General features: G+C 39.7%; 1 protein-coding gene and 1 long non-coding RNA gene across 5 annotated transcripts; one reads left to right on the top strand and one right to left on the bottom strand.

Moving 5' to 3' along the window:
- The first annotated feature begins 14,430 nt into the window (after nt 1–14,430).
- On the top strand, nt 14,431–32,532 carry LOC131247850 (long-chain-alcohol oxidase FAO4A-like). Of its 2 annotated transcripts, XM_058247763.1 has the most exons (3): nt 14,433–14,976; nt 26,136–26,405; nt 30,399–32,532. In XM_058247763.1, the coding sequence occupies exons 1-3, from the start codon at nt 14,662–14,664 to the stop codon at nt 32,211–32,213; spliced, it is 2,400 nt and encodes a 799-aa protein (XP_058103746.1). In that variant the 5' UTR covers nt 14,433–14,661; the 3' UTR covers nt 32,214–32,532. The 2 variants fall into 2 exon arrangements, with proteins under 2 accessions (XP_058103747.1, XP_058103746.1); XM_058247764.1 differs by lacking the exon at nt 26,136–26,405 and having other exon boundaries at nt 14,431–14,976.
- LOC131247851 (uncharacterized) lies at nt 21,896–40,116 on the bottom strand. 3 transcript variants are annotated; one of them, XR_009172060.1, is made up of 4 exons: nt 39,676–39,922; nt 27,652–27,810; nt 23,446–23,627; nt 21,896–22,563 (listed from the first exon to the last, which is right to left on the bottom strand). It is a non-coding gene; the product is annotated as an uncharacterized LOC131247851 (long non-coding RNA). The 3 variants fall into 3 exon arrangements; XR_009172059.1 differs by lacking the exons at nt 21,896–22,563; nt 23,446–23,627 and having other exon boundaries at nt 27,437–27,810; nt 39,676–40,116; XR_009172061.1 differs by lacking the exons at nt 21,896–22,563; nt 23,446–23,627; nt 39,676–39,922 and adding an exon at nt 36,474–39,565 and having other exon boundaries at nt 27,437–27,810.
- Nucleotides 40,117–72,089: the final 31,973 nt, after the last annotated feature.

The raw sequence follows: 72,089 nt of genomic DNA, 5'->3' as shown, positions 1-72,089 counted from the left end.
TTCTTTGGGCTACACCAATTTCGGATCAAAAACTTGATTTTTTGGGCCAAGATTCCACGAGGCAGCTAATGGACGGAGTGGATTTCTCCGTCGACATTGATCATGTGCCCCACCACTCGTCAGCATAAGAGAATTGCGCAGACTGCATGCATTCGTAAGAAACGGTGCGATTTCATTTCAAAAAGATGGGCTAGGAGCATGGGATGATGATCGTGAACCATCCAGTGAATGCAGCACACGTCCATTACCAGAAAACATAGGATTTTTGATGTTGGAAGGAAGATTTGCATGGCAATAACGATCGAATGAAGAGCCATACGGGATTAACAGCAGGGAAAATGAAAGCCAAAACATATTAATTAGGCCAATCCAAACCGTCCAAACCCTTCACATGGGGCAACCTATCATCACCAAGGACTCTGAATGGGATAGATCATCCAATCAGATCCTTCTCTTATGCAAAATCTCAGTGGCGTTTGTGCGTTTCTCGCTGTCCAAAACAGAGTTTGCGCAAGAACCTGCGTAGCTTCGAGTCGGTTCTCCAAACCGACCTAGCCACCGCCCAAGCATCGAACCCACTCTCTTCCAGCCTCCCATACACCGTCTTTCACATCTATAAAAGAGAGGGAAGAAAGGGAGAGAAGCATCCATTCTTTAGGACTAGTTTAGAATTTTTTTATTTCTTTTTTATTTTAATTTTGGGGAGTTCCAGCCTCACCATAGCTGGTTAAACCTCTTTGCTAGGGCTAAGAGGTGAAGCTTGTTGCATGATGGGTGGTACTTTACAGCTTTGATTCATGTTATGAATTGATATTGATTCTAGTTTGATTAATAGGAATACCTTTAATTTTTAATGGTTTATTGTGACTGAAATTATAATAGATCTGCGATGGCTTTAAGTATTTCCTTTGCATTATAGGGTTTGTGAATTTGGGAACCCTATTATTCACCATCGTCTCCTGGGCATAATTAAATGACGGAATCCTTCCTAACATTCATACATCCCTTAGATTATATGAGAATTGGTTTAATTTTGTTATTTGCTTTGTCTCATGGGCATAGTTTTGTGATGGAATCAACTCTAATTCTCATACCTTTCATCTCTTTGAAAACTAAATCAAAGGAAGTTCAGATTGAGTTTAGTGATATATCTTCCAACTGGATGAAGATGAGACTCGAAGTCCAGTTGAGTTCATAAATCAAGCGTAGATCTCCCTGATCTCCTCTGAATCCCTAGTTTCCTTTCTCTGAATTTCTTAAGTTTTAGAGTAATACTTCACTATTATTTCCTCATATTCACTTGATTTAGATTTTATCTTATTCTAGTTCTAGTTCTATTTAGTTTCAAATTACGTACAGGTTTCAGTCCCTTGGGATTCAGCCTCGGTCTCACCGAGTTTATTACCACATCACAACCCTATACTTAGGGAGTGAACAATAAGCCAATCTTGCTCCGTCCGATTGGAGGCAGAAAGCTTTATCCTTGCAGCTAACCGAGACTCGTCTGTTACTTGAGTCGGTTAAGGCCTAGCCGAGCGAGGAAGAAATGGTATAAGCTTAAATACCGTTCTGAAAATCTTGTGAAAGGATTCTCGATCCTGATGATCTCAGGATCGGGAAGCATCCGTAAGCAGATTATAACTAAATCATTTCTCCTAGAAATCAGGGAGAGAATCCCTGTACGGCGGGATCCTCCCTCTCTTATAAACGAGAGACACTTCAAGGGTGAAAGGTACGCAAAAACTCTCTCCCAAATCCTCTCAATACAATAAGACCCAGATTTCTAGCCTGACTTTGGCATCGGAGGGTCCCCTGCTCTAGTCAGGGTCTCCTTTGTCTTCTTCCCGTGCAGGTACTCAAAGGTCTAAAGAGGGTGGACCAGATTTTTGCATCAACAACAGCAATCAAGCATCAAACAAGATTATTCAATTGGGAAGCGGATTGACTAGTGTACCACATGCCATATAGCTGCTAGAAATCGGATTGCGTGCTGAGTTACACAGTACGCTCTTATCGTACTGAGTAAACTCAGTTGGGCCCACCTTGAATGTATGTGGTCTATCCACACCATTCATCTATTTTTCCATCTATTTTAAGCAGTTGGGCCCGAAATAGCATATCCAAAGATCAAGTGGATCATAGCACAGGAAATAGTGAGAATAATGATATCCACTGCTAGGCCCTACAATGATGTTTATTTGTCATCCAACCTGTTCATGAGATCATACAAACATGGATGAACGTAAAACACAAATGTAAGCTTAGATCTAAAACTTCTGTGGCCCCAAGAAAATTTTGACGGTAGACGTTCAATTCAACTGTTTCCTGTAGTGTAGTCCATTTGAACATTGTATATACTTCATTTTTGGGCTCAATCCCTAAAATTATATGGGAAAATGGATTGACGGAGTGGATAAAATACATAAATTATGGTGGACCTCATAGAGTCTACTCAATAAGGTAAGCATAGTGAGTTACTACGCAATCCGCGTCCTAGCTGCTGTTGGGAGCACTGACGCTCCTCGAGCTCGAGTTGTACGAACGGTTCAAAGGAGATCAAAGTTACACGGTCCTAATGGTGATGTATTTATTATATCTACACGGTTCATCTATTTTTAGACATCATTTTAGAGCATTATCCAAAAAACGACATATCTAAAGATCATCTCGACCACACCACAAATAGCAGCGGAGATAATGATTGTTACTGTTAAAAAATTCGCAGGGCCCACCATAAGGTTTGTTTTCCATCCAATATGTTCATAAGGTCACAAAGACCTGAATGAAGAGGAAAAACAAATTTCATATTGATCCAAAACTTCTGTGACCTCAAAAAAGGGTTTCAGTGGTATACATTCAATCCTTTACTGCTTTTTGCAGTGTGGTCCACTTGATAGTTAAATCTTTCTTAGTTTTCGTTTAAAGCCTTATGACAAGCTCACCAAATGTATGGACGGTTTGGATATAACACATACCTCATGACCAGACCCACATAACTTGCTAATGTCAATACAGCAGATATATTTCTCTTGTGAGGTACACCAGCCAATCCGTTCCATTCAATTGCCATTGGTACTCAAAAACATAGGAAACGGATTGGCTACTGCCCCTGCCACCGGCCCCGTGACTGGTGGTCGGTCGTCTGTGGGCCTCATATGATGTATGTGTTTCATCCATTCCGTTAATCCATTTTTATAGATAATTTTAGGCCTTGATCCCAAAAATGACATAAATAGAAATCTCAGGTTGACCACACCACAGGAAAACCATAGTGATTGGATATCCACCATTATAATCCTCCTAAGGCCCATTGTACTGTTTATTTGACATCCAATCTGTTGATTAGGTCATGCAGGCCCAGATGAAGGTAAAAAACAAAGATCAGATTGATCCGAAACTTTTATAGCCCCCAATAGGTTTTTAATGGTCGACGCTCATTCAACATTGTTTCCTGTAATGTGGTCCACTTGAGATTGGGATATACCTCATTTTTTGTCTCATCTAATAAAATGATTTGAAAAAATAGATGGACGGCATGGATGAAATAAATACACCATTGCGGGACCCACATAGCACCGACCATCAGCCATTGGCTAGGGGCAGGGGGGAGTAGCCAATCCGTTCCCGAAAAATACACTTCTTGCCAACTCATGTAAATGCCACCACGTAGAGCTATTTGTGGGGGCCACATGTTCAGCATCCAAACCATGGATTAGGTGTGCCCCCATAGTGAAGATATGATAGCCAAAAGTCAGGTCTGATCGAAAGGCAAGTGGGTCACACTAAAACGAAAAAGGTAGAAACGTTCCCTGAACCTCTTATTTCAAGTGTTATGGCCCACTTAAGTTTTTGAACGGCTTGATTTTTCAGATATCCCTTAGCTCGGGGCGTTTGGCACCGTGGATTGGAGGGGATTTGAGGGGGTTTCAAATCCCCCGTTGTTTGGTATCATAAAGTAACTGGGGTTTCAAATCCAAGGTTTCCAATCCCCTCCTTGAGGGGGTTTGTAATCCACGGTAAGAGCTTGCTTTACACCGAAAATCATTTCAGTAGTCGCTGGTGTAACGCGTGTCGCTAAATACTATCATTCTATTGGACACATGGCCCACTAAAGATGATCAGAACTGTCCAAACATTGTCAATGTAAATCAATGATTAAAAATCAGTAGTTAGTCACTCAAACATGATCTTGTGCTTCTGGCCCATCCGAGGCTTGGAATTTCATCATTTTCGAGCAAAGCATAAATTTCAGCGGGCTTATCACCACCGTTGTGTCAAAAATTACATATCTCACTGATTAGAGATATTAAAGTTGAATTAGCAATTAAATTCAAACCCTTATAAATATACCATGAATTTGTACTTTGGGATTAAAGTTGATTCACACTGGATGGGGCCAAACACACTAAAAAGGATTGCAAATCAGGGGGTTTCTAATCCCGGGGGTTCTCAATCCAGGGGTTCCAAATCCACACTCCCAAACAGGCCTTATAAGTCGGTGCATACACATCATCTATCATCTCTCATGGTGCCATGTATTGGGAAGCTGATTGCATCCTGCCTTGCCTGGACTGACTCAGTCCAGAGAGAGGTTATAGCTACTGGGATATGAGCCCAGAATTAGGCAGATTCAAGGCCCAAGTGAATCATATAGTGAAAATTGAAGGCACACCGTTAAAAACTTCTTTGAGACCGGCTATAAAGTTTTGATCAAGCTACTATTTATGCTTTTCCTTCACTCAATTGTATATTTATGCTTTTTCTTCATGAGTCAAATGTCACCTTATGAATAGATTAGGTGGCAAATAAACATCATAATAAACCCACAAAAATTTCAACCGTGGGTGTCATTATCACAACTACTTCCAATGGTATGATCCACTTGAGCCGTACATTCTTGAGTTCATATCCTAAAATGATATTTCAAAATGGATAAGCGGCCTGGATAAAACCCATATACCATGGTGAGTGAGCCCCACAGAACCCCTTCTTGACAGTCCGTTCAGGCGACCGCTTCCCAGGCATTGTGACCTGCATGAATTTCAATTTAGGTCTCATGGTTTCATATTTGCTTTTTTTTTTTTTTTTTTTGGCTCAGCGACAAACAGGACATCCCAAAGGAAGCAGTCGTGATAATGACACCCACCATGATGGGTTTTTTTTTTTTCATCCAACCTGTTCATAAGGTCACAGAAATATCATCTTGATTAAAACTTCTACAGCTCTTGAGAAATTTTAATGGCCTGCATTCAATCCCCACCTTGTGGTCCAATTGAACCTTGGATCTACTTCCTTTTCCAATTCTGGCCTAAAATAATCCATCAAAATGAATAGACGGTGTTGATAAAACAAATTCATCATATTGAAGCCCACAGAGCCCCTGCGAGGATGGACAAGGATTGGGTACCACCTCCGCTGGGACCTAGCTAAAGACGGACAGTTGTGGCAGGGGCTATGTGGGGTCACCTTGATGAATGTGTTTTGTACTCTCCACCCATCCATCTTGATATATAGATCATTTTAAGGCATCAGCCCCAGACAAAAGCAGATCTAATGCTCAAGTAGACCACACACTCAAGGAAACATTGGGGATAGAACACCTACTGTTAGAAACCTCACATGGCCAGAGAAGTTATCCAGCCGATAGTTATGTCTTGCCTTCATCGTCTTTGTGATAGACATTAATTTATGAATAAGTTGGATGGCAAATAAACATCACGGTTAGCTTTAGGAAGGTTTTAACATTGTCAGCACTCTTTCTATGACATGTTTCAATAAGGCCTTCAATGTGCCTCTATTTTAGAGCCAAGCCATAAATGATATATCAAAATAGATAAATGGTACCTTTCGAAGCACTCTCCCCGAAACCCCCAAGTCAACTTATAAAAAGCATTTCTTTCGTTTCCATTAATTAGGGCTTTAATTTCTATCTATAAATTGAGCCATTATTAAGGAGCTAATTCATTCAGAACTCGCGCAATTGACTGCTTCTATAGATAAGGGTATCAGCATGTAACAAAGATCTGTTATCAGATCTTTATTCAAATTCAAATATTTCCTTGTATATAGCAGAATAGTTGAGTCTTCCTTAAGACTAGGACTTCCTCTTGTATTTAGGAGTGATCTTGTTATTCCTCTGTGTATATGTACTCTATTTCGTTTAATGAAAATTAGTAGAAAATCATAATTGATTCTCATCTCTACATGGTATCAGAGCCCATATCGATTCCTCCCCATTAATTTTTTTTTTTTTTTTCTCTCCTTCTCTTCTTTCCTCTCTTGTTTCCCTCTTACTCTCTTGCTGTCAAACACCAAAATGACAACACCAAACTCCACCAACATTACCTCTGCCACTAGTCCTCCAAACACTGAAATTCCTCTTATCACCATCAACATATCGGCTCAAGCACCACTCAAACTCACCTCCACAAATTACCTCTCCTGGAAGCTGCAATTTGAAACTTTATTTATTGGATATGACCTCATTGGGTATATCGATGGATCCAAACCATGTCCTCCCATCACCATTACAGCAAATAACACTGCCACAACCAATCTTTCTCACAAACTTTGGATTCGTCAAGATCAACTGCTGCTAAATGCCTTAATTGGCTCTCTTTCCCCTACTATCATTCCCTTTATTGCCCAAGCCAAGACTGCTAAAGAAGCATGGACTATCCTTGCTAACACCTATGCCAAACCCTCACGTGGTCGCATCAAACAAGTCAAAACCAAACTTTAGAATCCAACAAAAGGCAGCCAGAATGTCACAGAGTATCTTCACTCTGTCAAAGCTTGTGCTGATGAACTAGCCATCCTAAGGGCACCACTGGATCCTGAAGACCTCACATACAAGATCCTAGATGGCCTAGGCGACGACTACAAGGAACTGGTCCGTGCGGTACAAGCTCGTGACACCTCCATCTCATTTGATGAGCTCCACGAGAAGCTACTCTCCTTTGAAGCATCTGCACCAGTAATCACAAATTCAGAAACTTCACTTCCAATTACTGCCAATCCAACAAATAAAACAAACCATCAATGGCGCCCAAACAAAACTAATAATTGGTGTACCTCCTCTCCCTCACATGCACCTGCTGGCAACCAGAATTGGCGTCCACCAGCACCCAATAATGGCCGTCCACCAATGAACTCAGATCAACGCTTCCAAAATCGCAGCAACCGTCCTCCATCTAGATCTTATCAAGGCTTCTGTCAGATCTGTGGAATCCAAGAACATACAGCCAAGAGATGTCCCTCCTTTCAAGTGCTTCCCATTCAATCTTCTACCACTTCACCCTCATCATCCAACAACTCAACTGCTCCTTGGCAGCCACGAGTTAACTTTGCTGCCAACAACACATCCCCAAACCCGACCTGGTTACTCGACAGTGGCGCCTCTTATCATGTCACGGCTGATCTAGACAATCTGTCCCTTCACTCACCTTACAACGGAATTGATGATGTTATGATCGGGGATGGTACAGGTCTTTCCATCACACACACAAGCTCCACTACTCTCTCATCTCCACAATCAACTTTCACTTTATCTGATGTTCTTTGTGTCCCCACCATGAAAAAAAAACTTGATTTCCATTTCTCAGTTTTGCATCACTAACAATACATCAGTTGAATTCTTACCATCTTCCTTTTTTGTGAAGGATCTTCGCTCGGGGGCAATTCTATTCCAGGGCAGTACTAAGGATGGAGTGTATGAATGGACGGCTCCCAAAAACTCAATTCTAGCATTCTCTACAGCCAAAACAACATCTATCAACTAGCATCATTGTTTAGGACATCCAGCTCTTCCAATCTTACAGCATATTCTCTCTAATTCTTGTTTAGAATCATCTTCCTCTATACCAAAAGATTTCTCATGTAATGCATGCCTTTGCAATAAAAGTCATAAATTACCTTTTTCTACTTCATAACTTGTGTCTACACATCCTCTTCAAATTATCTTTTCTGATGTTTGGACCTCTCCCATTATGTCTCCCAATGGCTTTAAATATTATGTGATATTTGTCGACCACTTTACAAAATATATCTGGTTTTATCCCCTCAAACGAAAATCCGATATTCACGAAGTGTTTAAACGCTATAAAACCATTGTTGAAAATTACTTCCACCACAAAATCATCACTTTATATTCTGACAATGAGGGAGAATATTTGGGCCTCAAAGATTACCTTTCTACCGCTAGTATAACCCATCTAACTAGTCCATCTCATACACCCAAACACAATGGCTACTCTGAAAGAAGACACCATCACATTGTCGAAACTGGCCTCACCTTACTCTTCCATGCCTCCTCACCTCTCACCTTTTGGACTCATGCATTCAGTACTGCTGTATACTTAATTAATAGAATGCCCACCCCTACTTTCAACCTCTCCACTCCCTTTGAATTAATTTTCAAAACAAAACCAAACTATTCTAAACTCAAAATTTTCGGATGCTTATGTTATCCATGGCTTCGTCCTTATTCATCCCACAAACTAGCCCCCAAGTCCACACCTGTTGAGGGTCAAATATTGCATATCAGACCCAGTTATTACCTGAATTTATGAACATGGTACCATTTAATAACCCATTTTAATCATGTTTGTGTTGCAAGGTGGAATTGCGAGCCTGGACTGGGAAAGGGTACTAAAAGCATGGATTTAACGGTCTGAAGTCACCAAGGCAAGCGACGAACCCTAGGAGACCAAGATCGACAGATTTGCACGCCAGAGATCCAAGAAAATTGAGAAATTGAAGTTCAAGTGGCCTGAAAAGTGTCCAGAATGCAAGCTCATAGGGTTCCCACCATCTGATCAGTTCGAAACTCCATACGTGGCCTGAGGACCATAAATTAACCGTACACGTCGAATTTCATCTGTTCAGTACCTCTAGAAGTGTCCCAATGGACAGATCAGCCTATCAAATAGTGATATGGGGCCCACCTGATCTTTGGATACGCTTCAGTCCTGGATTCAATTTCTTAAATTAAAGGAGGAAGTGGATGGACGGAGTGGATTTCTCGAATACATCACTTGGGACCCACATCATACAGTGCATGTGCATAGCACACACACTAGCCGCGCCGCGCCGGACTGTCAGCCCAGTCAAAACCGGGCTGACCCGACTCTTGCCAGGACTCAACAGCGTCCGACCGCTGTTTGCGCCGGTGATCACTGTGGGCCTCACTCATCATCCAGTTCGATGATCCGACCCATCCACATGTCTTAAGAGAGGGCCACGATCAGCGCCTAGGTGTCCTGTTGCTACGATGCAAGCGTCTTCGCGATCCCAACCGTTCAACGCAAGATGAACAGTGTAACGCAATGTCTTGTGGGCCACAACGAAATCAACCCAGTCTCACCCTTACCAGACGGTTTTTCATCGGAAATCTAATGGTCGGCGTGGATTTATCCATCACCGTCAATCTGGGACCCCCCTGCCATCATAGCGTGGAAACCGGAGCTCTGTTCGCGAACAGCTTCTGTGGACGAGCCAGGTGGGCCACCATCAAGGTCTCAAGTGTGTGATCCGGACCGTCTACCTTGTTTGGGGCATAGTTCAATACAAAACCGCAAATTTTGGAGAATGCATGCAAGATACAGCGTGCACAGGCTAAATTGCAAGGGAAACCGACTCCTTGTGAAACTGGGGAACCTTGGTCGTTCTGTGATCAGCGGGCCACTCTCTGATGCGATCAGGACCATGAAAGCTCATCCCAGGGGACAACTGACCAATGCCAAGAAGTCTGACCGGATCAAATCATGCAACAAGCCCTGCTTTGCTGAGTTTTATTCTTACCAAGAAGCTGTCGCGTTCTTGTTTCGCACGCGGTTGCGAAAGAAGCTGCGAAAGCTCCACTGATTCTTCTTTGCGTAAAGCAGGCTTCTGCACCGACCTCCTGGCTCTATATGAGGAAAAAGAAAAAGAGAGAGAAGGGCATTCACGGCTGGGACGTCAGGAGCAAGGCAAGAGAGAAGAAAAGGATTGGAGGCCGTGGGAGATGAATGGAGGCTTTGCTGCTAGGACGTGAGCACAGGCTTCGGCTGGACGTCGGGGAGTACAGGGCAGCCATGGGAATGGAGGTTGGCTGCTGGACGTAAGGCTATTTTTTTTCTTTCCTTCTTGTTCTTTTCTTTCTCTTTTTATTTCTATTTTCATTTGATTTGTTCAGGCCATTCATGTGTGGCTAAACCTCTTAGCTAGGGCTAAGAGGTGAAGCATGTAGCAAGATGGGAGATTCTACTTTGTGCCTTTAAAATTCATAAACTGAATTTGATTTAGTTGATTATTAAAGGAATATTTTTCTTAGTCTTTAATGGTCTGTTGTGACTGAAATTACAATGGGTTTGCAATGGCTTTGAATATTTCTTTCCCTTTTTTTTTTGTTTATGAAGTCAAGAAGCCCTGTTGTTCATCATTGTTCCATGGGCATGGTAGGATAACAGTACCCTTCCTGATCTTCATACATTGTTGATTGGTTGGTAATTAGTTTAATCCTGTTGTTTGCTTTGTCTCCTGGGCATGGTTAGATGATGGAATCCATTCTAATTCATATACCTTTCATCTTGTGAAGACTAGATCAAGTAGGTTCAATTTGATTTCCGTGATTCTTGATGCAGGCAAAAGATCTCCCTGATCCCTACAAGTGGATCTTCTGAATCCCTAGTTTCCTTCCTCTGAACTCCTTAAGTTTTACATTAATCTCTCACCATTATTCATCAATTTACAGTTAATTTTGATTGCACCTTAGGCTAGTTCTATTTCTACCTAGTTTCAGGAAACGTACAAGTTTCAGTCCCTGTGGATTCGACCTCGGTCTTACCGAGTTTATTACTACATCACAACCCTATACTTGGGGAGTGAACAACACCCTGTGTCTTTCTTGGTTACTCTTTGTCTCAAAGTGCCTATCTCTGTTTTGAACCAACCTCCTCTAAAACATATGTCTCTCGTCATGTCCAATTTGTTGAATCAATATTTCCTTACACCACACTCAACATTCAGCAACCACGTCATACCACCACTACAGTTTCTGATTGGATTCCACCAGTTATCACAATTCCCATTCCTCCTCCAGAACAACCACCTTCTTACACTCCAGAAGTACAAGCTCCGGACTTGGCCCCTGCTGCAGATCACATCTCAAACACGTCTCCAACACTCCATCAACCAGAAACTGCACTGCAACCAGAACCTGCCTCACAGCAAGTCTCTACACCAGCTCCTCGCCATTCCATGACTACCCGAGCCAAAAACCATATCACCAAACCTATCCAAAAACTCAATCTCCACACACACCTAGCCTCTTCACCCAGTTCTGAACCCACATCTGTTACTCAGGCCCTCAAAGACTCAAACTGGCGCAAAGCTATATCCGAAGAGTATGATGCCCTTGTTCGCAATGGGACTTGGGAACTTGTTTCTCCAATCGGCATCACCAATCTTGTAGGCTGTAAGTGGATATTTCGCATTAAAAGAAACTCTGACGGTTCTATTAACAGGTTTAAAGCTCGCCTTGTAGCCAAAGGCTTTCATCAAAGACCAGGTGTAGACTATCTTGAAACATTCAGTCCAGTAATCAAGCCAACTACTGTGAGACTTGTGCTCAATATTGCCATAAGCAATGGCTGGTCCCTTCGCCAATTGGATGTAAACAATGCCTTCCTCCAAGATAATCTATCAGAAACAGTTTATATGGTACAACCTCCTGGCTTCATTGACGCTGATAAACCCGCCCATGTATGCAAGCTTCACAAAGCCATTTATGGTCTCAAACAGGCTCCTCGGGCATGGTATCAGGAATTACGCCAATTTCTGGTAGATTCTGGGTTCAAGAACTCTCACTCTGACACTTCTCTGTTTATTCTCAAAGCTGGAACCAACTTACTCTATCTGCTGGTATACATTGACGACATTATAATCACTAGGAATAGTGACGATCTTGTATCCCAAGTTGTTGAGTGTCTAGCTCAGCGTTTTTCTCTCAAAGATCTGGGCCCCCTATCATATTTTCTTAGTGTAGAAGTTGTTCCTCATCGTCATGGACTACTACTCTCACAAAGGCGATATATAAAGGATCTACTCACTAGAACTAATATGCAAGTTGCCAAACCAGTTCATACACCTTTACCAACCAGATCCTCCTCCATCAAGTTATCATCTGGATCACCTCTCTCTGACCCCACGGAATATAGAACTGTAGTGGGCAGCCTTCAATACTTGTCTCTCACTCGTCTAGAAATTCCATTTGCTGTTAACAAAATGTCTCAGTTTATGCATCAACCGACAGATGAACATTGGACTCTGGTTAACAGAATTTTGCGTTACCTTAGTGGCACCTTAAATGATGGCCTTCTTCTTCATCGCAACTCACCGCTATCCCTTCATGCTTTCTCCGACTCGATTCATGCCTTCTCCGATGCTGACTGGGCAGGTAATAAGGATGACTACTCTTCAACTGGTGCTTACCTTGTTTACCTAGGCAGCAATCTCATTTCTTGGAGCTCTAAGAAGCAAAAAACTGTGGCTCGTTCTTCTACTGATGCTGAATATCGCTCAATTGCTGCTACTGCTATTGAACTATGTTGGGTTCGCTCTTTGCTCTCTGAACTTTGCATCAATCTGGTCAGCCCCCCAGTTGTCTACTGCGACAATGTAGGTGCAACACAGTTAAGTTCAAATCCAGGCTTCCATTCTCGAATGAAGCATGTGACAGTTGATTATCACTTCCTCCGTGATCAAGTTCAATCTGGTGCTCTTCACGTGGCTCATGTTTCATCTGCAGACTAGCTTGCTGATCTTCTAACAAAACCTCTGCCTCATTCTCAATTCCAGAAATTACGAGACAAGATTGGCCTCTTTACACATGACCTATCTTGAGGGGCCATATCAGCATGTAGCAAAGATCTGTTATCAGATCTTTATTCAAATTCAAATATTTCCTTGTATATAGCAGAATAGTTGAGTCTTCCTTAAGACTAGGACTTCCTCTTGTATTTAGGAGTGATCTTGTTATTCCTCTGTGTATATGTACTCTATTTCGTTTAATGAAAATTAGTGGAAAATCATAATTGATTCTCATCTCTACAAAGGGGAGCATCCTTGGCTCAGCATTATCCCCTCTTGCCTTTACCTGGCACTGTTGGTTGGTACTCTCACCAAACAAACATATGCCAAGAACACACCCATTCTTCAGCTGTAGAAAGACTTTTGAATTGCCAGGTACTATGACGATGGAGCTCAATATACAAGAGTCTTATTCTGTAAAATCACTCCAATTTCAGTATCATAGAAAGTCTAATAGTATACTTGCCTAATTAGGTGGAGCTGGTTACTGGACTTGTCTAGGGAGTGAAGGAATGCATATGATGCTCCCTACTCTACTACTTTCCCTACTCTTTTTTAATTCCCTCCCTCACCTTACCTGCACTATTCATTAATTGAAAGAACCTTTTTGAAATGAAGGAGGACATAGCATAGGATCATTGGCTTTTGACGCAGGGATGAACGTGATGAGGATAACTACTCCGAATCCACAGAGCTTCTCTAGACTTCTCACAGAGACTTCTCGAATCCACGAGGAAAGAAAGCAGGAAATAGAAATAAACTCTAATAAATTCGAAATTGATTAATTGATCGATAAAAAAGAGTTCACAACCCTTTAAATAGGGGTACCAAGCAATGGGAAAGAAATCAGAATCAAACTACAACGAAAACTCCTAGAATCCACGACTTACTATAAATAGTAAACTTATTATTTATAGACGGTCGTGATGTCTACTAGTGCGCAAGGTTTTCAGCCAAAAATAGTAAGTGTCCTATTTGGCTTCACCAAACCGTTCTCCTAATTATTCTAAGCTCTTTTCACGTTGGACGCAACTCCTAAAGCCCGACGGATGAAGAGTTATAATCAAACTAAAATTTACTATTTATAGTAAAAACGAAATTAAAACAAGGAAACGACCGTCAATCCAGGGCTATTTCACAAATCCAGGTTGCGTAACCTGGCGTAGCTGGGTTGGTTGGCTAAAGTAGCTCGTTCTACCCCAAAATCATATATTTTATGCCTAATAACTCATTCTGGATTGTGAGATACGCCCGATCTAAGGTCCGACGGTCCGGATCACTTCTGTCATCGAACGGGCCTTTTCTGATCCATCTTGGCCATGAAACTGTCCGCGACCCGCTCTACATCAGCTTTGATCATGCCACTAGGTGGCAAGCCCTACAAAGCCCCTACCAGGATAAACAATCGCCAGGGTCCCAAACTCCCATTGGTTAGCCACTGAGATTAAACGATTCTGTACAGAAAATGTGGAACATCAGTCAGCTGGCCCACTTTTTCTTTCTTTATCATTTGTTTTCTTTCTCAAATCAAGCAATTAGGCTAATGAGAGGAGAATTGGGTGGCCTTGATCTGGTCTTGGCTTGACCACTTGTTGCCCTCGAAATCAATTGCAATCTTTGTATGACTTTGAGAGCTGTGCAATTTAAAAATTTTAAACTTTAACTCCAACCAAAATGCAGTTAGAGAATTGTGGTTGATATGTGTTCTTGAATTTAATGCGTACAGGTGAGTTAGATGTAGTGTTCTTGCTCAAAAATTATATAATATCAAGGGGTTTGTTCCAAAGGTAGACAATCATTTTTTTTCTTGCCATGGACTATATTCACGCTCCAACTTCCAGCTTCTCGTCATCCACCAGGAAAGTAGGTGATGATTCTTCTATCGATCTCAACCTAGAACAAATGGCCGCAATATCTAAGATTGTTAGTGACGGGATGGGCAGCCATTGGCTGCTGAGGGGAGGAAGGCCACCATATGTAAACCACCTCTCGCGACGGAAAATGGCCACTCTTACAGCCATTTGTGACACACTTCTGCAGTCCATCGACGTGTCCAGCAGCACTGAAGATGAATCTTTACAGATGTTCTTCCATGCCTCATCGTCCGCCAATGGAACTCCACAACATGTAAGAACAAATTTTTAAAGAGATGACGCATTTTATATATATATATATATATATATATATATATATATATATATATATATATATATATATATAAAACAAGCTAGGCTAAATGGAATAAAAGAAAACATAAACATTAAAAGCTTCTCAAATTCCTTAACCTATGAAAGTTTTAGACCTTGTTTGATAGATGCTTTAAAATGAATTTATCTCATTTTAGTTAAGAGTAACTCTCTAATAGAGATCCATCTTGATATCTAATGCATAATGACTATTAACATGAACTTATTATGATTTAGAGATTGATCAAGTCCTTTAATATATAATTACTGTTGACTAACATGTGATGAAATCATTTTTAGACTTCTACAAGTTAGGACTTTAATGATCTATGAGCATTTTTTGTTTTCTTAGTATAATAAAAACTTCATGAGTACCATCTAAATACTTTAAAATATTTATATAACAACTTACTCCCTAATTAGTTGCCACTTAAAAATGAGTTCATCTCATTTAATTAACAATAATTATACATTAGAGATTAATTTTAGCAAGGATAATTACTCTTTAAGAAATAAGATAAGCTGAACTTTTTTTTAAAAAAAGTTTTTTAGTAGTTTTTTTAAGTGGCAACCAAACAGGGCTCTAATAGTTAATATAGTATTGTAAACATATATTAAACTGTAAATAATTCAACATAGAATACCATATAAAATACCAAATTTTAGAAGTGATATATAAAAGAATCAGTTGTAATAAAATATGAGGGGACACCGTCAGGAAGGCTGGTCAGTCGAAGCTTGAAGGGTCTCTATCTTGGGGGAGAAGATTAGGTGCGGCCCAGGACTCACCCAAGATGGTGCGGCCCTTACTATGGAGCCCAACTTGATTTATATATTCTACATCTACGCCGTCCATCCATTTTTCAAGATCAGTTTAGGGCATGTTCCCAAAAGTGAAGAATATCAGGTGGTTCATGCTACAGGAAACAGTGTTGATTGAGCACATCACCATTAAAAACTTTCTAAGGCTAAAAGTAATGTTTTCGTAGTTTTTATAGCCATCAAATCTGCTGATAAGATCACATAAGCCTGGATGAAGGGAAAAACCAAACAGTATTTTGATCCAATAATTTTTTGGTCCACAAGAAGTTTCTAATGGTCAGTCACGACTATTTCCTATCGTATGGTCCATCTGAGATTTGTATGTATTTGGTTTTTATGATCATACCCTAAGATGATACGGAAAAACGGATGAACGGCATGGATATAGGATACATACATCAAGGTGGGCCCCATGGTGCCGCTCCCCTATCTTGGGCAGTAGCGCTCAAAGAAACGGTGGAATGAGTTGGTGGAGTGCATTACAAAACATGGAAACAAGGTGCAGTTGGTCATCATGTCTACAAATTGGTTGATTGATTCATGGGATGGGCCACATCTATACCATGAATTTCAGACTAATAGTCCTTTTTTGTTTACCGCTCATTTTTAATTTTATACAAATCTTGCCGACCTGATGATCATATGGACATGATTATTGAGTTGTAGCATCTTCCAGATAAGGATTGTTGATGATCGACTCTGATCTGCCACACACTTTTGTCATTTTCACGTGTGATCAATCACATTTTTAAAATGCAGTGTATGGAGTGCTCCTAGCGTTTCCTCCTACCGGTACGCGGATTTACTGCCAGAGTCTTTCGGAAGAAGTTACTGTCCTGGGATGCTAGATGGGGCCCACCATGATGTTGGTTAGAAATCAACACCGTACATCTGTTTTGAGAGCTCATTTTAGGTTATGCGACTAAAATTCAAATGGATTCAAAACTCAAGTAGTCCGCACGAGAGGAAACAGTGGGGATTCAGTGATCACCGTTTGAAACATTCATATGGCCAAAAAGTTTCATATGAGGCTAAGTTTTTAGTGTTTTCACTTCATCCCAGTGGTAATGACCTTATAAACGGTCTGGATGGCATATAAACATCAAGTTATATCCTAATTAAAAAGATTTCAACGGTAGGAAACTTTCCCCGGTTTTTCCTCTAGTATGGACGCCTTGAGTTGTTTGGTCTCATGTCCTTAAATGATATGAAAAAAACGGATGGAGAGTGGATTTCTCAAAAACATCACGGGGGGCCCACCTAACATCCCAACGCAGATACTTTATGACTAAGCGTTCCCAGGAAATCCGTGTCCCCTTCTACGGCCTGCACACCGAATGATTGAAAATTGATGATAACACATGTAGGTGCTTGAATATGCAAAGTGATATATTTGACACATGTGACACATTAATGCATGCAGGGTAGAGGTGGGCATCGAGTCAAGTCGGACCCAGTTACGTCCAACTCGACTCGATCTGGTTTTGCAAACCCCCTTACCTGAGCTCGATCCGACTCGGGACTGAGTCCAACAGGCTTGACTCGATCCGAACCGATTCTTGGCTGGGTTGACCTGAACCGAGTCCGACTCGGTCAAAGGAACCGAGTCAAATCGAGTTGGATATGATTCGGATTGGGTCTTTTCTTGTTTTATTTTTAAAAAAAAATTAATTAAAATTAAAGATCGAAAAATATGAAAAAATTTAAAATATTTGTTTTTTTTTTAATAAAAAAAAAAGAAGAAATTAAGGATAATAATAAATAAATAAATACCTGAAAATTCGAGCTCAAGAATAGACTGGGTGGCCAGACCAGTGCTACTGTGGGGACAAGTGGAGGAGAGAGAGAGAGGAGGAGGAGGAGGGGACATCGAAATCAAGTTGGGTGCGGTGGCCGACTATTAGGGTTAGGGTAGAGAAGGGAATAGGTATTTTTTTATTTTGTATATATAGTACCCAATTTCGGTCCAAGTCGGGTTTCGTATTGGATTTCGGATCGTATCGGATCGGATTACTACGTAACCCAAACTCAACTTGATCGGGATTCAAATCATGGTAGGTCTACTCGATCCGAACCTGACCCTGGAATTCAGTTCAGGTCAAGTTGGATCAGCCGAATCAAGTAGGGTCCTGCCCAGCTCTAATGCAAGGTACCTTGTATATGTGAATTTAAAAGAAAATGAACGAAAATATATATAGCACGTTAGCATATGGGGCACAAGAAAATATAAATTGTGACATTTGTGGAATGCTTTACACTTTTGCACAAGAAAGCATAACCAAAGATGAACATTAACTCACCTAGCACATTAGCATATGTGGCACATGTGAAGATGCATGGCGGCGCATTTAGGTTGAACCTTTCACAAACCCAATTTTCTTTTATCTTAGAAAAATGCCTTTTGATATTTTCCGAACAAAGATAAAAAGTGAAAAAATAGTATTTTCTATGAACATTTGAAAAAAATAAAAATCTATATACTTGACAAACAATAGAAGCGAGTTTTTTCTTTCCATAAATCCAACTTAACCCTAAAAAATTAGGACAAGATCACTTCAAGGAGGTCCATGTATTTCTCACTTTTGAATAGAAATTAAGTCATGCATCCAAAAGAAAAGGAATAAATCGAAGGTTTTGAAGGCAAAAGGCCACAAATCAACATCGCGGTTCCTAAACCACCTATGGAAATGGACCACTTAGATATAAACATCACGGATCCTAAACCACCTATATGGAAAGGTTTTAGCCACAAGTGTAGGCTAAAACCCATACACTGATATCCAGACCATTCAAATTGTTGCTCACATTTTGTACCAAGCATATCTCCTTAATCACAATAATCAAGAAATCCTAACCATCTGATTGATGATTATCAAATGTAATTTTTTTAGTTATACTTCATCCCCATTTGAGTTAATGATTTTGGGTGTAATACAGACAATATTTCACCACAATGAGGTCAGATCCTCACAACGCTCCTAGAAAAATCTTTTTCTGCAACTCTCCTTGTGGGCCCACTTTGGCTTGTCATGGTACCCGACCCATTAGGGTTGGCCCCACTAAGAAAGTGGAACGCTGTAAACATAAGGTGGATTGAACCAGGAAGTGGGCCACTGACAAAATTTAGAAGTTTTTTTGGATGAATGTCAATTTCTTTCAATGGATGATTGTATAGACTTGATTTTAAAGCATTCTATCATCATAGTAGGACTTTAATCGTGGTTCAGATGCTAGACACACAATATACATTGAATCCAACACTGTCAGTTGAAAAACATTTATAGAGAGATGAATAAATGTCTCACTTGTTAACAACTTTCACATGATGTTAACAACCTTTACACAAAGGTGGGTCCTTACTCATGCCTCCCTTGCAGACTCATAAGAGTTTCAACACCCATGTTCTAGGTTCGAGTACCTGGTGAAATCCTGCTACGGTGTGAGAGCATGTGTTAAAAAAGAAAAAAGAAAAAAACCTTTACACAGAAGTGGATAAGAGTAAAATAAAAATAAAAAAGCTGACGGGAGTCAGAACTCAAATTCCCAAGTTCTGGGGCAACAGACTAATATTTTTATACTTATATTATTTTTATATTTCTGCCATTTTATACCTAAACTAATTACTGAGTCTTGGAGTTGAGTCTTCAGGCCCGACTGGATATCAAGTCGAGTTGAATCTTCTAGTTTTCCAATTATGATGATCACATCCACTGGTACCAATCTTTAAGTTCAAGCCTTTCTTGTGTTTGTGAAATCCAACCCTTCCAATGCGTTGGACTTACCAAAAGCATTATCTACTCATAAATCAGCCCATTCAACTAATTATGTTGGCCACATCATAGAAAACAATAGATAACCACTGATGTACTAAAGAAATATTAGTGGGCCCTACCTAATGGGTGGATTAGGCTGTTTATGCATAAGCTGATCATCATGGTTGATCCAACCATTTGGACAGGTTGGATGTTGCAAAAACGTGATAGGATGAAAACAAATCCATTTGTTAGATGACACATTAACAACCTTCCCTAGTTGAATATAAGAGCGTTTGGCATTTCTATAAATAAAAGTTTATTTGTTTATTTCTAAAGATAAAAGTAATTTTTTTTCAAAAGTAGATTATATGATAATAGTCTAATTTTAGATCCATTAATTTAGATATGAGAAGTTTTATTTCTTACCTTTTACGGGAAGGAGAGTAGGCCTTTTTTTTCTTAATAGTTTTTGACAAGTTTGTCCTTAAATTTATTAAGAAAATCTTATATTATCCTATTACCTTATCTTTTCTTTACAATCTCTCCCATCTCATCCATAGTTGGCCCACATGATGAATGACCCATCATGAAAGTGTGCCACACATACTATAGATAGTCCACATCAAAGGTAGGAGCCAATGGATGGTGGACATTGAAGGTGGGCCGGCATGATGGATGGCTGATATTGAAGGTGGCTGAACATAATGAATGACCCATATTGAAGGTGAACTAGACACGCTGGGAACCACATGATTGATGGTTGACATTAAAGGTGGGCCCATATAATGAACTGTTGACATTGAAAGTGGGCCCACATGAGGAACGACTCATGTTGAAGGTGAGACCCCACACGATAAATGGCCCACATCAAGGTGGGCCTAAATAATGGATGGTCCACATCAAAGGTGGGCCCCACATGATGGATGGCCCACATCAAGTCCTTATTCCCTAGCTCTTACTAAACTAATTCTTATTAGATTAAAAGGAAAAACAACAACTTTTTCCATGTCTACCGCGAAGCTACGCACTCAAACACCCAAAGTTCGTGCGAACATTGATAAGGGTGATTGTGAAGGCACTCATAAATTGTAAATGTGGCAATAAACTCAAATCAAGCTATCCAAAATCATGAGACCCTCTTTAGACTAGTCATAAATCAAAATTTAGTGTGATTTAATTTTCCAACTAGATGATGGTTTAGGTTCAACCAACGGTTCAATTGTAGACTCTCATAAATTGTACACATGGCATATAATCAAAATCAACTCAATTCAAACTGTCCAAATAATGGGCCCTGTTTTAGACCGGTCATAAATCAAAATTTAGTGTGATTTTATTTTCCAACTAAAAGATGGTTTACGCTTAATGAACGGTTGAAGTGTAATACATCCAATGGCATCTGAATTCAGCCAACTGTAGCCCATTAATTGGAAGATAAGATTGCTCAGTCCCATATAATTTTGATGTACTGATCTAAACACGGCAGGTCCCACACCCTTTGTTTTGAGTCAGTGCACGACACATGTACAATCCATGGATCTATGTTTATCAACTATCATGCTCTTTTAGAGTATCAATTAACTTTCTAGAGTCTTGATGCTAGGTGGTGGATACCCTAACAGTAGTTTCTCAACAAACTCATATTACAGCATTCGAATTGGTGGACCCTATATGGATATGTCATAAATCAAAATTACTCTTGATGTTTCATTAATAGACAGTTGCAGTTTCAGCAACTCGAATGTTTTGAATTAATCAAATAAATGTCCATTAATCAAAGAATTGTATTGCTTAACCAATCTAATTTTCAGATTAATACCTATCCAATGTAGGTCCATCAATTTCGTGTGTTTTCTATTAGATGGAGTATGCCATGTGTATGATTAATGAGCTTTCAAACATAACTTCAATCTTCTTTTTTTGGTCCTGTTTCTTCACATTGATTCTTCTCTCTTCTTCTCCATCATGAGTTCCAGTCAGACTAGTTTGTACAATGCCAATCCCCACAAAAATGGATGGACATGGGTTTTAAATCATTGATTATAAACTGCTGATTTGGCTGTTGAGAGGTTGATATATTGCACTACAACAGCCTCTCTTTTTTCCCCCTTACAACTGATGCCATGCCAATTAGTAAACTCTCTGATAAATAAAATTTAAAAATGATTTAATCAATACTGTACTAAATATATTTATAGTACAATTAGGCCTTGTTTGGTTGCCACTTTAAAACAGAGAGAGAGAGAGAGAGAGAGAGAGAGAGAGAGAGAGAGAGAGATGGGAATCATTTGATGAAAATTGGCAAGGGCACGAAGGGTGAAATATCAACACATGTATGTTTTCAGTGCCCAGTTAGTGGTCCCACAGCCCTCTTTTAAGTTGTAGTGACACATTTATAGTACAATCACTGTTCAGTTAGTCCACTCATTCGAATACAAAGTGCATGTTCTAGCATGCAAAAACCTCACCTACACATTAATCCCCTGTAAAAATGGAGATGGTCAAGATTAAAAAGAAGAAGGAAAAAGAACCAATCACGAATTTGTGCACCTAATTGTTGGGTTCATCAAGGATTTCATATATTTGTAAAGAGTCAATTTTGTAAAACAGTCCTAACAATTACATATAGGGCTTGGAAAAGTAATGGCTATTAAGGGGAATAATCAACTGGTGGATGGATCTCAGTGTGATTTTCAGATGGTAGCGAATAGGGATATTTGGAGATGGATGGATGGGTCTTTCCAAGTGTTCCAGTGTGTGATGTAAATGTGAGCAATTTAAACAGTGGACGTCCTTTCTTCCTTTGGGAGAGGAGACTGCTGCCTTTCCTCCCAAATTAGGTATGGTGCGGTATGCATGGATGCATAGGAACGTCCTTCCTTTGGGATAGGTGACTGCTGCCTTTCTTCCCGAGTCAGGTGTGGTGTGGTGTAGTATGTATGATGCGTGCACTGCAATGCAGTTGGTAACAGACCATCTTTTTATTTTTATTTCAAAGAAAAGTTTCTAGCAGTATGAGGAGGGCAGTACACGAATAAATGTGGGACTTTTCTTTCACAAGCAAATCTAAGCTCTTCAATTCAACCATTTTAGACATAGCAAGAAGCAAGGTTTTGAAATTGGTTTATTATTTTTACTTTGTAATATTTTGGCTAGAAACAGAATGTAAAGCGCAGCGCAGATTTTTAGGCTGAAGTGACACAGTAGTTTTCAGGTCAGCATTTTTCGCCTTTTCAAGCATATGAGAGTGGAAGCCGGATCCTCTACAAAATTACCCCTCGATCCAACTATAACATGTGCCAAGTTTTTGAGTGGATGCCGATTTTTTTGTGGTGTGGTCCACCTAATAACTGTATAGACCTGATTTTTGAGGCATTACAACATCATTGTGGAACTCACTTGAGGCATGGGTTAGGGTGCTTTGAACAGTGTGATTTTCGAGCTCAAATGTACTCCATACATAGGTTATGATACCTCAAACCTAAAAGACGGAGGTCAATAATCTTGTATTTGTAGTCATCAAGCATGGAAGTTTCTCGATGCGTAGGTCCATTCAGGTGGGCCCGAGTCATTGATTTCATGGCCCAAGTATTTTTGGTCAGTGGTCAAGAAGTCGGAAGATAGCGATCAATATCTGTCTTGAAGCTTTAGGGGCAGCCACCTCTATTGCAGGCCCACCAAATGAAAGAACCATGACCTCCACTTGTACAGACTTGCCCATCACCCTATCAATACCTTGGCACTAGTTGGGACCAGGCCACAACAACCAACCACTTGAATAATAAATTCCGTACGTGTGCCAAAAATCTCCAAGTCGGAAGTGCGTTTGCTACCTGAGGGGTGCATCTGGGCCTAACAAAACTGCACTGGAAGATCGGAGCCATTGACTGTTTGGTCCTCTCTTAGGGATCGTTTGGATGCTTGTAAAGTCCTCAAGTTGTAAAGGGATTACAGGTAATCTGATTGCAGGGCTGTTTGGATGGACGTATTTGCCTGTAAAGGCTTTACCTGTAATCTGAAACCTGGTAAAAAAAAAAAAAAACAAAACAAAATGGTTAATATACACTCATGATATGTGGAGCCCACCATAATTTGTATGGTACATCGAATCTATCCATCATGTACTTCCCTTGATGCTCTCTTGTGACCCTATATATATATATATATATATATATATATATATATATATATATATATATATATATATATATATATATATATAGGTTGTCTATTGTCAAATGGACCACACAAGGATGGGACGTTCATCATTAAAAACTTCTAGATTGCATTTGGGGTCCACTATGATAGGTGGAAGACATCAAATCCATTTAGTGTGTGCATGCCTTAATGCTCTCTTAGGGCCCTAAAAAAAATCAAGTCCTTGTGTAATTTACAGATTTTAAAAGGTTCACCGCCCAAGCTTGATAATATGAATACCTACTTTATTCATTGTAAATACTTTATAGGCAATCCAAACACACAATCTGTTTACCTGTAAACAGATTACCACTTAAAAGCTGAACGGAATAGTATATAAACCTGAAACTCTTTTTTCAGGTGTAAATTGTTTACAACAAAAAAAATTACAGGCATCCAAACGACCCCTTAGCTGGGCACCTATTTATTTTCTTCCTTGGCTGTTTATTTTTGCGCCACTAAGGCCTGCAACAAACATGAGTAGGTTGTGCTGGGCTGGATGTTGAGGCCCGATTGATAAATGAATGGGTTTTGCAAACTCTTTATCATGGCCATGAGTGCAGGAACCGGCTTATTAGGTGGGCTTGACCCTGGAACTGAAGTCTTGCTTAAGCCCAGTATTCAGGTGAAAGCCGAATCTGTCGGGCTATTCGTATACATTAATGGTTTGGATTGCTGATCCATGGACCCCATGATACAAATTGAGTTGAGCATGGGAAACGTGGGAGGCATCAGTACAATGTTGGGGCAGCAGGTTTGTAGAGTGCGTTGGGGGGCTTTCAGTTATAACTAGTGACCGTGGTCCAGTGATCCAAACAACCTCATCGTGGTTGGCCTATGCACACACAAAAAATAATAATAATAAATAAATAAATAAAATAAAATAAAATAAAAATAAAAATAAAAATAAAAATAAAATAAATAATAAAATAAAAATCCTCCAGATTTAAAGATCCCGACCATAGAAAATTTGACTTGTTATTGGTACAATGGACACCCTTTTATTTGGTGCCCACCAATTACAAGCTTTAGGATTTTGCCATGTGGGAGAGCTTCAGTGCATGGACACTACATGGTTGGGCCCATCATATCAATGGCTTGAATCACTACACAACAGGCCCGATTTGTATAAAATGAAAGCCCCAATGTTGCTGTACAAGCTCTCCACGGAGCTTCTTTTTTCTTTTTTCTCTTAAACTCGGGGTCGACACTGAGCATTGTATAACCTCAAACAAAATCTGTGAACCCAGAAACTGAAGAGAGGATACAAGTGCACAATTTTGAAATTTTAGATGACCGACGTTTCTTTTTAAAGGAGAAAAGGTTCACAAAAAACAAAGGTTTATAAAGGTTTTAGGACCTACAAATGGGCTCATTGGCATTACAAAACTGATTCACCACTGCGAAATGGAAAAAACAGAAGAATGGAAATATAGAAAACATCAGACTCATTAAAAATAAAATAAAAAGTCTTTAGATGTTAGTGTTTAATAAACCCGAACCAGTTCGAATTATAACTGGCCAGAAAACCAGCTATGTTGCTAGAAACTTGTGTCAGTAACTTTTTTTTTTTTTTTTTTTTTTTAAGAAAAAAGAAAAGTCCGTTGGCAACAGTCAAACCCATGATTTTTACTCACAATCCAAAACACCAAAATCGCTACATTAGGAATAACCTGTTCATTAGTTCATTACATATCAATGATTTCAGATTAAGGAGGTTCTTGGGTCAGAGCGAATTGGCATTGTTGTGATCGAGTTGGGTCCTGATCTAGTTTTTCAAACATTTTACATACCATAATGTAGTGTTAATACATCTAAAGCCAGTTCTACATAAATAATGACTGTTCTTCAGTCATACAACAGCAACTGTTGAGAAAACAAATGTTCTGATTAACAAGCATTTTTCATCTTTAGTGTTATTAGTTTTTTGAAACCTGGCAGACAATGTTGTATGGTACAAAAGGGATTTGAAGAGGGTAAACAAGATAACCTTCACCTTCAGTTAAAAGAAGATTAGTTGAAAATCCTTTTAATTTTAATCTAACGGGGAATTCTGTCCCGTCTTACTGTTGTGTATGAGATTATCTGTTTTTGAAGATCTAAATGGAAGTTTGAAGTGACAAAGTTGAGAAGCGAAACAAGGGGGGTGTAAATTCTTCTAACATGACATAACCCAAGTACAAGCTTTTTGTTATTGACATTGATATTGCATAAAGAAAGGGCGCATCCATTGATAAGATAAAGAGTAGGATTCACTATGATTCCATTCTTCTTCTTTTCTTCTCTCAATCTTAATACTGACGTTATCTGTGTGATAAAAATGCAGGTGGGAGGGCAATTTTCGGGAAAAATGAACCATCCAAAACTGGGTCTGGTTCAGTTGATGCTGTGGATCTTGTCAACTTGGTATGGGACATTAGTGTTCTGTGGGCCAAAGAGCCTGTCTACCCAATTTCCATACATCCACAGCTTCACCCAAATGCCTCTCGACAAGCGAGAGAAGGTCCTACTGTCTTGGTCCTTAAGCTCCTCTCGTTACCACAAGATGCTCTTCAAGTGCATGAAATTTCTCACCCTCCTCATTTACTTCGGCCTAGTAAGTTACTCCAACCAAATCCCTCATTTTTATTGCAACTACCAATATGACTAGAGATATAAATGTTGTCTAGGTGTAAAATCAAGTACCTGCTAGTGTATTCCAGGGACAAAATAAATAAATAAATCTTCTTCAGGCTTATCATCGGGTGGTCCCACCCAATGTTGTAAAGTCGCATGTGCAATCAGCATATGCTGTTCGCATATGTGATTGCATAATTGCATATGCCATGGCATTTTATTTTTTATTTTTATTTGAAAAATAAAAAGCAGATTTTATTTTATTTTTTTGAAAATTTTGACAAAAATTACGGAAAACTTGCCTAATTAGTACACATGATTGGATTGGGTTATTTTACTTATCTCATTGTAGTTTGAGTGTTTCATTAAGTTATATATTTAATTACTTATATTATATTTACATAAATTTTAACAAAACAATTAATAAGCTACATTAAGAGAGAATTAATTATTAAAAAGTTTATTGATAAATGGATAACTTGAAATAACTTCAAGTTACAACTTACAACTTAATTTGCAAATACAATTTATGAAAAACAAGCAAAACTTATAAAATATAAAAAATAAACATACTTGAAATCGTTGTAGAGAGGTTAAGAGTACGAGAGAGAGGTGTAAGAGAGAGTGAGGAATTTAGAGCTTTGGAGTAAAGAATAGTGAAAATGGAGGGGATATGAGCGCCTATTTATAGGCAAGAGTGCCCCAAATTGAAAGAAAAAAAAAAATTGCTCTTATGACTGTTGGGAAATATACGATCACATATTAATTGCATATCGAAGTATGCTATGGCATACTTGCCAAGATCGCATATGACATTAGTATTTTTTTTTTTTTTTTTAACACACACACTCACGCCCATGGTGGGATTTCACCACCTATGGATACTCGAACCCTTGACCAGGTGTTGAAACTCCTGAGAGTCTACCACCTGAGCAAGAGTAAGGATCCCATATGACATTAGTATGTGCATACGCAATCACAATTGACAACAATGGTCCCACCACAAATCAGTAACAACTAAAAAACTCACTTATTGGATATTCCAATTAGTGACCTACAAATGGATGTTAGAGATGAAAGTGGGAAATCGATTGGCATGGAAAAGGACACACCAGTCGGACAGCAGGACATTCTGTTCAGTTTGCAGGCAATAGTCCAACCACAATGGAACCCTCATTGTTGTGCCACTTTTATAGTGCACCATGAAACTAAATTGGTGTACTGACCTTTGGTTAGATCTCCCCTTTCCTAAATAGAGCAGTAATTAGCCCCATCTGGCACATTCCACACAAGCAACACCCACCTTTCACAATTCCAAACCTTTCATTCATCTGTTGAAACTAAGAAGTTCCTCAACAGCCAATCCTTGCCATCTGATATTTGGCCTGCAAATGAATGGTGGGAAAAAAAAAAGAACAAGAACAAGAACAAGAAAGAAAAGAAACATACAGCAATATATATGCAATAGGAGCATCGCTGGGAATGTCCCATGGACGATAAATTTGGTCTATCACCCATACATGGTGACGTTCACTATAACAATCAGGACTATAGAGAGATGGACCCACCTAAATGGAATGCTGCTCTGAATGAAAATGTGGGTGAAGCATTGTTTAGTAAATAGTTACCTAATTCACTTAAACCACACTCAAAACTAAATTGCAATGTGATACGCTGTGATTCATTATTCATGGTTGAACTAATCGACCGTCCTATGAATAGTTCATTCTCAATTTTTTACAGTTTGTGAATTCTGTCCATTTATTCAATCTCTAATAACAGTATGATTTGAACAAATTCAAGTAATTTTTTCAATATTCTGGAACTTCCTTTGATAAGAAATGAAGAAACTCTTAATTAGGAGAGAGATTGGTCAATTTGAATTAGTTGATTAATTCTGCTGAATGCACGCATTAAATTGAATTATGCCAAATGACAGCATTTCACTAGTCGATCAAACTAGCTAACCTCAAACACAAATCGGATAGATTGAAAGAAGAAGAAAATTAGCCTACCCCAAAAAACCAGTATTTTTGACAAGTATCAAACTACCAACTGAATGGCAAATTCCATTTTAGATTGGTCAAAACTGCACTGCAAACTCCAACTTGAATTAGTAGAACTCTGATTCAGGTAACTATGCTTCTGGACCTCTATTAAATGAGAGTCACAGTCCGGTTTGGACATACAGCATATTTTGCTGGCACCTTACTGCATGTAACCAGCATGGTTCTTGGTCTCTGCTGCACATGACCAAACCATCCAAGTCTACCATCCCTCATCTTTATCACCTATTGGTACTACTAGGTTCCCTGGAATGCATTCATTTCTAATTCTATCCTTGCTCATCTTGCCACTCATCCATCCCAACATCCTCATTTCAAGTACACTCATCCTATGAACATGTAGTTCTTTGGTATAAGGAAAAAATGATGATGACTCCAGATGTTTCAGCAGTAAGCTTTATCTGCTCTGCCTGAGTGTTCAGGATGGCTCCACAATCATAATCAAACAGTTGCAGAAACACACCCCTGGCCTTATCTTTTATGCAACTGCAAGCAGCATAGTTTTCACCTCTGATCTGCAACTTAGCAGCTCCAGATTTCAGCAGAGAAAAATCTGGCCCACACACCTTTGTCGGGACATTCAGATGAACCCTAAATTGTTTTATGAATTCTTCCGAAGTGCCTGTAGGAAAAAGGTGTCCATATCTTAATCTGTTGTTTCTGTCAACCAATCAGTGCATAGAGGCATATCTTCCCACGAGCTACTATACAATGCTTGGCCTGAAAGATCTATAGTATTGTTCAGGTTCAATTTGACAAGTGGACCTCACAGTTCAGTGATCCAAACTGTTGATATGGTGAGCCTAAGTGTCCAACCAAGATAAAGGCCGAATATGGTAAAGCTTGGATCATCCGATCAAGGGAACTTTCAGTGCATCATGCATTCAAAGGTTTGGATCGCTGAACCATCAACCTGAGTCGCCTAACTCATACGACTGAAAACTCAAATGGTACTGTACAATCTTTCTGTGCAAGCATTGTATAATACCTATTAAGCATTTCCTTGAGCAACTTTCTCAGAGTTCTCTTTACAACTTCAACGGTTAAAATGCATTTTGAAACTCACTCCAAACAAAGTAAAAAGTAATTGAAGAACAATCCTATGCATAAACTAACACCAGAACTCAGCATATACGGGGTTGAAGCTATAGCTCAGCTTGACGGTGCCACCTGTCATGGGTTCAATCTATGCTTACCTACCAAAAGAAAAACTGTGTATAAAGCATCTCTATGCTGAGAACTACACGCAGTTCACCTGCCTAACCATCTGGATGGTCTAACAGGCACTCTACATGGGTCCAAGTCTTAAAACCAAGCTCTTAAGGTTATACGAGATGGTGTTTATGCATCTTTATTTAAAAATCTTGGCATGAAGTTCTTTACATCCCTATTTGGAAACAAAGTAAAAGTCGTTTCCCTTAATAAATCATGGAGTTATGCTATGGCAATTTGCCACCTTATTGTGACACGTTCCCCTCCTGCCGCATTAAATGTGACAGAGGTAGTGCAGGAAACATGTAACTGCGATGTGTGTGAAATCCACTCCGTCCATCACTTTTCATTATGGTCCACTAGAGTTTTAACCAGCCTGCTTTCATTTTTCACACGCTAAAATGAGCTAGTGCGAGTGATGGATGGACTGGATTTCTCACACACATCACAGTGGGCCCCATAGAAATTTATGTTGCTTTTGATACCTCAGTCACATTAAATGAAAGGAACACGTGTCAAAATACGGGGGTGAATCACCCCAAAGCGAATCACTGTAGCATTACTCTAAATCATGATTTGAAATGAAAGGGCAAGGCTTGGGGTGGGCTTTTGTAAAATTTTGGCAGGCAATAGTGAAGCTTTTGTAGGCACAAAATGGTGAAGTTTTGATCTTGTTAAAAATTCTCTGAATTCAGGCTGATGAGAAGAATGAGAATCCATCGTGGAAAGCTATTGGCTACTGCGGACCGGACCCAGATTTCATAAACCAAAGGAGACAAGCCCAACTACCAGAAGAGGAAGGAACAAAACAAGGAGAGGAAGCAGAAGCAGAACGTCTTGGACCCCTTCACAGAGCACTAGTCGACATGGAAAACCCAAAAGGAATTATCTTAGAAAATCTTCAGAAAGCTGGATTCACTGTCTCAGTTCATAATTGCAAGGGGAAAAATCCCTCTCCATTGTCTCCTTTAACCATCAGCTGTGATGCAGTTGTCGTCGGCTCAGGTTCAGGTGGGGGGGTTGTTGCTGGAGTCCTTGCCAAAGCTGGCTACAAAGTAGTAGTCTTGGAGAAAGGCAATTACTTCGCAAGATGCAATCTGTCTCTTCTAGAAGGCCCATCAGCAGATCAAATGTACGAAGGAGGAGGAATGGTCGCCACTGAAAATTTGAGTGCCCTATTCCTTGCAGGCTCAACAGTAGGTGGAGGCTCCGCCATAAATTGGTCAGCCTCGCTACGAACTCCTGATCATGTTATCAGGGAGTGGTCCAATGAGTACGACCTTGAGCTATTTGGTAGCAAGGCTTATAAACAAGCATTGGATGCTGTCTGTGAGCGGATGGGAGTTCAATCGGAGGTGGAAAATGAAGGGTTCAATAATGCAGTGTTACGGAAAGGATGTCTAGAAATGGGGTACCCAGTGAGCAACATTCCACGAAATTCAACATCTGATCATTACTGTGGGTGGTGCCATTTAGGTTGCAAGGATGGAAAAAAGAAGGGCACCCAAGAGACATGGCTTGTAGATTTAGCAGATTCTGGTAATGGTGTAATCCTCCCTGGATGCATGGCATTGAAAGTCTTACATAAGAGTAAGAAGGGTAGAAATGTTGCAACTGGGGTTGTTTTTGAATACATAAACAGGCGAGGAATGAAGGATGTATACGTGGTGGAGTCAAAGGTCACTATAGTTGCTTGTGGTGCATTGAGGACGCCGCTTTTACTAAAGAAAAGTGGGTTGAAGAATGCTCATGTTGGAAAACACCTCCATATCCATCCAACTGCAATGGCATGGGGTTACTTCCCAGAGACATCAGGTTGGCCAGAAGAAGGGAAAAAGAGTTATGAGGGTGGCATAATGACAGCAATGTCTACTGTTGTTGCAAATTTCAAGACCTCTGGCTACGGTGCAGTGATACAGACACCGTCATTACACCCAGGCATGTTTGCAGGAGTCATGCCATGGATTTCCGGACTTGATATCAAAGAAAGGATGACCAAATTCTCACGGACTGCGCACATATTTGCATTGGCGAGGGATAAGGGATCAGGCAAAGTGAATTATCCAAAATCACTGACTTATAAATTGGACGATATCGACGAAGAGAATCTGCAGAGAGGACTGGAGAAGATGCTAAGGATATTGGCAGCTGCAGGGGCCGAAGAAATTGGAACACATCACTGCAAGGGAGAGATATTGAACGTGAAACAAGCCAGCTCACACGAGTTTGAGAGGTTTGTAAAGCGGGAAAGTAGAAGGAGATTGAAGGATCTATCGACACCAATTTGCTCAGCCCATCAGATGGGGAGCTGTAGGATGGGGGTCAGTCCGAAGCAATCAGTAGTAAATCAGAGAGGGGAGACGTGGGAAGTTGAAGGGCTGTTCATTGCAGACACAAGCGTCTTTCCAACTGCTCTCGGGGTGAATCCAATGGTCACGGTTCAGGCCATTGCTTACTGCACGGCACAATCGATTATTGAAGTCCTCCGAAGGAAGAAAACCATCAACTAGTGAGAACAAATGCACCACCCCCTCTCTCTCTCTCTCTCTCTCTCTCTCTCTCTCATAGTCTTTTCAAGTATGTACTTTGACTTTCTAGATTCAAATCCAAAAACCATTACTTACATGTGTAGAAGTTGGTAATGGGAAGGATGAAGGATACAAGAAAAACGAAGTCATGTAGACTGGTGAAATAGCATAGATGTTGGCATAAGTGTTAAAACTAATATTTCCAAATCCGGTAAAGTGCACAACAATGTATGATTTATATGGTTTGTGATTTGTCGTAAATAAAAAGATATCATATCATATATGTGTTCATGTTCCAAAATAGTTGAGTGGAATCACGGTAGAAACAGGGATTGGCTCTTCTGCCCTTCCATAGAATTTGAATATTTAGTGAAGTCTGGTCAGACCAACCCTTGCATTTGTGTTTCTCTTTGGCTCTTCATGTTGGACCTCAAAGCCATAGAATGTCACAAGTTTGATGTCATTTACTTTAGATTCTTAATGGTTTTTTGTGCAGTCTTGGTATTTCCTACTTTCTAAATTGATGTTCCCTATCTTCAAAAATGTACTTTAAAATCCGCCTTGGTGTCTAGTGTGGAACTGTGGATTATTGTTGTTGTTGTTGCTGCTGCTGCTGCTGCTGCTGCTGTTGCCGCTGTTGGCCGCTGTTGGCATCTCTGTTGTCTTCGTCATTTTTGTTGTTGTTGTTTTCGTTGTCATCGTCATTGTTTGCTACCAGCAGGCTGCAAGAATTTGTAGTATCAAGCTTGGCGCAACTCTAATTTTTGCCAACATGTCAACACCATCAGCCGGAAAACATGTCTACACAACCTATATCTTTGGTGAGGTGGTTCCTCTACAATGTTTGTAGAATAAGCCTACTCTAGAATGTGGTGTGTGGGACCCAACATGATGTATGGCCTATGCCCAATTCGTCCACAAGTTTCACCCCTTCGCATTCCCCTGTATTCCGAAAAATCAGGCCAATCCAAAACACATGCATCACTAGACAGGGAACAGTTACGATGAAGTCACCCATAATCAAACCCTTCCAGATTGCGTGTGAGGCCCAAATGTGCTTTCTATATGCCATCCAATTCCAATCCACTTCAAAAGATGCACCCAGCCAGGAAAAATAGGCATATCAAAAATCTGGCCATTCCAAAACTCAGGCGTACCATACCATATGATTTTAAAGGTTCATGATTTTTCATGGTGTAGCCCAGCTGAGTTTTGGATCGGCCAGATTCTTGGGATCCAAGGAGAAAATGAGCAAGGCATACATGATGGATGAACTAGATGTCATGCACACATCATGGTGGGCCCTATACACCGCATTATAGAATAAGCTTATTCAACAAAGGCTATAGAGGAAGAGGCCTTATTTTTGGCAAGAAATTATTTTTTAGTTCCAACACAAATTTTTAAAAAATAATAATAGTTTTTGGTTCCAACACAAATTTATAAAAAAAATAATAATAATAATTAAAAAAAAAAATGGATATATTATCCTGACAAATACCATCTTCTACAACTTCATTAAGAAAGACGCAAAATTAGCTTTTAAAAGCAGAGTAATCTTAAACACAAATGAAGCTTCCTGTAGATTTAAAAAGAGGGAAGACAAATAGCTTTTATTAAATTCATTGAGTAATCTCAAATCCTAAATCACATAGGTGTCATTTGGATTGGAGGCATTAAAATGCCCACATTTTTTAATACCCACTACCCTCACAATTCCAACATTTAGAGGATGATGGACATCGAAAATCCTGACAACTTAAAGGCCCATCGATTATTGTAACGTCTTCCAGAAAGATGATGGAGTTTCACTCCAACACCCACCAAGGATTCCCTACATCTTGCCTTAGGGACACTGGACCGAAGTGATTTTCTTGAGAGGGATGGACAATGAAAGTTGTGGGACACACACGATGGAGGGTCTGAGTCAATGATGGCACCATTTGTATTATGGTCAATAACGATCATCCATTTTCCTTGTGATTGATTGGAAGGCTAGGATCAATCATCAAAGTGATTTTTTTAGAGGAATAGCCAATAAAAGGTGGGTCCCACATGATGGATGTTTGGATCAATGATTGAAGCATTTTTAGTATGATCAATATGGCCTGTTCATTTTCATAGATGTTGATTGTAGGTTAGGGTCACCAAACCAAAGTGATTTTTAACGAGGATGGGCAATAAAGGGTGAGGGTGGGGCCCACATGGTCGATGTCATAGATTAATGTTCAAAACATTTGTAGCATGGTCAATATAGAACGTAAATTTTCTAGGCATGGATTGGAAGATTACGGTAATCAACTAGAGTCATTTTCTAAGAGGGTTGGGCAATCAAGGGTGGGACCCAAATGATGGATGATCTAGATCAATGATCAAAGCATGTTTAGTAGGATCAATAGGGGCCATTCATTTTCGTAGGTGTTGATTGGAAGTTATGGTCATTCAAACACAGTGATTTTTCAAGAAGGATGGCCAATCAAGCATGGGACCCAGACCCACACAGTGTTCGAAATATCGGTATCTCGTTAAGTATCACACTCTTAGGATACGGATACGTATCAGTTATCACATGGGATATATCAGTTGTATCGCGTAACGTATCGTTGTTGTTGGAAACATGGGAAAATTGGTCGAATTTTTCAATGAAACTTCAGTGATTGTTAAAAAAGACATCAACACACATTTATAGATCAAAACATTACAAAAAATAAGTGCACATAATAGGTTTTCTTTGTATGAGGTCCTAATCTATGCATTGTCTAACTAAATTGATGCAAGTATATTCGAAGTCTATTCATATAATTTATAAATGTAAGAAGACGTGTGGAAACACAAGCAATACATTCAAAAGCAAAAGAATAATCACTAGATCAGGTTATATACATGTTTGATTTTATGTTTGGACACGAGGATTGCAACCGATTTGCAAGAAAGTGGGAAATTTTGATTTTTTTTTTCAATTTTCCACAACTTGGCCCATCTCCTCAAAATCTCGAAATTGAAGCTCCTGATCGATGATTTTTCATGCAAAACATGAAAAACCATGGATTTGTAACAATTTGACATTGATTTAACATGATTTATAGGGGGGAAAAAAAGGACCAAAAATAAAAAAACGCTCACCGGATCGAATATGTGAAATATATCGCACTACTTGTGAGTTTCGTATCGCACATGTGGGTGCACATGTGGGATACAAGAAATATCGTGGGATATATCAGCCGATATCGTCGATATTTAAAACAATGGACCCACATGATGGATGTCATAGATCAAGGATGCAACCATTTGTGGCATGATCAATATGGACCGTCAATTTCCCAGGGCATCGACTGGAAGATTGGGATCATCCAATCAAAGTTAGGGATGGGCATTCCAAGGTGGCACCACATGATGGACATCATAAGGTCAATGAATGGAACATTTGTAACATGATCAATATGGACTGTCAATTTCCCTAGGCATTTATTAGAAGATTAGGTTCAAACCAAAGTGATTTTATGATAAGAGTGGGCAATCAAGGGTGGGACTCAAAAGATGTTTGGTCTAGAAATGATTAGAACACTTGTATATCATCAATATGGACCATCCATTTCATTAGGCATTGAATGGACGATTAGGATTATTCAATGGAACTGATTTTTTGAGAGGGAGGGTACCAAGGGTGGGACCCACATTATGGATAGTTTAGGTCAATGATCGGCCCATTTGCAATATGATCAACATGGACTGTCCATTTCCATAATCATTAAATGGACAGTAAGATCATCTGACAGAAGTGATTTTTTATAGTAATTGGCAATAAAAGGTGGGAACATATCATGGATGGTTTAGATCAATGATAAGACCATTCGTCGTGTGATAAATATGGGTGTCCATTTCACGAACCATTGAATAGGGGTTAGCATTTTCTAATAAAAGTGATTTTTTTTTTTAAACAGGATGTGCAATCAAGGGTGAGATCCACGTGATGGATAGTCTCAATCAATAATCAGACCATAGCGTGATCAATATGTGTCATTCATTTCTCCAGCAATTGTGGATCACACATGCAAATTGTGCTCGCGTGAGCAACATCCAATCCTTAAATAAATAAAAAGTACACAACATGTGATTCCCTACTCATAAGCCAACCAAACGCATGCATTATAATTTATGGGAATCACAATGCCTAATACAGGAGATTACCCAAACAAAGGAATCATAATTGCCAGCAGTTACAATGTCCAGGCATTGCAATACCTGGTAATTGAAATACCCAAACCGTCCAAATGCACCCAATCCAAACAACTCCACGGTTTCAACACTAGATTTCCCCACAGAATGAGAGAAAATAAATGAAGTAGTCATAAACCCATCTTTGCTATAATATGACTGATATTACTTTATACGAATTGTAGGTTGATATTTCCCCATTTCTCATCCATATTGTCAATGACTAGAAGCAACAGCCTCGTTAATATTGTGAAATCTTGTCTATTAAGCTTCAATTAGGTTTCGATTCCAAGACTATAAATATGTTTATTTTACAGGATTGAAAAACTACCATCAACTATTACCTCAAAAGAACAAGATTTCCTAAACATAAACTGCAGAAATCAATGGCTCTAGAAATGGTTTGATTTGTTTAGGAGAGTATAAGGCAATAAGCGGCTATAAGAGGGGGGGCCCTGTCATGATTCAAACACAGCAAATTTGCATATTTCAGGTATGAGGTTCCTAGAGATGCTAGCTCTGTAGCAGATTCCCTCGTGAAAGATGGTGTTTCCAAGCAGTCTCTTGTAATTGGCAATTGTTTATCCATTGTCTCAATGGATAGCTAGACTCCCTTTGTCTTCTTTTAATAAAATTTTAGTATTCCATTAAAAAATCCCAGATGACGTTTACCCATGTCAACTCAAATCTCAATAAAACAAATAAGAGCCTTCATGTTTATTTATTTGTATCATTCACATGATGCTTCCAGTATATTTTTGGAAGCTCAGGTTCAGTTTCAAAGATTTGTTGTAGAGAACGGGTGGATTCATATAGTTCACACTCAGCAGAAAGAGGAAAACCGGAAGATACACATCCAACTTTCAGGGTGTTCCTTCGTATCCCTTTGTTTCAATAGTTCATGTTTACCAAATTATTACATAAATCAACCAAAAGTTTTTTTTTTCCTTAGCCACATAATAGGATTAACTGCTCATTATTTAATGGATATATTGTTTTGATAACACACCATAGTACTATGCATGCCTTAAATACCCATACAGAGTATGAAGCTTTCCATGGACTAATTACATAATTTGCAGTACAACCATCAAGATGATCGGAAAATCAATTATAGAGAAATGTTAAAAAGTTAAATGCAGAATAATTAATGATTGTATAATCCACATCTCTCCATGCCTATGGCATGGAATCATGTGGAGGATATGTTGAATGTAACCAAATGTCTATGCCACTGGTATAGATGACTGAACAATGGAGGTTCTTTGAACTACTATTCTAATCATCCGTCTGTGTCACTTTGTGTGGTTAATTAGCTACTCTATCAGAGGTTCAAGAAGCATATGAGACCAAATCTCCTTACTTGTCCACCAATATAGCTCCTGAATCAACTTTACCTGTAAAAATTTCTCATTTTTGACACCAAGAAAATAACTTCCAGAACTGTATAAAATCTGGTACGTTGATCAAGTTGGTCTGACTTTAACAGCCAAGGGGGTTTGTGCCAAAATCCCCTTGTTGTTAAGCTCCTGCTGCAGCAACTCTGATTCCTACACCAGGAATTCTGGGATGCAAGAGTCTCACATCACTATTAAAGGCTCCAACTCTTAAACATGCCCAAACACCACCAATTGAGCGAGAAATAGCTTTCTAGCTTTCACAATCCATTCATCGAGTTCCACAAAACTTTCTGGAGCATTTGTGCAAATACTTAGTTTATTAATTGCCATAACTCTATGGTTTCAACAGCTGTTCCATGATCGTCGTTGATGATGCTAAGTTCCTTCATCGCAAGAATCAAATGCAATTGATCCCCTTGAAGGTAAAACTGCGCGTATGCAACTCTCTACACGGATTGAGTGGGTGGTTGAGCCACGAAAATACTAATGGACACATGATTCAAGTTTCCTGACATTGTGATCTGTCAGCTTTGGTAGAATTTGTTGAGCTCATACAAGGTGGAACCACGAAACTCACAAGAAAAAAGACGCTATCAGAAAATTCTACAAGGAAATTCACTAAATAATATAAATAAATAAAAAAGAGTAAAACCAACGATAAATCACTCATTACTTCCTCTCTCTACCAAAACTACACTAGTATGCTCTTCCAAATCACTACTGCCCTTCCCATTACATATAAAGCTTGGGGTAGTAAACTGTATTAAACATTTCAATAGCAAGTTTAGTAGGAGGGATTATAGGGCCCGGAGCCTCACTAGCCGTAAGGTCTGCTGATGAGCAGGATTGCAGACATTTGGCGTCCATAGGTTGTTGATACAGTTGGCCCCCACCATGGATGAATAGGATGATGCCACCAAAATTCACTCCGACTGGAAGATCCCAATCCTTCAACCAGTGGCATATGAGTAGAAGGTGAAGAAAGAAAGAAAACAACAACAATCCACATACAATGGAAGATAGGCCAACAATAGAAGGGTTAGGATCTTCTGATATGCCATATGTGGTGCATTCCCCATGGATGTAGGAGAACCAGATAAGCAGTCTAGAAACCAAACATGGGCCCCACATCCACATGTATGGAATCATGGTCTTCAGAAAACTGTAAGTTGGTGGAGACTTGACTTACCTAAGATCCCCAAGATCAGGAGTTGCTTTCTAAGCATCAGACTCAAACTTAGGTAATGAAGAAATCAACCAAAGATAGTGTGAAACCGCTCAAGTGGATGAAATAAAAAAAAAAAAAAAACCATAACTTTCCGCTCCCTAATCATATGTGGAGATCAATTTCATACTTGTTGTATACTGTAAATTTATAAAATTCTATAATCGACGATAGAGACTACAACTGTGCTCCTGGGTGTGAATGCACTGAGTCAATTGATGTGGAAGCATTCAGTTCAAAGAAGAAATGACAAAACAGATGGGGTTTCCCCATCATTACAGCTGTTACGCTCCTTTCAATACCCATTATTAAAATAAATAAATAAATAAAAATTTAAAATTTTTAAAATGTAACATCATTGCAATTTGGAGCCCAGAGCAATAATGTAGAATGCAAAGAAAGGATTTCAATTCAAAATGCATCCAAACGCACTAACATGATAAAGGAAGCAGCTGAAGAAAAAAAAAAAATAAAGACAGAGAGAGAGAGAGAGAGAGAGAGAGAGAGAGAGAGAGAGGCATATCACATCTTGAAGATAAGGAAAGATAGCATCTTCCACACAATAATAAAAAAAATTCAAGAACCTAGAAACACAAGATGAAACCTTCTTCTTCCCCTTTAGTACTCCTGGACCCGCTTTTCTTTCCAATTCCATCTTCCGAAAATTTACCCAAACTCTGTTTTCGTTTTCGGGAGTAGCGTACTGGAGACGGAACGGTCCTGTCAGGGGCTCTGTAGGGCCCACAGTGATGTGTATGTTTAATCAACGGTAGGCTTTCAATCCCCACTGCTTCCTATGCTGTGGTCCATTTGAGCCTTAAATCTGCCTCCGTCTTGGGTTCATGCCCTAAAATGATTGGTCAAAATGGATGGACGGCGTGGATGAAACATATACATCACAGTGGGTCCCACAGAGCCCCTGGTAGGACAGTCCGTCTTTAGCTAGGTGCTCGTTGAGTAGTACCCAAGCCGCGTCCAATTCTACACGAGGTTACAGTTACGTGCCAACTTCGCACGTGTAGATCACATTCTAGCCGAAACTCGAGTGGGAACCGCCCGCGGGTAGTTCCAGCGATTGGAAGCTACATGAATCCACCTAAAAGTTCTCTCTATTTTATTTTTGGGATCATACACTAAAATAAATCTGGAAAAATTTAAAAAGATGAATGGAGCGGGTATACAATGAAATGAATACACTAAGGTGGGTCCTACGGTCACGGTCCCCCCAGCTAATTGTGTAATACCCTACCAGGACCTTGCTGAAGGGAAGAGGATTGCGTCCTACCCAGCCCATCTCCGGCGGCTGGGAACGGGCAGGAGCTATGATGTATGGGTCTTATCCACACCGTCCATTCATTTTTCATATCATTTTACAATATAAGCTGAAAAAATGAGTAGATCCAAGGCTCAAGTGGACCACACCACAGGAAGTGGCGTGATAATGTTTCTCACCGTTGAAAACTTTTTAGGGCACACCCTAATGTTTATTTGTCATCCAACCTATTCATAAAATCACATAGATATGGATGAAGAGAAATCACAAAAATCAGCTCCGTTCAAAACTTTTGTGGTTCGTAAGAAGTTTTCAATGGTAATAGTTTAATCCCCATTGTGTTGTCCACTTGAACTTTGGATTTGTCTCATTTTTTGGCCTATGTCATAAAATGATATGAAAATTTGAAAGGACGGTGTGATAAGACCCACATATCAGCTTGATCCAAAACTTCTGTGACCCATGAAAATTTTTCAACCGTAGATGTTAAATTCACAGTGTTTCTGCGGCGTGGTCCACTTGAACTTTGTATATGTTTAATTTTTTAGGCTAAAGTTTTAAAATTGCTCTGTAAAATGAATGACGAGTGGGTGAAATACATAAATAACGGTGAGGCCTACCGAGTTTATTCAGTACCTTTGGCATACTGTGTTATACTGAGTTATATATCGTTAGGTAATCCACTTCCGCTTGGACGTAGGCACCGATAAGAGAGGGAGAAGTGCATTCATAATCCTTTTTCTGTTTTTAAATTTTTCCTGAGAAGTGTTTTTATGAAGCAACAGGGCATACACTGAATAGTGCTTCTACGTTACTTATGTTAAAGTGGCCCACCGCATGTAAACCATCTGATACTTCTTTGAAAAATGGGCAGTCACAACAAACGAACATTTATTCAGATGATTAGGATAATCCTGCAGGTGTGACATCGGCACATCAGTCCATAAAGAATGGCTGGACTTTGTAAACGGTCTAAAGATTCTTTTTGGACACATCAATGTCTAAATTCTAATGCTTACTCATTTGCACTGTAATCTTTTATTCATCCAATATGCATAGCCTTCCGACCTTGTTTTTGTTTAAATAGGAATCTGATCTAAAGTTTTGATCTGGTGGGGCCAATTTGGACGGGGAACTCACCAAACAAGTTCGGATGCATGCTAGAAAATTTCTTCACCAAATTAACCCCAGGTGATGGGGCTGTTAATGCGTCCATTGTGACACAAATGCCATTAAGATTTTGAAAATCTTATGACGATAATACAAAACATATACTTGTTATACCCTATATTTAGTCATTCCTCGGTTAAACAATTAGAGAAGGGCACGTGTTATTGCACGGAGGAGAATATAGCATGCAAAAATATCTTTAAAAATATTTGGAACACTTTTTACAAAAGCATGGCTAGCACTGAGTAGAACAGTACATATCATCTGGTGATAGGGCACAGCAGAAAAGTTGAAGGGACAAAAGTCGGTCGAGAGGGAAGGAATGGCTAAAAGAATAAAAAGAAACATAATGATCTGAAAAACTGACATCGCAACGATTCAGCAGCCACTACTACCGGAGTACAAAACAAAAGCACCTATAAAGTTTCTATGTAATAGAGAAGTTTACAAATAATTTCGAAAATTCACAAAGTAAGAAGTCTCACATCAATCCAATAAATCCAGTCAAATTTATCTTTTCTTATCTTATTAGTATAATCTTTTAGCCTAACCTCAATCTTAAGAGTAGCGATAATCTCTTAGCTATAATCCAAATCTATGCCCGTACATTGGACTTTATCCATTCCCAATACAAGCAATTCTTCATTCCAAAAGGTTTCTTGTAGTTACATATCAACCGAATGTATGTATTTTTTTCTTGTTTGACAACAACCATGTATAGAAAGTCATTTCATTACCAAATGCAAAGCTGAACCCATCTTCAGAGGAAGAACCTCATACCCCGACTATTAGCTTATCATTCTCTAAAATAATTTGTGAATGGTTGAATAGGTGACCGATCTAATTGTGATCATGAGATTTTTGAAACATCGACAAATTATTATCACAAAAAATCTTTAAATTTTTGCTAGATAAACATATAATTAAATTGTTAATATATTTATTCATTTACATTAAATATTATTAAATTTCCTTTTATTTTTGGTGAGATTTACCACATAATATCCAAAGAAAAACATTATAATTTAAAAATCTCTCGTGAAAATTGAGTTTGAGAAATTATCGTGAACAATATTTGAAAATTGAGTTCAAGAAATTATTGAGAACAAGATTTGTCATTATGGCGGGGAATGGAGCTGACCAAATTTATTAGGTTTAGGTCCTATTTAGTGGATCCTTGAAAAAACAAGTCAGGTTTGATTTTCATCTTTTAGACGGTTAAAATTTTGGGCTTGGCAGGTTTGGGTTGGGTCAATGTGAGTGACGTGACTAAAGCCGGGGCTAGTTACGTTAGGTCCAGTTAGCTAAGTACTAAGAGAGTCTGTTTACACATCATGCACATATAAAAGTGGCATATATGTTTGTAATCTAATTCATCCAGCAGATGGGCCCAACCATATAAACACCTTTATTTGTCTCAAATCCAACTCGAAAGTTAGATATAAAGATCCAATTGGTGCGGGATGCTACTAGAGCCAATGGCATCCGAGGTTGGATCTTAGTCGATAGATTGGTAAACCATGCATGTGGAGAATGATATAAGTCAACACACCATAAACTATCCTATTTATATCTTATATATAAAAAAAAAAGCCATTAATGAATGATGAATTGGAATATACTAATGAATGAATAGATAAGAAGAAAATAGGGGGTAGCTACTAAACTCTTGAGTGAGATATTTCTTTTTATATTTATTTAACAAGCCACGGAGGTGTCCCCAACTTAACATTTCTTCAACTCAGAATGAGAAAGAGCTGATTTTGGGACACCTCAAATTGCATCATTTTATTGAATGTGTTAGTTGCTCGGTTGTTTTCGATTGAGTGGGTGTGCCAGAATCGATACAATGACTCGATCCAAACCGATCAACTTTGACCCCAAGCATCAAAATAAATAGATACGTCCACTATGAATGTATATGACCAGATTCTGAGAAGATTGGGCGCTTGCTCAACCACTTGCGAAATTTGATAACGATCAGGCGATAATCAGAAGGTGGGGTTCTTCATATGAAGATGGGTTACTTTGTGACTTTCACAAGAAATGACTTTTTGAATACCAGTGTTAAAAAAAAAAAAAAAAAAAAAAAAAAACCTCACAATCGGTTACTAGGATTAACTTTAAGAATGTATCTCTTAAAAGAACTATTTGATATTAGATAATGAACAAATTTAGCATACAAACGTAAACTTGAATCACAACTAAATATTATATTTAAGAATTATCGCCACTTGATTACTGCTACTTTTAAGATAATCTAAGATAAAGTAAATTAATAGTTTGTTTGTTTTGATTGTTTTTGAGATTATTAGGTAGGTTTTCTTTATTAATTTTTTTTACCATTTATAGGTTTTTGATGTAGCTTATTTCTCTATATCCTTCTTCCATTACTAGAATAGTTACGACTGTTTAAAAGTATTTATAGATACTTCTCTTCTTTAGATCTTTCTTTTAGTATGTTTCTTTTTATAAAGGTTCCACTTTTAAACTTCTCTCAGCCGTTCATTTTATTTTTATTGGCAAAGGTTTTATTTTGGTTGCCCTCAATTGCCTTTTATATCTTAAATAGTTCGACCGTGCTACTTGTATATCAATCACAACACTCTATTAACCATCTAATGCCGCGTAGAATTACTTTTATCTTAACTATACACCTGTAAAAAGCATTCCAAATATTTGAAAATCTTTTTATCCACTTCTCTTCCTCATACAATGCCATATGTCACCGTGACATAGCTGGTTGGAAGTAGGGTACGACATAATGCGTAGAAATAAAGAGGGCAGGGACCCTCCAGACGAGCTACTAAACTTAAGATTTTATGCATTCTAATTAATGGTATTTGTTGCCGATCTTACTTCCTACCTGCCCTTTAAAAGCCTAATAAACAGATGAAGAATTATTTGATACTCCGGTTGTACGTGATGCTTGATACACAAGCACTTAAAAATTCTACATATGGCAACTAAAAGAATTACATTCAAAATTTTAGATGGGTTAGTCAAGACTAATGTCTGATTCTTGGAAGTTTGTTTTTCCAAATAAGACCATCAGATATTTCTCACATGAGCCATCCAATAGATGTGCATTAATCTAATGTTCAGATAGCTAGATGAGAGGTATTTTTTTGGTTCATAATACTTTTAAACTGATATACCCGTAGTTTTGATGGTTAGTTTGAATTACCTAGATGTCGTTTCTGCAATTTTTCATCACTTTCTAATCACTGGCCAATCATTCATGACACTCTAGCAGAGTACAAAGCATTTTCTATTTTTTTTAATTCCTAAAATACGGGTAGAATTAATGAGATGCTCCCAACCAATGGACGCGGATTAGCTACCGACTGGTTCAGTAGCAAGCTGGCTACTGAAATGACGTCACTTGGTTTTTTGGGCCTACCATGATGTATATGTTGTATTCACACCGCCCATCCATTTCGAGAGACCATTTTAGGGCATGAGCCAAAGATTGAGGCAAATCCAAAGCGCAAGTGGACCCACCACAGAAAACAGTAGGGATTGAACTCCTACCATTAAAAAAATATTGGGGCCACGAAAGTTTTCGTTCAAGCCTAATTTTGTGCTTTCCCTTCCTCCATGTCTGTGTTGACTTATAGATAGGTTGGAACTCAAATAAACATCATGGTGGGCCCTTAGGAAGAAATCAAGGGTGAGCGTCACTGTCTTCTCTATTTTCTATGGTGGGGTTCACTTATCCTGGATTTGGCTAATTTTTTGTCTCATGTCCTATGTCCTAAAATGATGTCTCCATAAGGATGGACAGTATGGATACGTACAGAACATACATCATGGTGAGGCTTACAAACCTGGTGACGTTACTTCTGTAGCCAACCAGTAGCTAATCGGCCTCCCAAACCAAGTTGACTGAGATGCCACTTGTCCCGTCATGGTCCTTTAAAAAAAAAAAAAAAAAAACCTATATTAGGATCTATTTTTAAACTTAGTTGTTTGAAGAACAATTTTTTTTTTTAGAAAATAATATATTAGCAGTCATTTTCTCACCATATTTCCAATCATCTTATGTGACACATGCCGTATGCTTGAAGATTGATGATAACACATGTCCGTGCTTGAATATGAACAGTAATATATTTGACACGTGACACATTAATGCATGTAGGGTACCTTGTACATGTGGGTTTAAAAGAAAATGAATAGCGCGTTAGCATGTCAGATTGATGATAACACATGTCCGTGCTTGAATATGAACAGTGATATATTTGACACGTGACACATTAATGCATGTAGGGTACCTTGTACATGTGGGTTTAAAAGAAAATGAATAGCACGTTAGCATGTCGGGCTCAAGAAAAGATAAATTGTGCCGTTTGTGGAATGCTTTACACTTTGGTACAAGAAAGCATAACCAAAGATGGACATTAACTCACCTGGCACATTGTCATATGTGGCACGTGTGAAGATGCATGGTGGTGCATTTACGTTTAACCTTCGAAAAACCCAATTTTCTTTTATCTTAGAAAAATGACTTTTTATATTTTTCAAACAGAGAAAAAAAAAAAGTGAAGAAAATAGCATTTTCTATGAACATTTGAAAAAAATAAAAACCTATACACTTAACAAACAATGGAAAGTGAGTTTTTTCTTTCCATAAATCCAACCTAACCCTAAAAAATTAGGATAAGATCACTTCAAGGAGGTCCATTATTTTTTTTATTTTTTTGTTTTATTTTTTTATTTTTGTACACATGCACACACACCCCCACACACTCACACCGCAGTGGAGTTTCACCACCTATGGATACTCGAACCCTTGACTGGGTGTTGAAACTCCCGAGAGTCTACCACCGGAGCAAGTGTAAGGATCCCAAGGATGTCCATCTACTCGTCACTTTTGAATAGAAATTAAGTCATGCATCCAAAAGAAAAGGAATAAATCTAAGGTTGTGAAGGCAAAAGGCCACGAATCAACATCACGGTTCCTAAACCACCTATGGAAATGGACCACTTAGATATAAACATCACGGGTCCTAAACCACCTACATGGAAAGGTTTTAGCCACAAGTGTAGGCTAAAACCCATACACTGATATCAAGACCATTCAAATTGTTACTCACATTTTGTACCAAGCATATCTCCTAAATCACAATAATCAAGAAATCCTAACCATCTGATTTATCAAATGTAATTTTTTAGTTATGCTTTATCCCCATTTGTGTTAATGATTTTGGATGTAATATAGACAAGATTTCACCACGATGAGGTCAGATCCTCACAACCCTCCTAGAAAAAGCTTTTTCTACAACTCTCCTTGTGGGCCCACTCTGGCTTTTCATGGTACCCGACCCATTAGGGTTGGCCCCACTAAGAAAGTAGAACGCTGTAAACATAAGGTGGATTGAACCAGGAATTGGGCCACTGACAAAATTTAGAAGTTTTTTTTTGATGAATGGCAATTTCTTTCCATGGATGATTGTATAGACTTGATTTTAAAGCATTCTATCATCATAGTAGGAGTTTAACTACGGTTCAGATGCCAAACAATAAATTGAACTCAACACTGTCAGTCGAATAACATTTTGGAGAGATGAATAAATGTCTCACTTGTTAATAACTTTCACATGATGTTAATAACCTTTACACAAAGGTGGGTCCGTACTCATGCCTCCCTTGCATACTCACAAGTGTTTCAACAAGAGGTTATAGGCACGACTACTCATTATGGTGAAATCATGCTATGGTGTGAGTCTATGCGTTTTAATAAATAAATAAAACCTTTACCCAAAAGTGAACAAGATTAAGGGATGTTGGGGAAAAATCCACGAGTCCGAAAGTCGACTTATAGAATGGACCAACTCTACCGAACCAGCATAGGCCTAGTGAAATCCGAGCTTGTTAAATGCTACTACGTCCAGAAGCAGGCTAACCTTCAAGAAGGAAAATGCAAATGTATCCGAAAGGCTCTTAAGCCCCTGAAAGTGGTTGAAAGACCGACCTAATTGATAGTTCGACTAAAGGACGGTTATGGATTGCTCATAGACCAACCACATGTCGATTACAGATTGACCATGGCTCAGCCACAGATCGATCACAGACTGACCATAGCTCAGTTATAGATCAGTCATAGGTCGAATATATATCAGTCACAGGACGATCACAGATCGACCATAATTCGGTTATAGATCGGCCATAGATCGATCAGAAATCAGTTGAAGGATGATCACAGATCGGCCATAGCCCAGTCATAGATCATCGCGAATTAAACAAATGCTCCTAGCAAAGGCAAGGAGGTTCATCATCAGAACATGGGAAATATTGTCCCTTTGGCTCAACCAACGGTTGAAAATGGTGAATGATGACCTGTCGAACAGAACGATATCGGTCGCTCCCAACTCGACATCCGCCTCGAGGTACGACCTAAAGCCAAGCTACAAGCTCTGAAGGACCTTTAAAGATCTCCCAAGATTTTCGGAAGATAAAACCAAATCCCGATGATTACGGGAACCTGTAATCTCGGGAAAATCTCGAATTGTAACAGATTTCTAAGATATATTGGGAGATCCCCCTCATAACGGGATCCCCTTTACCCTATAAATCGGTGAGTCATTCCCATCTTAAGGTACGTTCTCAAGAACTAAGGAAAACTCCCGATTGATCTTTTTCCAAAACCTCGAGCCTGACTAAGGCATCGGAGAGTCCCCTGAATGAACCAGGGCCTCCTTTGTCTCTTACATTTTTCTGTGCAGGTTCAAGGAGAAGCACTATAAAGGGTCTGTCAGAAAATTGCATCAACAGTTTAGCGCCGTCTGTGGGAACGACACAATCAAGCCGTTCCAGTTCTATCAGCGAACGCATAATTTTTATTAATGACAAAAGGAAAGAAGAAAGCCCAAATTTCCTCCCGTAGCAATCCCGATCACTGCCATACCTATGCCTATCCTAGCCTCGCAGCCCGTCGAATGCCCTAAGCGACGGGAGAGTCGTCATGGCTCCCTGCAACGTCAGGCCACTTTAGGATCGAACCGACACAGCCAACAAAGGCATGGCAGGGACAGACGACGGGACGCTCTCGAAAGAGAAATTGGAGAAATCAGAGCCGACCTAGGCTATCTAAAGCAGATGATGGAAAATATGCAGCCGCATCATGTTTATGAGCCTGATCATCAAGGGGAGGGACAATCGAGCTACGTTCGACCTTGTGCCAACCCTCCTCAGCCCTCGATCGTGCACGTCGTCTCTCAATAGAACCCTCAACGTGCCCCTTCCGAGCATATTCCATCTCACGTGTCGGGAACAATACCCCTACCTGCCTCTGACCAGCGGCATGAGATAGATCGACGAAGGCATAGCAGGGCCCCAGTTGAGGCTACCACCGATAGTGAAGAGCCTTGGAAGATCGAACTGCAAAGTCTATGACGACAAATCACCAATATGAAGCAGACCTATCGAGGCAGTATGACTGCCCCAAAGGAGCCGGAATCCCCCTTCACGATCGGCATCATATAGGCACGTTTACCGGACAGGTTTCGGCTACCTCAAATTGCTCCTTATACGGTGAATACGGACCCAACAGAGCATATGGAATCTTTTAGGACCTACATGGAACGCCATAATGCATCTGATGTGGTCATGTGCCAAGCTTTCTCACTAACTCTAGCCGACACTGCCCGACTTTGGTTTAAACAACTAAAACCGAGGTCCATCAAAACATTTTCTGAACTCAGTGAGGCCTTCATCACTAATGTCATCGGAGGGAAGAAGAGACTGAAAGCACCGGCCCATCTGATGAACATAGTTCAGAAAGATGACGACCTATGAAAATATTATATTAAGCGCTTCAATCTGGAAGCACTACAAGTGCGGAAACACTAAGATGAAACTGTGCTGAACGCCATTATGACTAGGCTGAGAGACAAACTGTTTCTCTTCTCCATGGATAAGAATCCTCTTACCATATTGGCGGAGTTTCTAAACTGATCGTAAAAGTATGCTAATGCTGAAGAGTCCCGGAACTTGTAAGACGCCTTTGTTTTAAAACAAAGGCTCCACGACCAAGGAGCAGGCGAAAAAAGAACCAGACTCGACCAACATAAGCAAGAACGAAAAGATGATCACTCCCATGATGACCGTAGGTCGAGCAAGTGGTCTGATAGCAAGTTCACCAATTATACCCCACTGAACAAACCTCAGGAGCAAGTCCTGATAGAGATTACAGACGAACACTACATTCAATGGCCAAACAAACTACGAGACAATCCTGACCGAAGGGGTAAGAATAAGTATTGCCATTTTCATCGGGACCATGGGCATAATACGAGCGATTGTTACCACCTCAAACAGGAAAACGAAAGGCTTATCTGGGAGGTCACCTCAGCGAACACATAGAACAAAGGGTAAGCCGAACCTCTGTTGAGGAACAACCGATCGATAACCAACCAACCGAGAAAATTTGAACAATATTTAGAGGCCTTAAGGGCAGGGGCGATTCGAATAACTCCCGAAAGAACCATGCAAGAAGCATCGAACGCCCAAAAGCAAAAATTATGGTCTTTGCCCAACCATTAAAAGAGAGAAAGTTGGAAAGGTACAATGTTACTTTCACCGATGAAAGATGCCAGAGGCGTTCACCACCCTCATGATGATGCATTGGTGATCACCGTAACTATAGCTAATCGGAAGGTCTTCCTAATCCTCGTTGACATAGGATCATTGACGGATGTACTTTCCCTCCAGGCCTACAATAAGATGGGCATTGGACAAGCTTCACTTCGAACCATGAAAACTCCCTTAATTGGATTCTTTGGAGGTCAGGTCATTCATGAAGGGGCTATTCAGATCCCGCTTATGGCCGGGGATGATAAGAATCAGACCATCGTGATGGTTGACTTCCTGGTGGTCAACCAATCATCCGTCTACAACGCTATCCTTGGTCGACCATCATTGTATCCTCTCCGAGCAGTGGTATCAACCTACCACCTCGCTATGAAATTCCCTACTAAACACGGTGTGAGAATTGTCAAAGGCGACCAACAGGACACTCGGCAGTGTTATGCCACGACTCTGAGAGTTCCCCGCGAGATAATGATGATCGAGTTGTTGGACCCACGAGAGGAATCCCAGACACGTGGCCGACCTATAGAAGACCTTGTCCCGAACCTTCTGGATGAGTCTGACCCCTCCAAAGCGGTGCAGATTGGGTTGTCACTGATGCCACCACTGCGGGACAAGTTAATATCCCTCTTCTGACGCTTTGTCGATGTTTTTGCATGGTCCCATGAAGATATGTAGGGCATTGATCCCGCCATTATGATGCATCGGCTGAACATCAACCCATCCTACCACCTGATTCGACAGAAGCTACGAGCTCTTGGACCAGAAAGGTACGTGGTAATTGCAGAAGAGGTCAGCAAACTCCTCATGGCTGGCTTTATCGAGGAAATATACTACCTGGAATGGGTGGCCAACATCGTACTGGTCAAGAAAGCTAATGGGAAGTGGCGTGTCTATGTAGACTACACTGATCTAAATAAAGCCTGCTCAAAAGACAACTTTTCTCTTCCTAGGATTAATCAATTAGTCGACAATACTACAAGACACGAATTGCTTAGTTTTATGGATGCATATTCAGGATACAATCAGATTGTAATGCACCAATAGATAAATCTAAGACTTCCTTTGTAACTGACAAAGGTCTTTACTGTTACTATGTGATACCTTTTGGTTTAAAGAATACAGGAGCAACCTACCAAAGGTTGGTAAATAAAATGTTCGCCAGCCAGATAGGTCGGACTATGGAGGTGTATATCAACGACATGTTTATCAAGAGTATAAAAGCCACCGACCATGTAGCTGACCTAGAAAAAACGTTCCTCATCCTCCGAAAATACTAAATGAAACTAAACCCGAACAAGTGTGCCTTCGAAGTAGGTTCGAGAAAGTTCCTTGGGTTTTTGGTCAGCCAACGTGGGATTGAGGCTAATCCCGAGAAGATAAAAGCTCTTCTTGACATACAATCTCCAAAGATGATCAAGGATATATACAAGCTAATTGGGAGGATAACTGCCCTTAATCGTTTCGTATCCAGAGCTACAGATAAATGCCTCCCTTTCTTCAAATAGTTGAAGGGAGACAAATCATCAAATGGACTGACGAATGCGATACAGCTTTTCGGCAACTTAAAGAATACCTCGGATCGCCGCCGTTACTCTCTAAACCCAAGTCAGGTGAAACACTATTGCTGTATCTAGTTGTATTCGATGTAGCAGTCAGCTTAACATTGATAAAGGAATATGAAGGAAGGCAATTGCTGGTTTACAACATCAACAAAGCATTAGTTCCAGTAGAGACAAGATATTCGACCTTGAATAAATTGGCCTTAGCCTTGGTCACGCCCTCCCAACGTCTGCGGTCATATTTCTAAGCTCACTCGATCGTCGTCTAGACTGATCACCCACTTCGACAAATCATGTAAAAACCCGAAGCCTCGGGCCGGTTGACCAAGTGGGCCATCGAACTGAGTGAGTTCGACATTAAGTATCAACCATGAGCCATGATAAAAGGCTAAGCAATAACGGATTTTATTGTCGAACTAACACAACCACAAGAGCAAAAGCTGACCCAAGACCAATCCCTGGCTGACTTCTCCAGATCAGAACTTCCCTATGGCCAACATGTTGCCGAGCCTCTCAATAACAACTTAGTTCCCGACCCACCACTCTAGATGCTTTACGTTGATGGCTCATCCAACTTTAAGGCAAGAGGGGCTGGGGTATTCGTAGAAACTCCTGACCATACGTGTATGCAGTATGCCTTGAGATTCAGATTCCAAGCCTCTAACAATACAGCGGAATATGAAGCCCTAATCGTCGGACTCACACTGGCGGGAAACATGGGGGCTCAACGTCTTGAAGTCTTTAGTGATTCACAACTGATCGTCAATTAAATAGCCGACGTTTACCAAGATAAGAAAGATCGTTTGAAGGCCTATCTCCATAAAGCCAAGAAATTGATCGAAAGTTTCTAGAAGTGTAGCGTAACCCTAATTCCAGGAGCGAAAAACACCAAAGCTGACATGTTAGCGAAGCTCGCCACAACAGATGAGGAGGAAATCCCCATATCCATCCCAATCGAGTTTTTACCTAAACCGAGTATCGACGAAGCCGACCCTACGCTCGTTCTTCCACTTAGCTCGGAACCAACATGGATGGATCCGATCGTTTTGATACCTCGAGAGTAGCGAACTCCCCGAAGATCGAGTGGAAGCACGATGAATGAAAGTTAGGGCCGCCCGATATACTATACTTAGTGGCGTGCTTTATAAGAAAGGGTTTTACCTCCCTTACTTAAGATATGTCCGACCAGAAGAAGCAAAGTACATCTTAAAGGAAATCCATGAATGAATTTGTGCGAATCACTCAGGAAGTAGCTCACTGGCACACAAGGTCATCCGACAAGGGTATTACTGGCTGACCATCAAGCATGACATCCGAAAGCTCGTCCAAAGATGTGACAAATGCTAGAGATTTGCGAACATTCCTCGACAACCACCAGAAGAACTCATGCCGATGGCCGGGCCTTGGTCGTTTGCCCAATGGGGGATCAATATTATTAGCCCGCTCCCTACGGGCAAAGATTCAAACAAGTTCGTCGTAGTAGCAGTTGACTACTTCACCAAGTGGGCGAAAGCCAAGCCATTAGCAAAGATTATCAAGCAGAAGATCATGGACTTTGTTTGGAGAAATATTATCTGCAGATTCAGAATTCTTCAGACTATCATCTCTAACAATGGAAAGCAGTTCGACAACAAGCAAAATCGAGAAATGTGCAAAAATCTTGGGATTCATAACATCTACTCATCACCACAACACCCATAGTCGAACGGACAAGTAGAAACGGTCAATAAGATGATCAAACATCATCTTCGGACCAAACTCGAGAATACAAAAGGGGCGTGGGTCGAAGAACTTCCTAAGGTTCTATGGGCTTACCAAACCACGGCTCGGATTGCCACCGGGGAAACCTCGTTCTCTCTGGTGTATGGAGAGAGGCAGTGACCCCCGTAGAGATCGGATTACCCTCAGCTCGGACAAGCTCGTTCGATGAGCTGACCAATGATGATCTTATCTCCCTCAGTCTCGACCTCCTGGAAGAGCGAAGGGAGCAAGCTCGACTTCGGACCATTGTTCGTTAGCAGCAGGTGTCGCGATTCTACAACGCTCGAGTCAAGGTCAGAAGGTTCTGAGTTGGAGATTTGGTTCTCCGAAAGGTGTTTCAAAACACCAAGGAAGGAGGAACAGTGGCCTAAGGTCTAAATTGGGAAGGCCCTTGCGTTGTGTCACATACAAGCTGACCCGGATCATATCGACTGAAAGACCTCAGTGGCCAGCTGCTACCACACCCTTGGAACGCCAAACATTTGAAGACCTATTATCCATAAGTAGACCTAAATAATGATAATTTTTCTGTATTAATGATAATGACAATAAATGTGCCTGTACTTTGCCTGATCTATGTTCGCGTTGCGTCTAATCTATGCTTGATGCACATCTGATCAAGATCTGTGGAAGATCTGATCAAGAATCATCCAAGCCGCAAAGACCTTAACTAGCGATGGATTAATGCCCGAGCAACGGCTCAGCACCAGTCCGATCAACGATAACCGAGTTAGAAAAATAACTCTAATGTCTTAGCTCAAACACACAAAGCTCGACCAAAATGAAACACTTTTCATTAATAGGACAAAAAACAGTCTAATTACATCAGCTTTACATCGACTACAATTCCAAGTTCTTTACATTGGATAATGACTCGAATCTCAGAAAGACGACGCTGGATGTGCTTGAAGTGCTTAAAGAGGAAGACGATGTTGGAGTGCTTGAAGTGCTTAAAGAGGAAGATGACGTTGGATGTGCCTGAAGTGCTTAAAGCTCGAGCACCTCTATAAAATTAACTTCAAGACTCGGGTGCAACATTAGGAGCTGCATCATCGCCCGACTCATCAGTACTTGATTTTGCCTCGTCGAAGGCAGAGAGATCAAGGTCGGGGAAGGAAGCCCTCATATCCTTTGCACACTCAGCATAACCTTGGTGAAAGAATGCATCTCGCTCATTCGTAAACGCCTGGGAAGATACGAATTGACGGACGACCTCCTCCCGAGCCATAGCAGGGCGCCCTTGGTCTCCGCCTTCAACTTGTCAAGCTTCCCTTTGACCTCAAGCAGCTCGGCGTGACCCTCATCGCACATGCGCTTGGCTTCCTCCAGCTGCGTCGTCATCACTGTGGTAGACGCTTCAGAAGTTGCTTTCACGATCTCAAGCTTGGCATCCAGCCGAGCTGCACTTTGCTCGGCTTCCTTCGCCTGCTTATGCATCCAGGCAAAGTCTGCACTCGACTTTAGCACGCAGGGAGTAAACTACAGGAGAAGGAGAGAGATAAGTAAGAGCAAGTTAAGAAAATAGGTGATACTTCGGGTGAGATACTTACCCCAAGCAAAGTGGTCGTCACATGCATAAGGGTCGTCTCGGTTGGAGAGTCAAACAGAGCGCCATACTCCATGTTAGATGTATGGCAATTGATCCAGGGAAGGATCCCCTCCACATTCTGACGAAGTCGGCTCGCTCGCCTTTCTCCGACTTCCGCCCCCTCAGATGGACGTGCCACGACCACAGACTCGGCACCTCTTCGAGCATCATCAGAGATGGCTTGGTCGGGAGCAACCATCCCTGCTACCCCGGAGGAGGTATCTACCTCCCTATCCTCTCCCGAGTCTGTGGTTGACCACAGTCTTCTGCTTCTTCTTCTTCGGGGTGCCGCTTCATCCCGAGGAGGCGCGCGAACCTTGGAGGGAGGGCGGATATAGGGTCGGACTTTAGGCATCTCTGCATAAAACAAGCGCATTAGGAGTTTCCAACTCAAGAAAATATTCAAAGTATCAAAGCTCAGTTGAAATTCTTACCGAATGTCATACCTACGAGGATCGAGTCTAAGCCCGTTTGAAGAAGTCGCTCAGGTTGGAGAAGACCCTCCAAGATCGCAGACCTTCGTCAAGGCCCCGCCGATGTTCCGCCATGTGGAGAAGTAGTACTAGCCAGGCTGAAGGGTGTTCGGCTTTAATTGATACAAGTGGAGGAACTCGTCCACTGATAGCTCGGGTTGCTCAAGCTCAGCCCATAAGACAGCCCAACTGAACAAGTCCCTCCACCCATTCGGGGTCAGCTATCCTGGGGCCAGGCTGAGACAACTAAAAAGACGATGAACGATCCCCTGGATCAGAAATCGCATGCCGCACTGGAGGGTGACCTGAAAAATCGCCACTGCCCCTTTGAGAGGTTGTTCTGGAAGGTCATCCGCTGAAGGAAGACCAAAAATCACAGACTCGGGAATGTGATACCCGAGCTTGATCCGGACCAACTCGTCAGTGGTCAAAGTGGAGGGCACTGGTCCCCTCAGATCCTCCTCGCCCACTCCATCATCGTCCGGTGGGTCACGTGCCTCAGCAACTTGGTTGGTCGCCGAGGACACATTCAACCTTATGCCCCAGGCGCCCTCTCATGCTTGGAAGACAAATCCAAGGCCCTGGCAGTAGGCATCGGCCTCTGCGCTGGAGATCTCTCCTCCACCCTCCTCGACGACGAGTACTGGAAGGCGGCATCTACCATTACCACCAGTGGCGAAGGTGGGTTCGACATCACCCTGAGGTGACTGCTCGCCCCACTTTCGCCACCAGAGATCCCCTCCTGCGAGCTCCTAGAACCATACATTGAAGAGAAAAATGGAAAGGAGGAAGGAAAAGGAGCTCACTAGAGTTGGAAATGGCGGGATTTCGGACACAATGTGGTGGAAACAGTCGCCACAACACGAGCAAGAAGAATGGGAAAAATAGGAAAAAGAGGGAAGAAGATTAAGTGCGGAAGAGAGGAGACCTAGGGCGTTAAGGCTCCCTTTATATAGACGGTCCACATGGCAATGGATTCGCCGACACGCTACCCCCACGCCGTATGAGCGCCTCTCCAGCTACCCCATCTCTCCACGTGTCACGACCCGATGCGCTGCTCGCTCCTGCCATTAAGAACTGCGCCACGCCTCGTGATCTCATTAGGCTATCATCGAAGCGATGGCTTGGCGCCCCATGTGACCTCGAGTCACGCGCCGATGAGTCATGATTATGGGCAGACGACTCTTCGATTAACGCATTGACCGCCAGGTCAGGCATTAATGACAACTGATGAGGGTCAAATATTACATATCAGACCCCAGTTATTGCCTGATTTTACGTACATGATAATGCTTAAAGTCATATTTTAATTGTGTTTTTATTACAGGATGTAATCAGGAGCGTGGACTGAAAAAGAGTAGTAAAAGCGTGGATTTGACACTTTGAAGTCACCAGAGCAAGGGATGCACTTTAGAGAACCAATACTGAAGAATTTACATGCCAAGGATCCAAGAAAATCAAGCCGTTCACATTAAAGAGGCCCGAAATTGGTGTAGAATGCAAGATCACATGGTTCCCGCCATCTGATTGGCTCAAAACTTCATACATGGCCTGAGAGCCATAAATTAACCGTACATATCAAATTTCAGCCCTCGGATCACTATGGAATTACCCCAAATGACAGATTAGGCCATAAACCGTTGATTCTGGGCCCACCTGATATCTAGAGCTGCCTCAAATATGGTCTCAACGCCTTAAATAGGAATACTAATTGAATGAATGGATTGGATTTGGCAAGAACATCACAGTGGATCACGTACGTGCAGCATGTGCATAGAGCGTGCACACGCCCGCGTCGCACCGGAATCGAGAGACGGTTCAGCAGGCGCTGACCCGACCTCCTTCTCAAAAAGGAAACTTCCATTTCCTGTAGCGTGTAACGAATGGACACTGTCCGTTTTGCAGATGTCAGTGGGCCACCATCATGGCCCGTACGAATGATCCAAGCCGTCCATCTTGTAGAGGGCCTCGAAAGGATCGAACTTAAGCTGATATTTTGTGCCTATGTACATACACGTGTGCGCTATAGAGGTCACAAGAGGACTGCCCTGCGACGTTCAAAAAGATCTCAGCGTGACTGCTTCTCTGGGCCGTGTTAATGGACATTCAAAACCAACCATTCCTAACCAAAATTTCGTCCTGAATCCAATGGATGGGGTGGATTTCCTCGAAAACACTCCTGTGGGGCCCACCGATCACATCAGCGCAGTCACGTGTGTAAGCTTACGTATGTCCGTGAAAAAGGGATTTCCAGGTGGTTATGACCTACCATCTTTAATCAGATGGAAGATCTGATCCGTCAATCATGTAGCTCAATCAAAAACGTCCCAGGAGACGTTTATTTTACGGACATAATGCAAGGAACATGGGACATGAGAGGCTCCTTTTTTTGCTGTGCAAGAGTTATACACGAATCCGATTTTTATTGTGCCAAAGTTCCTCCGCCCCTGGCAGCTATAAAAGGAGGAGGACGTGGAGAGAGCAAGGAGAAAAAGGATGGCCAGAGCTTAAGGAAAGGAGAGCTTGGAAAAGAAAGAGGAGAGAGAGAGAAGAAAGAAAAGAAAGAGAAGGGAGATGTTTTCTTTTCATAAATTCTATTTCTCCTTATTTTTAATTGATTTTATGGATTGCTAATTTCTTGTCTATGGCTGAGATGAAGCCCCTAATTTGAATGACTCTTGTTTATGGTTGAATTCATCTTGATTTGATTGATTTGTTTCTTTCTCTAGTGTGCTTAACTAAAATTTTCGTACATCTCTATTCTATGAGCTTAACCAAAGTCTAGATGTGGATGTTGTTTGGATTCTTATTCTAGGTGCTTGTGTCTGACCATGAACAGGTTTCCTATAGAGGAAGAAATAGGAGTCTACATCTCTTCATGCCAGACCATGGATGGAAAGATGTGATCCTTATGCTTTAAGGGATTATATATTCTGTGTGTTCGACCAAGGACATAGAGTGTGCTTTATTTATTTTTATATCAATCTGAATTAGGGTGAATCAACAGGTAAAACAAGGGTCAGGATAATTAGGGGTGGATTCGAAAGTCCTAGTCTTCTCCTTGATTGAATTTTTCTTATTGCTCTCAATTATTTTTCATAGATTTGTGATAGTTTACTTAATAGTTCGCTAAACCTTTTGTTGGATTAGTTAAGAAGAGTCGTAAATTTCGAATTGTAACAACCAGTCCTTGTGGGAAAGATCTCGTAATACGTACCGTATCTACATCTGATTCTTATACTTGCGAGTTTAAAATCATTTAAATCAGATTGGTTTAAATAAAACATCAACAACGCAGATCGACCTAGCCCATTCGTAACCCGACTAATGAGGATCGAGCTTACTTTATTGAACCAACATAGGCCCAGTGAAACCCGAGCCCGATAAATGCTCCTACGTCCAGAAGTAGGTTGACCTTTAGGAAGGAAAATGCAAATGTATCTAAAAGGCTCCTAAGTCCCTGAAAGTGGATGAAAGACTGACCTAATCCATAGGTAGGCTAAAGGACGGTTATGGATCGCCCATAGATCAGCCACATGTCGATTACGGATCGACCATAGCTCGGCCACAGATAGATCACAGACTGACCATAGGTCAGTTATAGATCGGTCATAGGTTGACTATAGATCAGTCACAGGACGATCACAGATCGACCATAGTTCGGTTATAGATCGGCCATAGATCGATCGGAAATCAGTTGAAGGGCGGTCACAGATTGGCCATAACCCGGTCATAGATCACCACGAATTAAACAAATGCTCCTAGCAAAGTCAAGGAGGTTCATCATTAGAACAAGGGAAATATTGTCCCTCTGGCTCAGCTAACGGTCGAAAATGGTGAATACTGACCTATCAAACAGAATGATATCGGTTGGTCCTAACTCGACATCTGCCTGGAGGTACGACCTAAAGCCGAGCTATAAGCTCTGAAGGATCTTTAAAGATCTCTCAAGATTTTCGGAAGATAAAACCAAATCCTGATAATTACGGGAACCTGTAATCTCAAGCATTCTCGAATTGTAATAGATTTCCAAGATATATTGGGAGATCTCTCTCATAAGGGGATCCCCTCTACCCTATAAATAGGCGAGTCATTCCCATCTTAAGGTACGTTCTCAAGAACTAAGGAAAACTCCCGATTGATCTTTTTCCAAGACCTTCAGCTTGACTCAGTCATCGGAGAGTCTCTTGAACAAACCAAGGCCTCCTTTATCTCTTACCTTTTTCCGTGCAGGTTTAAGAAGAAGCACCACAAAGGGTCCGTCGGAAAATTGCATTAACAAGGGATAAAAGCTAAAGGGAGTCGGAACTAAAATTCCCTCTGCGGCAACACACTAATATTTTTATTTTTCTGCCATATTATACCTAAACTAATTACTGAGTCCTGGAGTTGAGTCTTCAGGCCTGACTGGATATCAAGTCGAGTTGAATCGTCAAGTTTTCCAATTATGATGATCACATCCACTGGTACTAATCTTTAAGTTCAAGCCTTTCTTGTGTCTGTGAAATCCAACAATTCCAATGCGTTGGACTTAACAAATTAAAGCATTGCCTATATACTTATAAATCAGCCCATTCCACTAATTAGGTTGGCCACATCATAGAAAACAATAGATAACCATTCATGTACTAAAGAAATATTAGTGGGCCTTACCTAATGGGTAGATTAGGCTGTTTATGCATAAGCTGATCATCAGGGTTGATCCAACCATTTGGACAGGTTGGATGTTGCAAAAACGTGATAGGATGAAAACAAATCCATTTGTTAGATGACACATTAACAACCTTCCCTAGTTGAATATAAGAGCGTTTGGCATTTCTATAAATAAAAGCTTATTTGTTTATTTCTAAAGATAAAAGTAATTTTTTTTCAAAAGTAGATTATATGATAATAGTCTAATTTTAGATCCATTAATTTAGATATGAGAGGTTTTATTTCTTACCTTTTAAGGGAAGGAGAGTAGGCCTTTTTTTCTTCTTTTTTTTCTTAATAGTTGTTTACAAGTTTGTCCTTAAATTTATTAAGAAAATCTTATATTATTCTCTTACCTTATCTTTTCTTTACAATCTCTCCCATCTCATCCATAGTTGGCCCACATGATGAATGACCCATCATGAAAGTGTGCCACACATACTATAGATAGTCCACATCAAAGGTAGGAGCCATATGATGGATGGTGGACATTGAAGGTGGGCCCTCATGATGGATGGCTGACATTGAAGGTGGCTGAACATAATGAATGACCCATATTGAAGGTGAACTAGACACGCTGGGAACCACATGATTGATGGTGGACATTAAAGGTGGGCCCATATGATGAACTGTTGACATTGAAAGTGGGCCCACATGAGGAACGACTCATGTTGAAGGTGAGACCCCACACGATAAATGGGCTGGCCCACATCAAGGTGGGCCTAAATAATGGATGGTCCACATCAAAGGTGGGCCCCACATGATGGATGGCCCACATCAAGTCCTTATTCCCTAGCTCTTATTAAACTAACTCTTATTAGATTAAAAGGAAAAACAACAACAACTTTTTCCATGTCTACCGTGAAGCTACACGCTCAAACACTCAAAGTTCGTGCGAACATTGATAAAGCTGATTGTGCAGGCACTCATAAATTGTAAATGTGGCAATAAACTCAAATCAAGCTATCCAAATCGTGAGACCCTCTTTAGGCTAGTCATAAATCAAAATTTAGTGTGATTTAATTTTCCAACTAGATGTTGGTTTAGGTTCAACCAACGGTTCAGTTGTAGACTCTCATAAATTGTACACATGGCATATAATCAAAATCAACTCAATTCAAACTGTCCAAATAATGGGCCCCTATTTTAGACTGGTCATAAATGAAAATTTAGTGTGATTTTATTTTCCAACTAAATGATGGTTTAAACTTAATGAACGGTTGAAGTGTAATACATCCAATGCCATCTGAATTCAGCCAACTGTAGCCCATTAATTGGAAGATAAGATTGCTCAGTCCCATCTAATTTTGATGTACTGATCTAAACAGGGCAGGTCCCACACCCTTTGTTTTGAGTCAGTGCATGACACATGTACAATCCATGGAAACGTGGGAGGCACCGGTACAATGTTGGGGCAGCAGGTTTGTAGAGTGCGTTGGGGGCTTTCAGTTATAACAAGTAGGGACCATGGTCCAGAGATCCAAACAGCCTCATCGTGGTTGGCCTATGCACACACAAAAAAAATAATAATAATAAATAAAATAAAATAAAAATCCTCCAGATTTAAAGATCCAGACCATAGAAAATTTGACTTGTTATTGGTACAATGGACACCCTTTTATTTGGTGCCCACCAATTACAAGTTTTAGGATTTTGCCATGTGGGAGAGCTTCGGTGCATGGACACTACATGGTTGGGCCCATCATATCAATGGCTTGAATCACTACACAACATGCCCGATTTGTATAAAATGAATGCCCAAATGTTGCTGTACAAGCTCTCCACGGAGCTTCTTTTTTCTTTTTTCTTTTAAACTCGGGGTCGACACTGAGCATTGTATAACCTCAGACAAAATCTGTGAACCCAGAAAACTGAAGACAGGATACAAGTGCACAATTTTGAAATTTTACATGACCCACGTTTCTTTTTAAAGGAGAAAAAGTTCACACAAAACAAAGGTTTACAAAGGTGTTAGGACCTACAAATGGGCTCATTGGCATTACAAAACTGATTCACCACTGCGAAATGGGAAAAACAGAAGAATGGAAATATAGAAAACATCAGACTCATTAAAAATTAAATAAAAAGTCTTTAGATGTAAGTGTTTAATAAGCCCGAACCAGTTCGAATTATAACTGGCTAGAAAACCAGCCATGTTGCTAGAAACCTGTGTCAGTAACTTTTTTTTTTTTGTTAAGAAAAAAAGGAAAAGTCCATTGGCAACAGTCAAACCCATGATTTTTACTCACAATCCAAAACACCAAAATCGCTACATTAGGAATAACCTGTTCATTAGTTCATTACATATCAATGATTTCAGATTAAGGAGATTCTTGGGTCAGAGCGAATTGGCATTGTTGTGATCGAGTTGGGTCCTGATCTAGTTTTTCAAACATTGTATATAGCATAATGTAGTGTTAATACATCTAAAGCCAGTTCTACATAAATAATGACTGTTCTTCAGTCATACAACAGCAATTGTTGAGAAAACAAATGTTCTGATTAACAAGCATTTTTCATTTTTAGTGTTTTTAGTGTTTTTAGTTTTTTGAAACCTTGCAGACAATGTCGTATGGTACAAAAGGGATTTGAAGAGGGTAAACAAGATAACCTTCACCTTCAGTTAAAAGAAGAGTAGTTGAAAATCCTTTTAATTTTAATCTAACAGGGAATTCTGTCCCCTGTCTTTCTGTTGTGTATGAGATTATCTGTTGGGGGGGGGGGGGGGGGGGGGGGGGTGGTTTCTAATATGACATAACCCAAGTACAACCCAAGTACAATCTTTTTGTTATTGACATTGATATAGCATAAAGAAGAAAATAGAGGGTAGCTACTAAACTCTTGAGTGAGCTATTTCTTGTTATATTTATTTAGCAAGCCACGGAGGTGTCCCCAACTCAACATCTCTTCAACTCCGAATGAGAAAGAGTTGATTTGGGGACACCTCAAATTGCTTCATTTTATTGAATGTGTTGGCTGCTTGGTTGTTTTTAATTGGACGAGCATACCAGAATCGATACAACGGCTCGATCCAAACCAATCAACTTTGACCCCAAACACCAAAATTAGTAAATACGTCCAATATGAACGTCTATGACTAGATTTTGAGAAGATCGGGCACATGCTCAGTCACTTACGAATTTGATAATGATCAGGTGATAATCAGACGGTGAGGTTCTTCATATGAAGATAGTTACTTCGTGACTTTCACAAGAAATAACTTTTAGAATACCAGTGCAAATCAAACAAAAGAAAAAACTCACAATCAGTCATTAGGATTAAATGCAAGACTGCGTCTCTTAAAAGAACCATTTTATATTGGATAAAGAACAAATTTAGCATATGAGCATAAACTTGAATTACAACTAAATATTGTGCTTAAGAATTATCCCTATTTGATCACTGCTACTCTTAAGATAATCTAAGATAAAGTAAATTGATAATTTGTTTCTTTTGATTGTTTTTGAGATTGTTAGTTATGTTATATTTATTGAATTTCTCTATTATTTATAGGTTTATGATGTAACTTATTTCTCTATATCCTTCTTCCATTACTAAAATAGTTACGACGGTTTAAAAGTATTTATAGATACTTATCTTCTTTAGATTTTTCTTTTAATATGTTTCTTTTTATAAGGGTTCGACTTCTGAACTTCTCTTAGCCGCTCATTTTATTTTTATTGGCAAAGGTTTTATTTTGGTTGCCCTCAATTACCTTTTATATCTTAAATAATTCGACCGTGCTACTTGTATATCAATCACAACACTCTATTAACCATCTAATGCCGTATAGAATTACTTTTATCTTAACTATACACCTATAAAAAGCATTCCAAATATTTGAAAATCTTTTTATCCACTTCTCAATCCTCATATAATGCCATATGTCACCGTGACATTGACTTTTTTACCATAGCTGGTTGGAAGTAGGGTACGACATAATGGGTAGAAATAAAGAGGGCCGGGACCCTCCAGACGAGCTACGAAACTTAAGAATTTATGCATTCTAATTAATAGTATTTGTTGCCGATCTTACTTCCTACCTGCCCTTTAAAAGCGTAATAAACGGATGAGGAATTATTTGATACTCTGGTTGTACGTGATGCTTGATACACATGCACTTAAAAATCCTACATATGGCAACTAAAAGAATTACATTAAAAAATTTAGATTGGTAAGTCAAGACTAATCCCTGATTCTTGGAAGCTTGTTTTTTCAAACAAGGCCATCAGATATTTCTCACATGAGCCATCCAATAGATGTGCAGTAATCTAATGTTTAGATAGCTAGATGAGAGTATTTTTTTTTGGTTTATAATACTTTTAAACTGATATACCCGTAGTTTTGATGGTTAGTTTGAATTACCTAGATGTCATTTATGCAAATTTTCATCACTTTCTAACCACTGGCCTATCATTCATGACACTCTAGCAGATTATCAAAGCATTTTTTCCCCCCTAAAATACAGGTAGAATTAATTAGATGCTCCCTACCAAGGGATGCGGATTAGCTACCGACTGGTTCAGTAGCAAGCTCGCTGCTGAAGTGACGTCACTTGGTTTTTTAGGCCCACCATGATATATATATATATATATATATATATATATATATATATATATATATATATATATATATATATATATATATATATATGTTGTATCCACACCGTCCATCCATTTGGAGAGACTATTTTAGGGCATGATCCAACGATTGAGGTAAATCCAAAGCGCAAGTGGACCCACCACAGAAAACAGTGGGGATTGAACACCTACCATTAAAAAAATATTAGGGCCACGAAAGTTTTCGATCAAGCCTATATTTGTGTTTTCCCTTCCTCTATGTGTGTGTTGACTCATATACAGGATGGAACTCAAATAAACATCATGGTAGGCCCTTAGGAAGAAATCAACGGTGAGCATCACTATCTTCACTGTTTTCTATGGTGATCCTTGGATCTGGCTCATTTTTTGGCTAATGCCCTAAAATGATCTATCCAAATGGATGGACGGTATGGATACTAGAATACATCATGGTGAGGCCCACAAACCTGGTGACGTTACTTCAGTAGCGAACCAGTAGCTAATCCGCGTCCCAAACCAAGTTGACTGAGATGCCACTTGTCCCGTCGTGGTCCTTACCAAAAAAAAAAAAATACTTAATTTATGAAAGTTGTTATGCAGTTGCTGACGCCACACGATGTGATTATCCTCAATTCAATTCCCTGCGTGCGTCCGAGGGAAGTGGATTGCGTCGTGCAACCGTCTGGATGGACTCGGTACAGGCAAGGGCTTTGTCGACTTCACGGTGATGTATGGATTTTCTGCACACAGTTCATTCTCTCTCTCTCTCCTCTTTTTTTTTTTTTCTCCCTTAAGATCACTTTAGATTACGAGGCCATAAATTAAGTAGATCCAAGGTTCAAGTGGACCCACCACACTAATCCAGTTATAATAATTGTTGTTTGGATGTCTTATTTCCTCAAACAAATTTGCATGAGCTAAGAGGTTTGTTAAGATATTTTCAAATTTCAACCCATCAAGAGATTGGTTCCACAAACAAATATTTTCAACTTTGAACCAATCTGATATCTCTCGACGGTGACTTGACAATATTTGGCTGCACAATCTAGTTGAGTTAATATATGTCATATGTATCATATAACTGCTTAATTACTTTAAATGTTTTCTAATTAAGCCTCAGAATTTCTAACATGTCATCATCTTTAAGGGATGGGGACCGGCCTACACCGACCTCCACCGGTGAAATAGAGACCTTTCAATACATAGGTTCTATTGATGGTAGATAATGCATTAAATATAATTAATCAAATCACGTGGTCAAGGGACCATCACTCACACTCTTCATTTCTGATTTTGAATTTTCTTTGATGATAGCTAATAGCTAACTGTTTAAGACCTTTCAAAGAAAAATTAAATGACTAAATATTATTATTTTTCTTTCTAATATCTTTATTATATAATAAGTTGTATGCGATAGAAATTATGTATAGAGATGAAGATCCTTAAGTACGTCAATTTTACACGTCTAAATTGGCGGATCCACTCAAATTCCATCCAACTTGATAGTCTAGTTATGAATATGAAACATCCCTCATGTCGGATCCAACTTTGATTTAAGATGCCTCCTACTAATCGCTTTCATTCAATGATGATCATAGCCATTGAACCATTGGCCACTGAATTACATGATTAAGAGGGAATATATATAACAAAGGAAAATAATTAATCTCGACCATCCATCATGGGCTCCTACATTAGATATCCCGTGTAATTCAATAATCACTTTGATCATGTGATCCTGATCATCCCATCAATGACTAGTGAAAGAAATGTCCGTACTAATTATATGGGGTGGTGTGATTTCTGCACGATGACCGTTGATATCGACGGGCCGCGTATGCCCGATTCACTGTAAGTAGACGAGGGTATATTTTCTTTCACACTTCATCATTGGACACGTTGCATGCTTATTTCTGTGGGCAGAAATTTGGAAATAGAAATCACATCTCCAACCCACCTTACCTGCCTGGAAGCGAATTATATGTATGGAGTAAATTATGTGGGGCCTACTAGAGAATATGATATGCGTCTTATTCATGTTGTCCATCTGTTTTCTTAGATTATTTTACGGCAAGAGCCCAAAAATAAAATATGCACAAATTTTAAGTGGACCATACAGTGGCGATAATGATGTCCACAATAGAAACCTTCCTAAGCCCCACAATGATGTTTATTTGTCATCCAACCTATTTATAAGGTCACACTGACATGGATGAAGGGAAAACACAAATATTAGCTTGATTTCAAGCTATTGTAGCCCAGAGAAGTTTCAATGGTAGGTGTTCAATTCACTTTGTTTTTTATGTTGTAATCTACGTAAGCTTTGGATATGCTTCAATTTTAGGCTCATATAATAAAGTGATTAGGTAAAACATATGGACAGGATGGATAAGACACACATTATGGTGGGCCAACAGAGTTTAATAAGTTCACAATCCGCTTCCTACCTTTCTAGTGGAGGAAAAAGAGGCAATTCAATGACTTATAAGAAAGAAGGAAAACAATGGAAATGTAAAGTAGAGAGAGATGAGAACAATTTGAGATGTAATCAAAGGGAATTTGGTAATATCAGGAAGATGTAACTAAGAAACAAAACTAGATGATTGCATTAAAAAACAGACTACATGACCAATTTAGAAGATTTCGATAAGTCATGATGTTAGATTTGATGAGGATTTCTTATTCTGTAAGTATATACGAACATAAGGAAACGAGACAGTCGACTACAATTGATGTTGAAATCGAAAAAGGTCAGATGCAGGTACAAGCCGAACCAAAGGAAGAAGTACAGGAGCAGGTGGAGCAGCCACTTATGAGGAAAAATTTACTAAAAAATAAAAAATTATCTCTAAGATACAGAGATGACTCGAATATTGTATTATCTCTTGTTACTGATGAGGGGGATGTGTCTACCTTACAGTAAGTACTAGATGATTCAGATGTTGAGAAGTAGATGGTGGTGATGCAAGATGAGATGAACTCTTTTTACAAGAATGAGACGTTGGAGCTGGTGAATCTTCCCATTGGGCGTAAAGCGATCGGAGGTAAGTGGATTTACTGAAAGAAACATGAAAGATAAAAGGCGAGATTGGTTGCAAATGGTTATACTCAGAAAGAACGCATCGACTTCAGTGATATCTTCACACTTGTTGTCAAGCATGTGTTTATCAGATTTGTGTTGTCGCTGGTTGTCCAATACAATCTGGAACTAGAACAAATGGATGTAAAGATTGATTTCTTTCATGGGGAATTAGAAGAGAAAATCTTCATGAAACAACTAGAAGGGTTTGAAGAACAATAGTCAGAGAATAATTTTTCTAGGTTAAGGAGATCATTGTACGATACGAAACAGTCACCTAGGAAGGGGTATAATAAGTTTGATACTTTTATGGTGAATAAACGGTTCGCCAGAAGTGAATATGATCATTATGTTCACTTCAAGACACCGAATGATGGAGAATTCATTATACTGGCATTATATGTTGATGATATACTTATCGCGTGACAATCATAGTTTGTATGATATCAAAATATTGAAGACTTTGTTATCAGGGACATTTGAAATAAAGGATCTGGGGGCTGAAAAGAGGATTCTTGGTATTGATATATACAGAGATAGGGAGAGGAGCAAGTTACAGTTATTTAAGAAGAATATTTTGAGAATGTGTTGGTGAAGTTTAGGATGGACAAGGGTAAACTAGTTAACACACTCCATGTTACTTACTTTCGGCTTTCTTCAAAGTAATGTTTCATTACGGATGATAAAAAGTAGTTTATGTCTTGTGTGCTCTATTTGAGTGTGATTAGAAGTTTGATGTATGCAATGGTCTCTACAAGATCAGATATTTCACATGCAGTCAGTATTGTGAGCAGATTCATGTTAAACTTTGACAAGTTGCATTGGGAGGCTGTGAAATGACTACTTCATTATCTACGAGGTACAATGGACTGCGTCTTTACATTTGAGAAATCAGAGGAAAAGCTTGTAAGCTATGTTGATTCAAATTAGCAGGGATTGTAGATAACAGAAGGTCGACTTTCAGTTACTCATTTGTCCTAACAGGTGGATTGATTAGTTAGATGTCAAAGCTTCAGTCTGTGGTTGATCTTTTCACAATCGAAGCTGAGTATATAACAATGATGGAGGCTTTTAAGGAAGGTGTTTGGTTGGGTGAAATGATGAATGAGTTGGAGCTTCAGTAGGAGGTTGTGCTAGTTAACTACGACAGCGAAAGCATGATCAACTTGGCAAAAAATTTGGTTTACCATTCTAAAACTAAGCATATTGATGTTCGTCATCATTTATTCGATGGGTACTTGAGGAAGTTAGTATTACTCTTGAAAAGATCTGATCGAGTATGAATCTGACAGATATGCTTACGAAAGTGGTTCTCATATAAAAATTAAAATTTTGTTTGACTTTTCTAAGTTTGATAAATGTTTAATGAAGACAGAGTATGCATGAAAATTAATGATAATGGTGAAACAATGATGAAGGCTATTAGAGATAGAGCTTAGATTTGTGGTTCATGATGATTGATGCGATGGCGGACATTGTTATATGAATGTTTTCAATCTGTGCATAAAGCAAACGATCGATATTTGACTAGCCCAGTCGATTAATCGAGTAAGCCTCGATTTTACAAATTGGTATCTGGACAATTTTGGACAGTCTCGAACGATTGAATTGTTAGGTTGATCAATCGACAAAATTCAAAAAATATTTATAAACTCTTTGATCACTTTTGAGTATGTTCAATCGCTCAAACATGTGGGGCTCGATCGATCCATGCTTAGATTGACGACGCACGCAGTTTTGCATAATTGCATGATTAGTTTCTTATTTCGGTTGTTTTATTATAAATATGGGTGTAATATCGTATTAGGATAATAAGGAGAGATGTTAAACATTTCTAAAAAGGTTTCGAAGGGAGGTTAGGGTTTTTTGAAGAGTTTCACATTTGTAAGTTTGATCTATTTCTTGTAATTTGTTTAACATAGTAGATTTTATTGTCGCTTTGTGCTATGAGTTTTTTTTTCATGAGGATTTTGCACGTAAAATTCATGTGTTATTGTGCATGCTTTGTTACATTTATCTTTTGCTTGTTTGATTTGAATTCGTGTTTTGCTTATGCGGTCCCCAACAATAATAATGCCCACTGTTGAAACCTTCTTTAGGCTCACTGTGATGTTTATTTGACATCCAACATGTTCATGAGATCATATAGACTTGGATGAAGGGAAAACACAAATATCAGAAGCGATCAAAACTACTGTAGTTCCCAAGAAATTTTTAATGAGGGGCATTCAATCCTCATTGTGTGGTCTACTTAAGCCTTGGATCTGGTTCATTTTTTGGTGCATAACCTAAAATGATAGGGAAAAATGGATGAACATCATAGATAAAAGCCATACATGATTGTGGTCCCGCAGAGACATAGCCTGGGTAAATCCATCCAGGCAGGGCATGTCACAATCTGCATCCACATCCGAGCTATTTAAGATGATGGGCATCACTCAACAGAATTAATCAGATGCTCAAGGGTCTTGGACTGAGAATTTCGTCCACATCCGAGCTATTTAAACCGATGGATCTCACTCAACAGAATCAGATGTTCAAGGGTCTTGGATTGTGAATTTATTTAACTAAAGATGATTCTGACCCTCTCATTTTGTTGCATCCTGATGCACACAGAAAAACTAGAGGGAATAGCGGGCCAAAAACTCTCCAATCAGACAGTCATGATCATTGAATCCACTTGATTAGTTTATGTCCATCCATCATGCTGCCTTCTGGATAGACGGTCCTGATATCAGAGGCATGTTTGCCATACATTCGCACCATGGTATAAGTCTACATTTATGGCAATGATCTTTGTGCTCTTAACCATTGAATTTTAATCGTCCAACAAATGACACTATAATTTGCGCATCTTCATGAGCAGCTGCAGAAAACACTGTAAATGGAGTTTTCCTCATTAACCTTAGTACATATCACCATCCATTATAAGTCTACAAATTGGACATTGATACTTGTCTGCAATGGACCATTGATAACATTCACTAACCATTCAGCCACGTTTACATTGGAGTGGCCTTGAATGAAGACTTACAACATTAGAACAAAGGTCCCATGTTGTATATGTGAAATCTACTACTCTTTTATGATAACCCTTATGTTTACTATAACAATGTAAAATTGCACCTAAGTTTGAGTTTGCTTGTTGTGTCAACCCTCCTGAATTTTTAGATTGGGTTGATTTTGTATCTTACCTCATTCCTGGTAAGTCACCCCCCCTAATTAAGGGATTTAGTGAAAGACATGATGCAGTGGCACAACATACAAACTAATGGCTGACATCCTATCTCCATTATTCTTGGTCTTGTGTTGCGGCACACTTGATTTGTGGATTTGGATGATTTTTAGCCCTGGCTACTAAGCATGGAGTTCACTTGATGAAGGGACTAGTTTTCACATACCCAACAGGTGGGATCATACATTTTGGGTGTTTAATAGGTTGCGGAAAGCAGTTGTTGTAGTGGATTAATTATAGTTCATGTTGGCATGGCTCATCATGGCATGCCATGCCATGCTCCATTCAAAAAATCCTGCATAATTGCACCCGGCTGTATCGCTCACAGGCATAGGTGGTTTGTCACCATATTTTGATGAAAGATGCAGTTTTTTTTTTCTTAGAAAGATTTTTCTATTCTGGCAGAGTGTAATTATGCAGTCACTTTAAATTACCTAAAAGTGACATTGGAGTATTTAAATTAAACTATCCAAATTATGATAACCAGTGTAGATATATCAACCAAAAGTTGAGCTCATTTGATCATGTGAATACTAGATTGATGAACCTTTATTGGATTAAAAATGAAAAAAATAAAATAAAATCCAATAGTCCTGTTTCCACAAACAAATTTGCATGAGCTAAGAAGTTATGGTATTTTCAACTTTCAACTAATTGAGAGATTGTTTCCTCAAACAAATTTTCATGTGCTAAGAGGTTGGGATATTTTCAACTTTTAACTAATCTGATCTCTCAATCCTGACTTGCCAATAATTATCTGCACAAACTAGTTGATTTAATATATACCACATGTATCATATAATTCCTTCCTTTAAATGTTTTCTAATTAAGCCCTGGAATTTCTAACATGTCATTTTTAAGGTGTAGAGGACGAACCCACACTGACCTCCACAGTAGAAATAGAGACCATTTAGTATACATGAACTCCATTGAGGGTACATAATGCATTATTATTAATCTAATCCAATTGATCAAGGACCCATGACTCACACTCTTCATTCTTGATTTGTAAT

This window comes from Magnolia sinica, chromosome 6 (genome assembly GCF_029962835.1).
Source record: "Magnolia sinica isolate HGM2019 chromosome 6, MsV1, whole genome shotgun sequence".
Taxonomy (NCBI): Eukaryota; Viridiplantae; Streptophyta; class Magnoliopsida; order Magnoliales; family Magnoliaceae; genus Magnolia; species Magnolia sinica.
Note: the sequence above shows the minus strand (reverse complement) of the source record. Positions and strands in the feature narration are given on the sequence as shown.

Bases quoted from the DNA above. Each gene is read 5' to 3' on its own strand.
- LOC131247850 (XM_058247763.1), top strand. From the start codon at position 14,662: ATGGACTATATTCACGCTCCAACTTCCAGCTTCTCGTCATCCACCAGG. The intron at 14,977-26,135 runs GTAAGAACAAAT...ATAAAAATGCAG, and splicing joins CCAATGGAACTCCACAACAT to GTGGGAGGGCAATTTTCGGG. The intron at 26,406-30,398 runs GTAAGTTACTCC...CTCTGAATTCAG, and splicing joins TCCTCATTTACTTCGGCCTA to GCTGATGAGAAGAATGAGAA.